This window comes from Aegilops tauschii, chromosome 6, assembly GCF_002575655.3.
Source record: "Aegilops tauschii subsp. strangulata cultivar AL8/78 chromosome 6, Aet v6.0, whole genome shotgun sequence".
Classification (NCBI taxonomy): domain Eukaryota; kingdom Viridiplantae; phylum Streptophyta; class Magnoliopsida; order Poales; family Poaceae; genus Aegilops; species Aegilops tauschii.
The window spans coordinates 400809417-400881505 of NC_053040.3; the positions used below are offsets into that span (position 1 = coordinate 400809417).

At 48.3% G+C, this 72089-nt stretch overlaps 2 protein-coding genes and 1 pseudogene across 2 annotated transcripts; 2 read left to right on the plus strand and 1 right to left on the minus strand.

The window, feature by feature from the left end:
- Nucleotides 1–6917: 6917 nt before the first annotated feature.
- LOC109735637 (transmembrane 9 superfamily member 12) lies at nt 6918–10398 on the plus strand. The gene is made up of 2 exons (XM_020294852.3): nt 6918–7071; nt 8149–10398. Exon 2 carries the CDS (start codon nt 8182–8184, stop codon nt 10153–10155), a length of 1974 nt encoding a protein of 657 aa, XP_020150441.1. The 5' UTR covers nt 6918–7071; nt 8149–8181; the 3' UTR covers nt 10156–10398.
- A 2323-nt stretch (nt 10399–12721) lies between these two features.
- LOC141026211 (uncharacterized) lies at nt 12722–18742 on the minus strand (annotated as a pseudogene).
- A 1070-nt stretch (nt 18743–19812) lies between these two features.
- LOC109735638 (transmembrane 9 superfamily member 12) lies at nt 19813–22928 on the plus strand. Its single transcript, XM_020294853.4, has 2 exons — nt 19813–20100; nt 20628–22928. Exon 2 carries the CDS (start codon nt 20670–20672, stop codon nt 22638–22640), a length of 1971 nt encoding a protein of 656 aa, XP_020150442.1. The 5' UTR covers nt 19813–20100; nt 20628–20669; the 3' UTR covers nt 22641–22928.
- Nucleotides 22929–72089: the final 49161 nt, after the last annotated feature.

Consider the following 72089-nt stretch of genomic DNA (forward strand, 5'->3'; position numbering starts at 1 on the left):
AGGAAGGAGGACAAAATTGAGAGTTCCTGGGACTCGAACCCAAGGCCTCTTGGTTGAAAACAAAGGGTGCTAGTCACTTATGTGGCTAATGTTCCCTGGGAGGAGGACGACAGACGAACGCATTTTCCTCACAGTTTTAGTTGCGACGCAAGATCGAACGGTCGCAGTTTCGGGAATGTTATCAGGCGAACGAGCCCAGTTTTTCTTTTCTTCCTATATATAAAAAAGTATGCTACTTGGTGTCGGCTTAGTCAACAAACGATTGTGCCAACCTTGACCGTTGGATTGACATTCAACGTCTGTTGTGTTTCTTCAGTCTCTTCTTCCTCCAGCCGCCAAAGCCAAACCAGCGCCGGTGAGACCGCCTGCTCCCACCTCCCACGGCTGGTTGTGCTGCCGCACACGCATCGTGGCCACATCGCACCCTAAAACTCTGCGCATCTTCCCCGGCTCCTATTCGTTCCCGTCTGAGGCCTCACCATCGTCCTCCGCCTTGGTTCGCTCGCCGCGGCGCCGCCCTCCGGTGTTGTCAACATGGTCAACAACTGAGAGGAATAAGGAGATGATTGTGCATGGTGAGGATGACAGTAGGGACCCAGCAGCGCGCAGTAATTTTGTTTTTTCGGGGCGGAGAAGGGTATCAACTGGGTTGTGCGGGAGTTGTGGCCCATCTAGCCCAGGCTTTTATTTCATATGTTTAGCACATGACCAGCCCAGTTTATTTTTTTCCTTTCTGAAAATGGCTAGCCCAACTTTTTTTTTACAGAATAACCAACGTAGGCCTACTTGCTTTTCTACGCCCTGCTGGGCCGGAAATCTTTCAAGACGAGGAGGGATGCATTTTGCCCAAAAAATGGGCTAAGTAATAAGAAATGGGCTATAAGTAATAATAAATGGGCTGTAAAATGAAAAAATACAGCAAACAGGCAATTAGTTCCAAAATACTTTTTTCTTTCGGATTTTGCTATTTTAAATTTCATTTCTTTTGTGAGGGTAAAATTTCATTGTATTTAAATTAAGGTATGTTTAGTTTTTAAATTAATTTGAATCTGGCTAGAAATTTTGGGCTATATGCTGTTTGGGACAGATTTGGAGGCTGACTTGTGGGTCTACTAGGTTGACGTGTACGAAAGGCTTTGTTAACTTAGTCCACAAATGATTCTAGCAGTAGTGACCGTTGGATGTTAATCGAACGGCCGTGCTGCTTCTTCAATATCTGATCTTCTTGCTCCAGCCACCCAAACCAGCGTCGGTGGGACTGCCTGCTCCCGCCTCCCGTGGCCGGCTGTGCTGCCGCACATGCCGCACCGCCCCACCCTACTCCATTGCTGGCCAGGCCATTCCTCTACTCACCCACACCTCCTGTTATTTTCCGGCGACGGCAGCCGGACCAGTAAACCCTCGTACTCCCCACCGCGTGGGCAACCACTGCCAAGTCTTCCCCGGCTCCGTGTTGTTCCCTTCCTAGGCCTCGCCGCCGTCCACCGCCCTGGTGCTCTCGGCGCGGCGTGGTCAATGTGGTCAATGAACGACATCCATCGGACGTGGACTGTACGTGGAGAGGCTGACAGCTGGGTCCACGGCTGCACACAAGGAAATGCCTCCTTATTACGCTCAAAATAATGATTCCTCCACCTGACATCTGGGACCCACCGGAAGGGCCTCTGTATTTTGTGAAAAAAACGTTCCCCCCGCTGACAGGTCAGACCCACCAGCTATATCTTCGCACGCAAGGAAGTGCCTCCTTGTTACACAAAAAAATGAATACTCCCCCTGCTAGCTGGGACCCAGCATAGTGGGATGCTGACTTGTGGGCCCACTAAGTTGACGGGGATGGAGGGCTTTGTCAACTTACTCAATATTAACGATTCTAGCTCTAGTGACCATACGATGTCCATCCAACGGCCGTAGTGCTTCTTCAACCTCTAGTCTTCTTGCTCTAGCCGCCCAAACCAGCGCCGGTCGTGCCGCGTGCTCTTGCCTCCCGTGGCCAGCTGTGATGCCGCGGAGGCCTCACCGCTCCCTACTACTCCCACCGCTGGCCAGGCCATCCCTCTACTCACCCACACCCCATGTTATTCTGCGGCGACGGCAGCCTCACACCGCAGCCGAACCAGTGAACCCTCGTACTCCTCTCTGCGTGGGCAACCACTGCTACGTCTTCTCCGGCTCCGCGTCGTCCCCTTCCTAGGCCTCGCCGTCGTCCACCGCCCTGGTGCTCTCAGCGCGGCGTGGTCAACGTGGTCAAGGAACGACTTCCATCGGAAGAGTACTATACGTGGAGAGGCTGACAGCTGGGTCCACGGCCGCAGCAAGGAAGTGCCTCCTTATTACGCGGAAAATAATGATTCCTCCACCTGACAGCAGAGACCCACCGGACGGGCCACCGTATTTCGCAAAAAAATATTTCCCCCCTGACTGTTGGGACCCACCAGCTACATCTTCGCACGCAAGGAAGTGCGTCCATATTATGGGCAAAAAAAATGATTCGCCCCCTGACTGCTGGGACCCACCAGCTACATCTTGCACGCAAGGAAGTGCCTGACAGTCGGGACCCACCTGGTCGAAGCGTACGTAACGTTGTCATTCTGGTCGCGAACGTGTACGTACATACTGGTCGATCGGTCTGTCTGCAGGCTGCAGCGATGAACCGTGGCCGTGTAAGGAAGGGCACGTGTCGTAGTAGAGGCGCGCACATAGCATGTACACGTACGTACAGCGGCCAGGGTGCAAGAAAGTAAATACGGCCACGTACGTACATACTGGCGGGGTCTCGAACGCCTACTCGCGCATACGTACGGCCAAGTCTCGTGTACATGGCTGGGTTGGAACGGAGAAACTGCGTCGTCGTCGTGTTCATGAGGAGGCAACAAAATGCATCATGTTCATCGGGAGGCAACGAAACACGTGCTGTTCATCAGGAGCCAACCGGCTTGGATGGAACAGCCGATGGAAACGAGGCCTGGCGTACCGCAGAACGGAGGAAACGGCCTTGTGTTCGACCGACCACGGTCGAAATGGGATCCTGTTCATCGGGAGGGGTCTGGCGTACCGCAAAACGGAGGAAACGGACTTCTCTTGGGCCTCCTACGATCGAAACGGGGTCCTGTTGATCGGGAGGGGTGTGGCGTACCGCAAAACGGAGGAAACGAACTTGTGTTGGAGCGCTACAGTCGAAACGGGGTCCTGTTCATCGGGAGGGGTGTGACGTACCGCAAAACGGGACTCCATGGGATACTGTTTGTCTCCACCGTCGACCTCCTCTAGCCTCCACGGGCTACTGTTCATCCACCGTCGACCTCCTCCAGCCTCCACCTGCGACTGTTCATCCACGGGCTCCTGTTCATCCAGCCTCCACCGCGCGCTCCTCCACCGGCTACTGTACAACCAGCCCTCTCCACGGGGTCCTGTTCAACCACCCCTCCACGGGCTACTGTTCATCCAGCACTCCACCGGCTACTGTTCAACCAGCCCTCCACTGGCTACTGTTCAACCAGCCCTCTACGGGGTCCTGTTCATCCACGGGCTCGATCGATCGGGGTCCTGTTCATCTAGCGGCAACGGCCTCTACTACCACGGGGTCCTGTTCATCCAACCCCCACCAGGAACTGTTCATCCACCCCCCCCCCCAAACAACGCTCACTGTTCATCAAGGGAAGGAGGCATCAGTGTTCGATCGGCTTCAGTTAGCAGCAGTAGCAACGGAATCACTCGGGTTCAGTTAACAGCAAGGGATCGATCGGGGTTCAGCAACGTAGCTAGTGCAATCGTTCGGGTTCAGTTAGAGCCCAACGCCTCGCTCGGGTTCAGTTAGAGCGCAACGCCTCGCACACACACGCGTACGTGTACGAGAGAAACGCGCATCGCTCGGCTCCCGACCACCCAACGTAACCGGGAACTCCTCGATATTTTCCTCGCCCTCGCTTCTACCACGGTTTTTTCCGTCATGTACGGCCCAAAGAATGTCATGCAGCTGCGTCTCCGGCCCGCCCAGGACGAAAAGCCCATTTTCTGTCATGATTTTTTGCCATAGAAGTAGGAGCCCACCACATCTATGATGATACCGGGTTTTGTCACAATTATCATCATAGAAGTGTCATAAGCATGACAGAAAAAAAATTCGTTCGGCCCAAAATGTCTTTTTTTTGTAGTGGTAGCATGAGCCTCCATCTCCTCTATATCTTCCATGACTTGGTCGTCCGGCATTTGCAATGTTTTTACTTGATTTTTCCTTCGTCGTCTACTCGCCCTCAGGGGAAAAAAGAAAGTATTTTTGTCCCCGTCTATCAGCCAATCCAACCTCGCTCTCTGGCGCCAGAGAATCTCTTCTCGGTGGAAGAGTTCGACAAGCCTGTCACAAACCTTAATTTCCTCATGAGTTGGTCCCAATCTGCCTGGAACTGCGCGAAGTCTCTCTAGATCATTTTTTAGTCGCTTTATCTCCCCCCGAACGCTGCCAAATTCGCTCCGATCCCAAGCAAACAAATCACTCGCCAACGCGCCTAGCTTTCCGTGTAGTTCGGCCACCGAGGCAGCAGGCCTGCTGTTCCAACCGGTGCCAACCACGTCAAAAAGTGACTGCTCCCTCTCCCACATTAATTCATACTTAAAAGGCCTGGGACCCAGTCTGCATGCAAGCACTTCACGAATATGTAGTAAGATTGGGACGTGGTCGGAGCTGGCCGCTGTTTTGTGTTCCAAGACTGAAGATGGATAATTTAGAGCCCATGCTGGATTAACCAAGCACCTGTCCATCCTGACCCTAGTATATGATCCTCCTGCAACTTTTTTCTCAAAAGTCCAGCTTGTTCCCACATAGCCTATATCTGTTAGAGCACAAGTATCAACAACATCTCTGAATCCATCCATTTGAGCTTGGCTGCGAGGACCCACTCCATCATGTTCATGGCCATGCAAAACCTCATTGAAATCCTCTAGCACGACCCAAGGCAGTATTTAGGATCCCACTATGCTTTTTAGCAAATTCCATGTTTTGTATCTCTCTGGCACTTGGGCCTCTCCATACACAAACGTCACTCTGATCTGGGTCTCCATAAGCCTGTCAATTAAAACGTCAATGTGGTACTCTGAGTAACCGACAACCTCAACATTTATTTCATCATTCCAAAAAATTCCAAGACCTCCACTTCTACCAGAATTGTTTACAGCAAAACTCTGGCTGAAACCTAAGTTGTCAGCCATATTCTCAACTCTAGACCCCTCTATTTGGGTTTCTAAAATGCATAGTACAGAGGGGGCAAACTGCCTCGTGAGATCACGAAGCTCTCGAACTGTCGCAGGTTTGCCAGCCCCACGACAATTCCAACAAAGAAGACTCATTGCGCTGGGCGCGACCCCACTAGGGGGCCCGCTAAACGTGCATCAGAGTTTTTGGGTGCAGCCGGAGTCTTCCCGTTGTTTTTGTCAAACGTCGAGGTTGTTTTGTTCCTCTTCGGTTCCTGTTTTGGTGGTGGACTGCGAGGGACATCTGTTGGGATGGATGTTGATGGCAACAGAAGCAGCTGGCTTGCAACGTTTGTGGCAGCCCCTGGTGTCGCCAGAGCAGATGGGCTAGCTTCCACTGCTCCCCTCTTCCTGTTCTTATCTGCCTCATGCATCGCAGTGTCCTGGCCATTCTCTTCCTCAGTTTCTGCAGTGCTTTCTGTAGAGTTCTGCCCGGTGAACCCACGTCCACGACCTCGCCCCGACCGGCCTCTGCCACAACCACCTCTTGCGCCGCTGGCATCGCCAGATCCTCTGCCTTTGCCGGGGCCTCTGCCTGGCCCTCTGAACGAAGTTGCTCTAAGATCTTTGAAGACTAGAGCCTTTAGGGCGTGAACTCCATCGCCACACTCTTTAAACAGATGGCCGAGGTATCCACAAATTGCACACCAATCAGGGAGATGCTCGTATTTCACCCTGAAGATCACCCTTTCAAGTGCATCTTTTTTCCTGATCACCAGCGACATAGCGTTCTTGAGGGGCTTTGTGACATCAATCCTCAGACGGACCCGAGAAAAGTTTCCTTCGAAGTCATGTGATTTTGGTTTAGCATAAATAAACTCTCCTACCGTAGAGGATAGGGCTTTGATTTTGGGGAAGAAACCGTCCGGTAAATCATGGATCTGCATCCATATGTCAATCTTTTTCAACTCTATTATTGACGGCTTGGTGAAGCCGCCGTAGGGCGCAAGAACCACTGCTTTCCCTTTGAACTGCCATGGTCCCTCCTCCATTACACACTCCCAGTCGCCAAGGCAGCCGAATTGCATCGTGTAGAGGTTTTCTTCCAGGGGCCGGATCTTAACCTCCTTCGCCAAGTCCCACGCGGTCTTCATGTTTCTGAAGAACCAGTATTGGCTGTAGGGTTTCTCAGTATGAACCCTAGCGATTGCCATCCAGCGGGTCGCCTCCGCCGCTAGTTCATCATCCTCAATCACAACATCTTGCAGATTATCCTCTGTCAGCCCAAGTTCCTCCATCATCGCCTCTAGATCAGAGACAACATGCCCCGATCCCGACGCATTATCTTCCATTGTCCCTTGCCCGAGAGGTTTGAGATCCGCGGGCGGTATGATCCCTAGCAGTCCTCGACCCCCACCCTGCTCGCGAGGCCCCACGGGCCCCGGCAGTCGCCGACGGGAAGAAAGAGGGGAGGGGAGATCAAGTCTCTATGGCGGAGTCACCGACGCCGCCGAGAGGAGAGAGAGAAACCCTAACTAGAGGGGATTTGTGCCTCCTGGGTAGGCGTTAAGTACTATCACTAGGTTTTTTTTTGGAGGCATCACTAGGGTGGTATGTTGGATCTGGCGATCACCGGAGCCCATGTCCACAACGAAAACAACCCCGTAAAGATCTTGACCCATCTTCCTTTACCAAGCCAAGCCCAGCCCAACCTACGTATAGACTTGAGCCCAAATTAGCCCATCGGGTGACAGTAAAATCGCTCACCTTTTTCTTCCGGGAGGGGAGGTCTGGACTCTGGACTGAGCAGTTGGTTCGCTGCTGCAAATTGTGCCGCTCACGCCGACGAGCATCTCCTCCCACCGTCGCCTCAATCTCCGGTGCCAGGTTCGGACCGATCGACCCCTCCCCTCCTTCTCCTCCCCGTTTCAGTTTGCGCGCCGGCGCCTGCTTCTCCTAGATCTGGGACGGCCTTAGCTCGCGGGTTCGTGCCTACGCCGTTCCTGTTTACCCGCTCGCATGGTGGCGGCGGCGCAGATCTGCTCGCCCGAGGCGCTCCCGTACCGCGATTCGGGAGTGGTTTTCGATTCTAGGGTCGAGCCGAGCAAATGTTTGAGCGACGCTGGAAGCAGCTCCAGTGCCACTCTTCAAGATTTGTCGCTGATTTAGTTTCTTATAAGAACTCGTTTGCTGATCTAGGTGGCACGTACTTAGCCATCCATGCTTCTAACTCGCGCACGTTAGATTTAGCCTTTGCATTTGGCATGCCTGATTGGCGCAATGCAAGATGCGCCGTTACTGCTGATGGATGCCGCCTTTTCCTAGTTCCCCGAGGTTTTGTTAGCGAGCATCTCCCTGGGGCATGGGCATTTTATTTCTATTCTCTCTGGCAGAAATTTCCCCAAATATGTTTGTTGTCTGTTTGATTATTGTTTCATGATGGATGGTAAAAGAACGACTATGAATTGGTTTTATTATTTCATCTAACACCTTTGGCCAGACATTCTTTCATTCTGAAGTAGGTGTATGTTATTCTGCTTACAGAGAAATATCAAGTTATCAACTAGCCATATTGTAGTCTTGTGATCAATGGAAGCCCCTCAGCAAGCTCCGTGATTGGCCTGCCAACGGCACCTTGATGAGGAGCTACAAGGACCTTGCTGCCAGTCTTATTTTACTCTTTGATCCTCCTTGTGGCTTAGCTTATCCTGGGCGTGTTTTGTGCTGTTGCCCCAGCATGGCCTTTGTTTTTTTTACCCTGTTTGAACCTTTCTTTGCTGTTGAACTTCCGTGCTCGGATGAACTTGGTTGTGTGTGGTCGTTTGCTTTATTTATCGATAAAGCGGGGCAATAGCCTTTTTTGGTAGTCTTATGTTTATTTGGTGCTGATGTATTTGCTTGGCATATGACCTATAGGCTATAGTTAGAGGAACTGACTGTTGATGTTCTTCCTTTTGGTTTCAGGTGTTAGGCAGAGGTTGCTGGGAACTGGCAATCATGGCCAAGGGCTGGATATTCTCTGCTTTGCTAGTGGTGTCTCTTGTGATGGCTCCTGCTTGTGAGGCGTTCTACTTGCCAGGTAGTTACATGCACACGTACCGGCAAGGCGAGGAGATAGGAGCAAAGGTGAACTCGCTCACATCCATCGAGACAGAACTGCCTTTCAGCTACTACAGCCTCCCATACTGCCGTCCTAAGGGTGGGATAAAGAAGAGTGCTGAAAATCTGGGGGAGCTCCTTATGGGTGACCAGATTGATAATTCCCCTTACCGTTTCCGTGTCAATGTCAATGAATCGCTCTACCTGTGTACCACGAGCCCACTTGATGAGGATGATGTGAAGCTCCTCAAGCAGCGAAGCCAGGACCTCTACCAGGTGAACATGATTCTTGACAATCTTCCTGTGAGGAGGTTTACCGAGCAGAATGGAATGACCATTCAGTGGACAGGCTATCCAGTTGGTTATACCCCAGAAGGTACCTCCGACGTCTACATCATTAATCACCTGAAATTTAAAGTCTTGGTCCATAAGTATGAAGGAGGTAAAGTGAGGGTCGTTGGAACTGGGGAAGGAATGGAAGTGATCTCAGACACTGACACTGACACTGACACTGATGCCAAGTCTGGGTATGAGATAGTGGGATTTGAGGTTGTCCCATGCAGTGTGAAGCGTGATCCTGAAGCCATGTCGAAGCTTACGATGTATGAAAAGGTTGATTCTGTGAGCTGCCCTGTGGAGTTGGAGAAATCTCAAATGATCAGGGAGAAGGAGCAGATTACCTTTACATATGAGGTTGAATTTGTAAACAGTGACATCAGATGGCCATCACGGTGGGATGCATACCTGAAGATGGAGGGTGCGAAAATTCACTGGTTCTCAATTATGAACTCGTTGATGGTGATACTGTTCTTGGCTGGCATTGTTTTTGTCATATTATTGCGGACAGTGAGGAGGGACTTGACTAGATATGAGGAGCTGGATAAGGAGTCCCAAGCTCAGATGAATGAGGAGCTCTCTGGGTGGAAGCTGGTTGTTGGAGATGTTTTCAGAGAGCCAACCTCATCAAAGCTGTTTTGTGTTATGATTGGCGACGGGGTTCAAATTCTGGGTATGGCGATTGTCACCATTTTCTTTGCCACCTTTGGATTCATGTCTCCTGCGTCTAGAGGAATGCTGTTGACAGGGATGATATTCCTTTATATGCTACTTGGAATTTTGGCCGGATATGCTGCTGTTAGGCTCTGGAGGACTGTAAAAGGAACTTCTGAGGGATGGAGGTCTGTCTCCTGGTCAACTGCCTGTTTCTTCCCTGGCATTGTCTTCATTGTCCTCACTGTATTGAACTTCATGCTGTGGTCAAGAAATAGTACTGGAGCCCTTCCCATTTCACTTTTCTTCACTCTTCTCTCCTTGTGGTTCTGTATCTCTGTGCCACTTACCCTTCTAGGTGGTTTCCTTGGAACAAGGGCTGAGCCAATTGAATTCCCCGTTCGAACCAATCAAATACCAAGAGAAATCCCTTCAAAGAATTACTCATGGCTCCTCATATTTGGTGCTGGAACTCTACCTTTCGGAACACTCTTCATTGAGCTCTTCTTCATTCTCTCAAGCATCTGGCTCGGAAGGTTCTATTATGTGTTTGGGTTCCTCCTTGTTGTGCTCCTTCTGTTGGTTGTGGTATGCGCTGAGGTATCTGTTGTTCTCACGTACATGCATCTCTGTGCTGAGGACTGGAGGTGGTGGTGGAAAGCTTTCTTTGCCTCTGGAGCAGTGGCATTTTATGTGTTCCTCTACTCTATCAACTACCTGGTGTTTGATCTCAGAAGCTTGAGTGGGCCAGTTTCTGCTACGCTCTATATTGGATACGCTTTCATTGTCTCTCTTGCCATTATGCTAGCTACTGGGACTGTTGGGTTCCTGACATCATTCTCTTTTGTTCACTACCTTTTCTCGAACGTCAAGATTGATTGAAGGCAAATCTCCAAGGAGTCAAGGACTGTACACAGTGCTTTGATCTGGCATCGGAAGGCCATCTACACGGTTGTGCCATTCTTAATGTAGCATATTACTGAGAGTCTTGATACTGTTGTACTACGATACATCTGGTATGTTCTAGTAGATGTGATTTTAAGCCTGTAATATTTTTCTCTTCTCTTTGCTGCAACATTTGTTGATGCAAATGCGCTCTTAAAAATCTTGAATTTTGCCGTGTTATTGTGCCTTGTGCAACTGTTGGTTCCATTTTTTTTCTTTTCCAAGATAGGTTTGTCACTGGAGATTTATTTTATCTATGCAGTGTAATGGACGCTAGTTTGTGCTTTTCTGACTTGCGTATCTGCCCAAGATTCTGTATGTCATAATTCAGCCTTTCCTAATTAGGCATGGTAATTCATAAGTGAAGTGCTTTGTGTTATTATTCCTTGTTGACTGACAGTGGCATGTGGTTATCTATGGCGACCATTCAACTGCATTTCTAGTTACTCCAGCTTTCATTAGGTTTGCTCCTCTGTCCAGCTACTTTACTTGAGTTAAAGTTGATTCTGAAATCTGTAAGAGACAGTTCCATTATTCTGAGTTCACTTGATGCTTTCGCATATCGCACCATAACTTCTATGCCCATATCGCCCTGTTTTTTTTTTTCTTTGCCTTTTGTTTTCCTTTCCCTTTTCGCTGTTGCATAATGTTCAAAGATAGTTCTGAGAACACTACCCAGTACCGCATTAATGAAATCTGAGCCTAGTTATTTGCTTGAATCTAGAGCATCTCAGTGCAATCTTTGTTGGTTACTAGTAATAATAGTCTAACAGTAGTACTAGTAAACCATTTGTGCTTACCCGTGACAGTGAAATGGTGGATCTATCTCATTTTGCCTTACAAAAAGAACATGCGAGGTGCTGTAAAAAAAATGTCTTTACATTTTGAGATAGAGGGAGTATATGGTTGGGTGGCTCCAAGGAGATTTCGAACACATCATCCAGGATCCTTAGGCAACCTCACGCGTTTCGTCATTGGTCGCTCGCCATTTACCACTTTCCGTACCTATAGCAGTTGAAACTTCAGTTCACCTGGAAGGTGCTCTGCTTTCTTCAGCGGCCGGTGGTGTTGATGTAATGAACTTTTGCCTTGTTTTTGTCTGGAAGGAGGTCGCATTCGTTGCTGTTTGTGTTGCTGCTGCACCGAATTCTTTCCCCCTTTGACGTTGTGCTGTTCCTCTCAGTCACAACCATCAGAACAAACTGAACTAAAATGCACCAGAAACCTGACGCCGATGCGTGCAGGTATAAAATTCAGTTCCACACGTCCATCTTCCTTCTCCAGTCCCGCCTCCTGTAGTACAAGAGTTACGCTTCCCCTGCAGCTTCAGAGTTGAGGAGCAGAAGGAAGGTCATGGTTACTAAAAATCCTACGCCCTAATTCTAAATACATCCATTTCCGTGACAAATAATTCGGGACGGAGGAAATACATGGCAAAATTCGGCATGTGGACGCGTACATTTTGCGTTCGATGCATAGCTTTGTTGGTCTCTCTGACAAGTGTGACTATAGGTAGTGTTCTCTCCAAGGAACCTGCCCCTTTTTCTTCCTGAAGGCAACGTGTCCCTTTTCGTGCAGCGCGGCTCACCCTCCTCTTGTGTTTTTCTAATCGAGGCTTCATTTTCATCGGTGGATCGTCGTCGGTTCGTTCGTCGGTTGATGTCGCGGCTTCTTCACACCAACCCGAGCGACCCTTTTCTCCACCAGACATGTACGCACGAGCACGACGATGATTGTCCGCTAAGAAATGCAGGGGATTTATTGATGAGCGGCAGGTGGTCGACGCGAAGAAAGTAGCACCCCGCGCGAGGTTGGGACGTGCTACTGGGATCGTGAACCGTTTTTAAATCTGTACTTATATTTTTGGCTCGGGAAAGGGTGTGTGAGTGGCAAGCAAGCAAGCCATCACGACGGCAGGTCGGAGATCGCATCTGCGCGGCTGGACGGGCCATCGGAGGAGCGCATCTGAGTTCTATATACAGGTTTTAGGTTGTTCATCATCGATCCCACATTTCTGTTGGGTGGTTGTCGTCTTGTTTATACTACGTAAAAACATTTTACAAACGGGGGGATCTGTCACTCAACGTCTCACCGAAAAATCGTGACTGGAAGGGTCCTAGAGCCTCACAAGTTTTTTTTCGAGCAAAAGAGGGTTTCCCCTCCGATTTTCATTAAAGAAACCAGCAAACAAACATCCGATAAGTTTTTAACCCGCACAAATTAAACTAGCCCTATTACATGCCAGAAGGAGTCACAAAGTGAAACTAGGCCAAGCAGGAACTACAGAAGGAAATGAATCGGCCACAAAGGATGAAACGCATGCGCAATTTTTCCACTTCACTTCGCCGGAACACCAAAAGAAGATCTTCATTCTTGTCACTGATGAATTCGAAGAACTCCGAAACGCCACCCTTGCACAGCCTTGTAGACATCATTTGCTACTTGCACGATGAGTTTTGCTCCCAGCATCAACATGTTTTTCCTCTGGGTCCCTTTTCTGCAAAATAGCCCAGTCAGAAATTCATCCACACAACATTTTCACAATTCCCATTGGGTCAGAAATCTTTTTTTTATCAAATACAATATCATTTGTGCATCTCCAAATTGCCCATAACAGCGCTGAGACGCCAACCAATATAAGCTTCTTGCTATCTTTCTGGAAAAAATTTAGCCAGTTTTCAAGACAATCATTAAGGTCTCTAGGAGTACATTTTAAATCAAACGCACATCTTACTAATGCCCAGATAATTCTGGCTACCGAGCAAGAGAAAAACAAGTGATCAATTTTTTTCATCCTTGCCACAGAACACGCAATGTTTATCTCCTTTCCAGCCCCTTCTTAACAAGTTATCTCTAGTAAGTATACTTTTTCTAGCCATAAGCCATAGGAAGAATCTAATTTTAGCAGGAACTTTAATTTTCCACAAAAAATTTCTAGGAAACCCCACATCAGTCTTGATCAAATATTTGTATAGAGACTTGACAGAAAATTTTCTGTCAGTGGTCAGCATCCACAAAGGTTTATCTCTTCCCCCATGCATCAGAACTTCCTCACATCTCACTCTCATGCTATTCCAAAGTTGCTCAGCATCTCCATAAAGTGATCTCCTGAAAGTAAAACCACTCCATCCTTTATCAATAGCATCTCTAACTGTTATCCCATGATCATTACTAATGAAGAACAGAGAAGGGTAGGCCTCTTTAAGAGGTTTATCCCCTACCCACCAATCTTCCCAAAACCTGGTATTTTTTCCATCCCCCAATTTTTTCTTAATATGTGGGTCGAAGTATTTCCTAACTTTCAAGATGTTAGACCAAAACTGGGAATCCCCACTTTTGTGTTTGATTCCAGAGAGACATTTGTCCCCAACATATTTTTCTTTGATGATCCCCTGCCAAAATCCCTCATCGTTCTCTATTTCCATAGCCACTTAGCTAATAAAGCAATGTTAAACATTTCAATGTTGGTAATCCCCATACCCCCTTGCTGTTTTGGAAGACAGCAAGTTTTCCAATTCACCAGGTGGTACTTCCTCTTATCTTCTTCTGATTGCCACACCATCCTGGCTCTATAAAAGTCTACTTTTTTCCTAACTCCAGCTGGTAAAAGATAAAAGGACATCATGTATATAGGAATATTGGATAAGCAGGACTGCACCAAAGTGACTCTACATGCAATATTTAGTAGTCTACCCTGCCAACAGGCACATCTTTTATCATTTTTTCAGTTACATTCTTCCACATTTTATTTCCGATTCTTTTATTGGACACGGGTAAGCCAAGATATTTCAGGGCGTCTCCCCCAGAATGCAGGTGAAAATTTCCTGATACAAATCTTTTCTCTCTTTAGCCTCCCAAAACAAGAATATTTCACTTTTATGGAAATTTATTGTCGGTCCAAACATCTGTTCAAAAGCAGTTAGGATAAATTTCAGATTCCTAGCAGAATTTTCATCATCTTGAATCAAGAAAAATAGTGTCATCCGCATATTGCAGCATATTGACCCCATTTTCATGGCAATTAGTGAGTACCCCTTTCACAAACCCTTCCGTTCTAGCTTTGTCTAAAATAATGGCAAGGGCATCAACTGCAAGATCAAAAAGTAGGGGAGATAAATAATCACCCTGTCTAAGCCCCTTAAAGGTTTTGAAATAAGGACCTATGTCATCATTCACCTTGACTCCAACATGCCCCCCCCCTCATAGTGTGCATCACCCAGTCACACCATTTATCAGGGAATTTTTTCAATTTAAGCATCTTATAGACAAAAGCCATTTGATTTTGTCATATGCTTTTTCAAAATCAACTTTGAACAGCATAGCACTTTGTTTTTTAGTGTGAATAGAATTAAGAGCCTCATGTAGTATCACAACACCCTCCATAATATATCTACCTTTCACAAAGGCAGTTTGAATTGGAGAAATAATTAGGTTAACTACCTTGCTCAATCTGTTCATTAGCACTTTAGTGATAATCTTGAAACTGACATTCAAGAGGCAAATTGGCCTAAACTTTTGAATTTGTCTAGCACCTTTAACCTTTGGGACTAGGGTGATAATCCCATAATTCAATCTGGCCAAGTCAACTTTGCCACTATGAAAATCATCTAAGATAGCTTTTAAGTCTGTTTTAGTAACTCCCAAAAATGTTGGTAAAAATCTACAGCAAATCCAGACCTGGACTTTTGTTTTTCTCCATATTAAAAACCACATCTCTGATTTCTTCCAAACTAAAAGGTTTAATCAAATCAGATTCTTCCTGTGGGGAGATAACCTCAGGGTTTTGGTGTCCAAGTTAATGTTGGACTTATCAGCTTGACCAAATAGGTTTTTGTAATAATTGGTTATATGTTCCATGAGTTTGGCATCTCCCTCAATGGGCTCCCCCTCATGTTCTAGAGTAGTTATCCTATTTTTCCTTCTTCTGCCATTAACTTTGGCATGGTAGTACCTAGTATTAGAATCTCCCTCCTTTATCTCTCTATCTTTATATCTTTGCAACCATTTAATTTCCTCCATCTTAAAGATGTCCTTTAGTTCTTTCCTCCAATTTTTTTGAATCTCTCTATCTTGTGCACTAAGACCATTAGTCTCAGCTTTTTTATCTATCTCATCTAATAACTCCAGTAGTTCTTTTTTCCTCTTTCTGTAAGCAGCATTTGATTGATAATCCATCCTCTAATCTTCTGTCTAATGTTTCTCATTTTTGTTTGCCAAATGTCTAAGCTAGAGCCTTTACATTTAATATTCCAATTTTTTCCCACAAATTCCTTAAACCCCTCCATGAGCATCCAGGCATTTTCGAATCTGAAAATGGGCTGGCTTTTTTTTGTGATTTCCAGTGTCTAACAACAAGGGGGTGTGGTCAGATATTTCCCTTTCCATGGCATTCACCATGGCTAGGGGGTATTTGTCCTCTCAATCAGGGTAGATTAAAATTCTGTCAAGTTTCTCATATGTGGGCTCAGGCAAATTATTTGCCCAAGTGTACTTCCTCCCATTCAAAGGAAGGTCTCTGAGCCCAGCATGTTCAATAATTGCATTAAAGACAAAGCTAAAATGATCTAGTCCTCCAGGTTTGTTCTTTTCTGAACTGTTCTTGATAAGATTAAAGTCACCCCCAATCACACAAGGCTGTGGATTATCTTGATAGAATCTAGAGAGTTCAGCCAAGAAGGTTGCTTTCCCATCTTTTTGAGCATCACCATAAACTGTAACTAGATTCCAGCTAAATTTAGCTATTTTGTCAAAAAAAATGAATTTTAACAAAATAAACTCCTTTTTCTACTTGTATCACATTAAAACAATCATTATTAATTCCTACTAAGATTCCACCAGATTTACCTCTAGGGGCAATCCATTCCCGGAGGAAATTTCTTCCTCCGGCAAGGTTGTGTAACTCATTTTTTGTAAAATCACTTTTAATAGTTTCCTGGAGTCCAACAAAATCCAGTTGTTTCTCCAGGATGGTATCTCTAATAAAATTTCTTTTAATATCTTGCCCAATTCCTCTCACATTCCAAAATAGGCCTCTCATTTTTTTCTTTTTGTTTTTCCTCACTTTGGTCCCCCCACTCAAGATGGATTTTTCCCCAGCACCAAATGCCGGCATCCCACCTGTCATTTTTCTGTTACTGGAGAAAATCTTTTTTAATTTGTCATAATGATCTTTTTCTATATCATCCTCAGTGTTATCTCCTTCTGAATACAAATCTTCCAGCTCAACATCTTCAATGTCAATGAGACTTGGAGAGTCATCTTTTTTCTCCTCCCTGTTTTTATTAATTGAATTTTGGAGATATATATCTCTTCTAGCCTGTTCCATATTAGAAATCAGGTCTAGATTTTGTGCAACCATATCTAATGCACACCCCAAATCAATCCCAACTTTGCTTGCCATATCATATAAAGAATTTTTTTCATCAAATAGAGTAGAATCCTTACCATAATTGTCTTTTTCAGCTGCCCTTTCCTTGGCCAGGTCTTCTATTTTAGCATCCTTCTTATCCAGGTTTCTATCACTTCTTCTAGTAGGTCCATCTTTAGCTTCGTCCTTGTCTCCTTCTTCCTTTTTGTGAATTCCTAACTTTGAGCCTAGGGATTCCACCGAATCTTGACTGGCTGAATAATCCACTGGTTCTGCATATGCATCTTCAGGTGTGTGGTCACGGGGAATTTCAGTCTCAAGCTCATTTTTCTCACCTAAGTCTTCTCCATAGATCTCTTTTTCTTCCCAAGCATTAATTTTTTCCATGCACTTGTTAATCATATCTTGTTGACCTTGAATCATTTCTAGCAAACTCTTCTTCTCTATTTTCCAATTAGCATTCTTTTTTTCCCTCCACAGCTCTCCAGGCATCATTTCTGCATCTGATTTCCTCAATTTCTTGGAATTTTTTTAAAGCTTATCTAGCTCAGCCTCAACTTTCTTCGTCAAACCCACCTCCATGAGGTAACCTTTCTGTATCTTCAATATCTCCTCATTTTTTTGCTGCATCTCCTCAAACTGTTTGAGCCCCACACTTCCTAGAGAGATATTTTCCTTACATCCATCTGATCCCATTTCTCCAATTTTGATTTTGTTGGCCTCCCATTGCTGTTTTATCTGACTCAGCATCCATGTTCTCAAACTTTCTTTTTTCTTCATACCAACCCTGTTCAACCACCTCTTCCAACTCTATATTGATCTGTAGATCATCAGGTCCTTGTCAGTAATCTCAGTATGGTGGGGGATTTTTTCATAGTCTCTTACTCCCACTTTAGCCCTGATTTTTTCTTTCAGGATAGTGGTCATATCAATTTCTAAAACAGGACCAACAAAAGCAGCCACCTCACACATCCCAAAGAAATGCCTAAAGCACTCAGGAATTTTCCCAAACTGTACCCACACTGTGTGTAATTTGCCAATAGCCTGAGTGTCAAAGGTCCAACTGTCTACATTGATCACAGCATTGGTCCCCAGCAAGTTGAAGTTTCCAAATTTGTGGAGCTCTACCAGTCTGCTCTTGCTAGGGAATCTCATCAAGTAAGCTGTGTCTCCATGTTTTTTGCATCTCCACTGCTAGTTCCAGCTGAACATATAATTGAACCCCTCCAGGAACTGTGTTTCATTGATCTCCCCTGAAGATATGTTCACAATGGCCATAGGATTAGTCTGTTCACTACTAACTATCTCTTTTGAGTTCTGTACCAGCAGCACACCTAGACCTCTGGCAGCATATCCAATAAACTTTGGGGTAGGTTTGATTTGCTTCAGCCATGCACATTCCTCAGTGACATGAGAGTTCTTGCCACAGATGATGCAATTAGGTAACTTGCAGTCTCTAGTCAGATGTCTGGTGTCTTTGCACTTGTTGCACAACATTCTGAAATTACCCCCAGCATTGTTCTGATCCATGTTCTCTCTTTGTCCAAACCTGTTGCTCTGTATCCATCCTTTCTGCCCTTGTTTATTTCCCATATCCATATCAGCTTTACTTTTTTTCATGGATTCTTTCCCTCCAGCAAGCACTTTTTTGGTCTCATCAGGCATATCGCATCTACTGCTACTAGAGAGGACAACATTTCCTCCCCCAGATGAGCTTTCCATCTTTTGTTGGGCCATCTGGGCCATCAAAGCCCCAAACCACTGTTGCTGTTGGATCAGATCAAAGGAGGGAGCCAGCGCCGCGACATCATCTTTGCCCTTAAGATCTCTAGTCATATGTTCCTCTTGCAACTTCTTCACATTTTCTTCCTTGGAACTCACAGGCAACCTCAGATCTGCCATCCCTCTCTTCTTTTCCTCCCCCTGCTGATCAGATTTTCTTGATTCTTCTCTGTACCCAAATCTTCCACCTCCTCTATCATTGTTGGGGTAGATCTCTCTGAATCTATCTAGGTCTTCTTCCTTTCTTCTATACTGGAAACTATCTCTCCCCCCTCTATTAAATCTTCCTCCTCCCCGATATCCACCAGGCCCCCTGTTCATCATCTCTCCCTCTTCCTTCTCACCTAGCGGCGGCGGGGGAAGGGGAAACCCTAAGTCCTCAAGGGGATCGTACTCTCTCTCAAAGCAGAGGAGAGGCGCACTATTTATAGGCAGGAAAGCTTGGGAAAGCGTATTGCTAAAACCCATTTCCCCTTTTTGCTTTATACATTTTTCCTTAGCTTTATCTGATGTCTTTTCACCCCAACTGGGGAGAGACATCTCATTCCTACTCATCATCTCTCCAAACACTGTAACTTGGCATCCATTACTGACCATATCATCTATATACACATCTTCGTTAGCCCAGAAGTCGGGATTATGCGCAAAATTTGCACAAGTACTCCCTTCGTTCCTAAATATAAATCTTTTTGAAGATTTCAATATGAATAGTGTAGATTCACTTATTGTATTCCGTATGTAGTCCATATTGAAATCTCCAGAAAGGAGGGAGTAGTACGGACTAGACAAACGGAGTGCCAAATCTCATATGCACTGGTACCTCATATGCACTGGTACATTGCTCGGAGTGGCAAATCCTCTCGTCTTCGTGCCACCTGTATTTTTGAAAAGAAATGGTTTTACCGCAGGGCGCAGGCACCGCGATTGCCTGCGTGCTGCTGGGTGGAAGCTGCTGCTGGAGCAGTATTCCGGAATCTACTACCGTGCAGGAGTATTCGTCCGCGTTGGCGCCTTGCAGCAGCTTCCAAGTTCCAAGAGTCAGAACTCAGAACCGTACCAAACTTTTTTTTTTTAAAGAGAAAGGAGAGAGCCGTACCAACCCCACCGACGGTCCAGATCTGAAACGGGAGACCGATACGGGGGCAGTAGCACAACTGTACTGTACACGAGCACATGCCGCACAGCCCCGTTTGGCTTGGCGTCTTGCCTGGCCCACATGTCACTCTCCCGGTTAGGCTCCCCGCCAACCTGCCCACCCCACCCGGGTCAAACCGGGGACCAAATCGCCACACGTACTGCTGCAGACCAAACCAGCGGCGGGCCCCACCTCGAACCGAACCCCGGGCCTGGCCTGGAGCACCAAACCGGTCCCCGACCTACCCACCTAGAAAACGTTCAAATTTCGCCCGAAAGTACTACAAATATCCTCCAAATTCAAATGGCACGGGGCGGTGAATTCGAGAGAAAACAAATCAAAAACCGCGCCGAGTGGCGCGTGGCTCTAGCAGTATAAGATTGGCGGGTTTGTGCCGCGTCTGGGCCTCGCCTCGATTTTGCCGGCCGAGCGTTTACTTGCCTGCTGTATTCTTCTCTTCTCCTCCTCGATCTCGAGGGCGGACGGAGAGATAGAGAGAGAGCCAGAGGGGTGGCCTCGGGGTCGGAACTCGGAAGCGTCCATGTTTTGACCTCGCCCGGGTCGCCTCCTCGTCCTCGCCCCGCGATCCAGATCTGAGGTGAGCGCCCCTGCCTTCCTCCGCTCCCCCATTTCCTTCTTCCTCCCTGCGTAATTCGTCCGTCCGGGCGGCCGGATCTGGATCCTCTGCCTCCGGCGCTGGATCCGTGTCGCCTCGTCGGGCTGTCTGTCTGTCTGTCGGTATAGTTCGTTTTCCCCCGCTGGTTATTGTCGTTGATTTCAGGGGATTGTTGACTGGTCGTGCGTGAACATGCTCGTTCTTACGGGTGAATGGCGGTTATCGTTCTCGGTTTCAGAGGATCGGTCGATTACGTGTCTCTGTTGCTGGTTAGGCCCGCAGCTCCGGGTGTAGGAGTATTGGTCCTTGCTTGGTAGATCATCTGTGTTCGATTTCGTGCATGCATGTTGGCGATTATATAACTGAGTAGTACTCTGTTCGATGCAAATGCGTTCGTCTTTAATTATGTGTTCTGTTGCTATATCCTCGTGATTATATCAACGAAAAAAAAAGATGTTGATTCTGTGAAATGAATTGATCGGTGTTTCTTCTCTACAATTTGCTTGCAGGTGGAGTTCTAGATTGACTGGTCAGAGGAATTTGGTGCCGTCATGCTGCCCAAGATGCCGTCGGTCCGGTGGATCTCGGCTTCCCTGCTGGTCATTCTCCTGAGCCTGCACCCCATCGCCGACGCCTTCTACCTCCCGGGCACTTTCATGCACACCTACGAAGCCGGTGAAGATATCGCGGCCAAGGTCAACTCGCTCACGTCCATCGAGACCGAGCTGCCCTTCAGCTACTACAGCCTTCCCTACTGCAAGCCCCCGGAAGGTGTCAAGAAGAGCGCCGAGAACCTCGGCGAGGTTCTCATGGGTGACCAGATCGACAACTCGCCGTACCACTTCCACGTCAACGTCAACGAGTCGCTGTACCTTTGCACCACCGACCCGCTCACCAAAGAGCAGGCCGAGCTGTTGAAGAACCGGGCGCGGAATCTGTACCAGGTCAACATGATCCTCGACAATCTGCCGGTCATGAGGTTCACTGAGCAGAATGGGATGACAATCCAGTGGACCGGGTACCCGGTCGGGTACAACCCGATGGGTAGCAGCGAGGATTATATCATTAACCATCTCAAGTTCAGGGTTTTGGTCCACCCCTACCAGGCACAAGGTGATGTTGTGGTCACGAGTGAGGATGGTGTTGCCATGGTTGAGTCTGACCGCAAGAGTGGCTTCCAGATTGTTGGTTTTGAGGTTGTTCCTTGCAGTGTGAAGCGTGATCCTGCAGCCATGGCCAAGCTCAAGATGTATGAGAAGGTTGACTCTGTGAACTGCCCGTTGGAGCTCGAGAAATCTCAGGTGATCCGTGAAAAGGAGCAGATTACATTTACCTATGAGGTTGAGTATGTCAAGAGCAACATCAAGTGGCCGTCAAGGTGGGATGCATACCTGAAGATGGACGGTGCTAAGGTGCACTGGTTCTCAATCATGAACTCCATGATGGTTGTCTTCTTCTTGGCTGGTATTGTGTTTGTCATATTCTTGAGGACTGTCCGAAGGGATCTGACGCGTTATGAGGAGATGGACAAAGAAGCGCAAGCTCAGATGAATGAAGAGCTTTCAGGATGGAAGCTTGTTGTTGGTGATGTCTTCAGGGAGCCCTGCTGCTCAAAGCTGCTGTGTGTTATGGTCGCTGATGGTATCCAGATCACCGGCATGGCAGTCGTTACAATCGTGTTTGCTGCTCTGGGTTTTCTCTCACCTGCTTCCAGGGGAATGCTCTTGACCGGAATGATCATCCTCTACCTCTTCCTTGGAATTATTGCTGGATATGTTGGTGTCCGTCTCTGGAGGACCATCAAACAATCCACAGAAGGCTGGAAATCTGTCGCTTGGCTGACCTCCTGCTTCTTCCCTGGCATTGTTTTCATCATCTTGACCGTGCTGAACTCCATCCTGTGGGGTAAGAAGAGCACTGGAGCTTTACCCATTTCACTCTTCTTCACCCTCTTGGCCCTGTGGTTCTGCATCTCCGTGCCACTCACTCTTATTGGAGGCTTGCTAGGCACACGGGCTGCAAGCATAGAATTCCCTGTCCGTACCAACCAAATCCCAAGAGAGATCCCTGAGCGCAAGTTCCCTTCATGGCTTCTTGTGCTCGGTGCAGGAACATTGCCTTTTGGCACCCTTTTCATTGAGCTCTTCTTCATCCTTTCTAGCATCTGGCTGGGGAGGTTCTACTATGTCTTCGGCTTCCTGTTCATCGTCCTCTTCCTGCTGGTCATAGTCTGTGGTGAGGTTTCTTTGGTCCTGACCTACATGCACCTTTGCGTGGAGGACTGGAAGTGGTGGTGGAAAGCCTTCTTTGCTTCTGGCTCCGTCGCGTTCTTCGTCTTCCTATACTCCATCAACTACCTGGTGTTCGACCTCAGGAGCCTGAGCGGGCCAGTCTCCGCAACGCTCTACCTGGGCTACTCCTTGATCATGGCATTTGCCATCATGCTGTCAACTGGCGCCATCGGCTTCTTGCTCTCGTTCTACTTCGTCCACTACCTCTTCTCGTCCGTTAAGATTGACTAGAAGCCCCCTGCAGTAGTGTCACCCGATTCTGGTGATAGTTATCCCTTAGAAAACACAAACACAAATAATTGTCAAACTGAAAAATGGAAACATATGGTGATTTACATGGCTTAGCACAGTTACTCCAGCTTATGTTTACTTCTTAGACATGTTTGTAATGCTTCGGCTATGTTCTCTTGCCTTTTTTGTAATAGTATTATGTTTTGCTTGCTCTGGGCGTTTGTGAGCAGCAAAATTTGTTATCGGGGACTTGTTGAAATATGAAATGGGCAAATTTGATTACAGCTACTTGTGATCTGTTTTGACGTTTTAGTGCTGGTGAGGTGTGTTGCTACACACATGTTCGAAAAATTTGTAACCAGATTGTCCTGTTAAAGTCTGGGCAGTTTTACACTGCCATCTGGGTACGCTGTTGATCATTTGCTTCTCGTGTTCTCAAGTTTGAATCTGGTAGGAGCTAGGGCCCTACCAGATCTAGGGCGTAGGTTGTAGGGGAAGGAGGGGAAAGGGCGAGGGCTGGTGCGCGGCGGCCGGCGGCGTGGCGCCGTCCTTGCGACGGGAGCAGCGGCAGCGAAGGCAGGAGGCGGCTAGGGTTTAGGTCTCCCGGCTCCCTAAGGGAAGCCGATCAAATATTGATTGCTTCTTGCTTGATTAGATTGATACATCTCCTTTCCTTATATAGAGAGGTTTACTTGACTCCTAAGCAAACGATCCTAATACGATAAGATAATTGGGCTAAGCCCCTAATTAAGATACTTGGGCCATAACCCACTAGGCTAAGCCCCTATGCCGGTCATAACACTTCTCCCCGCCTGCACAAACAGCTCGTCCTCGAGCTGTAAGGTGGGGAAGCGCTTGCTGAACTCCTCGAGATGATCAACCAGCGTTAAACACCTTCGTGACAGCTGGGGCGGCAAGGTTGGCGGCGACGGCGTCCTCCGGAATGTAGTCTGCAACCTCCAGGTAGAAGAGTCGCGGGCAGGCGTGGCCAGACGTGTAGGGCTCGTCGCAGTTGAAGCACAACCCTTGGCAGCGACGCTCGAGTAGCTTGGCCGAGGTGAGTCGGCGGAACGGGCACGCCGCGGTCGTGGCGAGGGGTGCCGCGGAAGCCTGAACAGTCCGACCCGGAGCGGGATCTGGCCAGGGTAGCGACCTAGTGGCCCGGGACAGTGACTCTTGCTGGACGGCCACCGCACGGCGCTTGAACGCGCGGGCGTAGTACATGGCCGTCTGGATATCCTGGGGTCCCTGAAGCTCCATGTCCACGCGGATGTGATCCGGAAGTCCACCGACAAAGAGGTCGGCCCGCTGCTGCGCCGTCACGCCTGACGCGTGGCATGCCACGGCCTGGAAACAGTCGGCGAAGTCCTGAACCGTGGAGGTGAAGGGAAGGCGGCCTAACTCCGCCAGGCGGCTCCCGCGGATCGAGGGCCCAAAACGAAGGAGGCAGAGCTCGCGGAAGCGCTCCCAAGGGGGCATGCTGCCCTCGTCCTGCTCGAGGGCGTAGTACCAGGTCTGGGCTACACCGCGGAGGTGGTAGGATGCCAGCCAAGTGCGCTCCGACGCGAGCGTGCGTTGTCCACGGAAAAACTGCTCACACTGGTTGAGCTAGTTAAGCGGGTCCTCCGTCCCGTCATAAGTGACGAAGTCGATCTTGGCGAACCGTGGTGGCGTCTGGGTCGGCGCGCCATGGCCGACCGGCTCGGCGGTGCGGAGCAGTGATGATGACGGCGCCCGGTCAACGGTGGGGAGACCGTCATAGGCCCCCGTGGAGCCGGACGAGGCCCAGACTGCAGCGTGGGTACCGGTGGGTCCCCGGCCTCCGTGTAAACTGGCGGTGGCGACGTCTCGGTTAGCCAGGCCGGGATCTGGGACGGTGACGGCGGAAACCGGACCTACTGGATCGGGAGGCCTCCTGGTGTGGACTGGCCCAGTCTGGAGCTGGGCGGCGGCGGTGGAAGCTGGACCGGCGCGGGCGGCGCGGTCGGCGCGGCTGGGGCGAGCGTGGGCCGGTGCGGCCACTGCGGCGCTGGGGCGGGCGCGGATGGCGCCGCGAGAATCGGCGCGGGCCACTGTGGCCAGGACGGCACTGGGGCGGGCGGCGGCTGGAACGACGGATGGGCCCTGGCGATCGCCGCGGGTACCGAGTACCAGGGTAGGTGCAGCAGCGGCGAAGGCGGCCCACTGGGGTGCCCCGCCTGGAACGGCGGCAGCGGTGGCCCGCCCATTGCAGGCGCGCCCTGGGACGGCCACAGCAGCGCGGGGTGGCCGTAGGCGGCGGTAGTCGCAGCCGGCGGAGGTGCGGGCGGCCCGGCTAGGTACAGATGGATGCCCTGGACGGCCGTCACGAGATCCCGCAAGATGCTGGTGACTTCTTCCGGCGTGAAAACGGTGGTTGTCGGCGCAGCGGAGGTGACCGGGGCCGGCGGCGGTGGGGAACCGGCGGTGGTCAGCGGTGCGGTGGTGATGATTGGCAGCGGCGACGTTGGCGTTGACGAAGACATGATCGAGCCCGAGTCTCTGGATACCAAATTGGTAGGAGCTAGGGCCCTACCGGATCTAGGGCGTAGGTTGTAGGGGAAAGGGGGGAGGGAGGGCGAGGGCTGGTGCGCGGCAGCCGGCGGCATGGCGCCGTCCTTGCGACGGGAGCAGCGGCAGCGAAGGCAGGAGGCGGCTAGGGTTTAGGTCTTCCGGCTCTTTAAGGGAAGCCGAGCAAATATTGATTGCTTCTTGCTTGATTAGATTGATACATCTCTTCTCCTTATATAGAGAGGTTTACTTGACTCTTAAGTAAACGATCCTAATACGATAAGATAATTGGGCTAAGCCCCTAATTAAGATACTTGGGCCATAACCCACTGGGCTAAGCCCCTATGCCGGTCATAACAGAATCAGTTCTATCTGTCTCACAAGACTCTTTTTTAGTGAAACCACGAGCTTTGTGGTTGTTGGTGTGTGCAAGTGTACTATCTTTGCGGTGCCACTTAGGATAATTGTAGCTTTAAAGTTGAAGATGTAGCGAACATATCGTAATATGATTGCTCATGAATCGGTTTAGTTGGCAAGACGAAATGTCCGCTCCGTGATTTGGCGGCTCTTCTTTCATTGTTGATAGTTTTGAATTGCTTATCACGCTTACCACGCGATGCTAGCTTCTCTCATTTGCATTGGGGATCTCCTCGTATTAGATCAAGGAACAACTATGTCTTCTTACGGAATATTCAGATCCGACACAGCGACCCGGATGGCCGCATCCTCCGCCTACCACCGCTGCCGCCGCGCACCGCCGCAGTCGTCCCATCCGCCACCCCCACGGCCGCCGCACCCAGACTCCACAGCTCCCACTCCCGCCTCCACCACCTTGCCCTCACCACCAACCGTACTATCTCCCGCCTGTGCTGATGAGGGGGCGCAACAAAATTCCAGATCTGAGACGCCACATCGGAGAAGGAGGGATTCCGGCAGAGGAGAGGGCGATGGAGGAGGAGCATCGTGCGAGGATGTCGAGATCGATGCGGCGGCCAGGGAGCAAAGACTCGCTCAGGAAGCTAGTCACACGGATTTGCGTGGAGGTGTCGGAGGAGGAGATGGCCCGCATGATGCCGGGGCCGGCTGCTTCCCCGTAGGAGGTGGTCGACTGGGCGCGAGCAGAGACCACGTCGCACCTGCCAGAGCAACAAGCGAAGTGGAGGGCGTTTTGGTCTCTGCAGAATCCTCTCCCATGACGGAGTCGCCTCGGAGCTGCGCCACCACTCTGCCTCGGACCCCAAGCTCTCCAGGAAGGACACCAGGATTTGAGTTCGCGACTCCTCTTCGTTGGGCGGGGGAATACAACACAGCCCGCCGTCGCATCGATTTCTCGGAGGGGCAACAAGCGTCGCGGCCGCCGGATCCAACGGTGGCTCGCCGGGATTTTGAACCTGTGGTCATAGTTGGGGAATTCCCTTGTTACGCCGTGGGAACAGCCCCACCCGCAGGGACCGTGGTGTGGGGGCCGCGAGCATCGCGGACCTAGTGGTGGGGACGAGGGAGGAAGACGACCTGGCCACGAGAGAGCATTTTGGACAGCTGTGGCTTTCAGAGAGCGATGGCTTCACCAAACCACCCCCTCTCCCGGTCTGTATCAAGAAGAGCCTCATCCACACCCACAACCACTCCACCCGCTCCTTCGCATCTGATTTGTCAGACCTATCTACCTCGGCCATCCACATCAGGATCGATCCGGAGCTCCGTGCGAAGATCAGAGTTATGGCTGATAATCAGGGGAGGGGTAGAGGAAGAGGAAGGGGAGGAAACCCTAGAAACAAGCAAGTAGATCCTCCGCCCACAGGTAACTTGCAACAATTCGACCCCTAATTTGGTCCACCACCACCTCAGTTCCAGTATGGTTTTGGCTTCCCAGGGGGCCCACAGATCCCGCCGCCATGATTCTCAGGAGCCTACTTCCCTCCTCCCCCGCAGATGAATCAGTGGCGAGGAGGGCCTGGGGCATGGGGAGGAAACCAACATCAGGAACAAGGAGCTTCTGATGGTTTTGTTGAGCAACACCAGAAAGGAAGGCAGGGGAACCAAAAACTGGGAAAGCAGAATACCCAAAACACTGGTCAGAAGTTGCAGAATCAGGGCCAGGAGCAGAGTGGACATACATGATTTAATATCAGTCAACAGAAGAAGGGGAGGAATCCAGGGAAAAACAAGCAGCCTTTCCCTAAGCCAGATGAAGTGGCAGCTACTGAATATGCTGATGTGATTTGCTATAGTTGTGGAGCGCCTGGACATCACAAGACAAACTGCCCCAATCCTCATGTGTGTTTCATTTGCAAAGTGGTGACACATAAGATGGAAGAATGCCTAGTGAGAAGGAAACCAAGGAATCCAGCTAAATTTGTTGGCAGTGGAGCCCCTGGCCTAGGATACCACCAAATTGATATACCAGATGTGGATGATCAACACATAGGGGCAAGGAGGAATGTTGGCTTGGTCTATGTGGACTCAGGACAAGTCAACAAGCAGGAATTAGGACACAATTTCTCTCTGATATACAAGACAAACTGGACTTGGCAGATCAGAAAACTAGACGAATGGACATTCTTAGTGAAGTTCCCTCCTCACATACCAGTAGAAAGTGTTGCTAGGTACCCACTATTTGGCCTGCCTGAAATGGAAGGGGTCACCGTGAATGTAGAGGTCTGGAAAGGAACTTTGGAACACTACAGTGAACTCCAAAAAGTATGGCTTCAATTGGAAGGGATTGCCCCAGCCTGGGCTGAATTGGCTGTCCTGGAACAATTTGCATCAGTGTTTGGGACTCATTGATGTGGATTGGCTTGGAAACTTCAAGTCCTTCTTTGAAACTGCCGGAATCAAGATCAGATGTAAAGACCATACAAAAATCCCCCTGATAGACTATTTGGAATTGGGGACCACCTTTTCAAGATAAAAATTACTGTGGAACCGCCTGTGGAGGAGGCAGACATAGAGGAACCCATAGATGAGGATCTAGAGGACAAAAACACTGAATCTAACCTAGGGGAAAACCACCAAGGAAAAAGGGACAACTGGGACAGGATCATCACACTCCTTGTAAAGTAGCAAATCTACTGGTGGCAATTCAAACCAAAGCTCTAAACAAAAGGTGCTCAATTACCTGCAACAGCTGAAAGAGCCCATCACCATAGGGCAAAGCTACAATCTCCTTCAAGAAATGGAAATGATGGATGATGAGGATGAGATGGAAAACATTCTCTCTGTGGTGGAAAACATAGCTGAGGAAGAGGAGGTGGTTTTTGGCCCACAATTTGCTTCACATGTGGTGATGGAAAAACAAGACAACCCAAAGCCAAACAACAAATGGGGACCAGCGCAAGCTCAGAGGAAAAGCAGCAGAGTTGATACAGGGGATAGATCAATGCTGGAAATTGCCATAAATACCAAGAGAGTGCAGAATTTGGAGATTGAAAAGAAAAACAGCAAAGGTAATATTCTTAGAAATTCCTTTGAACACTTTTCTGATCCTAAATTCATTGCAGTAGCTAGTAAGATAGGGATAGAAATAGACTCTCACTACAAAAAAAAGACACGTCCGTGATGATACGTGTTTGTCACAGTAGGTCGCGTTTTTTGTCATGCATGTACATCCATGACAAATTATGACAGAATCAAGATAGTCATACCTGTGCTGTCGTAGAAGTGTTCCATGACATTATCAAAATTATCATCACGGAAGTGTCCACTTCCATGACGATAAATCGCGCGTCACAGAAGTGCTTTCGTCAAGGGTGACCGACACGTGGCATCCACCGTAACGGAACACCGTTAAGCTATCGGGTCCGGTTTTGGATCCGATAACCTGTTAACAGCCCAGACCAATGGGGATTTTCCACGTGTAAAATCATCATTGGACAGAGGAAACACGTGTTGCCTCACCGTTGGGACATATGTCATCCACTCATTGGACAGGAGGCGCCTATGATAGGTCGACACGTGGAACGACCCAACAGTGGCCCATTCCGGTGAAAAAGGCCGACCCAGTAAAAAATAGCAGGCCGGCCCATATAAGGCCTACTTGTGTCAGGTCCATTTAAGCCCACGACCCATACGAGATGTGCCAATTCGGCCCGTCAGCGGCCGGTTAAAGATTTGACACCATTGCAGCCCATCGTCAGTTTGAGCCTGTTAACAGCCCGCTAGATATTTGGGCTCAATATCGGCCCGATGAGATTTCGGCCTGTTAACGGCCCATTCAGTGGATGGGCCAATTTTCACGATGTACATCTTTCGGCCTTTTACTGACCCATTTAAATATTGGGCTAATTTCCGGCCCGGTGTGTCTTTCAGCCTGTTGACGGCCCATAAAGCAGTTGGGCCATTTGTAGTCGGACCTGAGTTTTGGCCTTTTAGCGACCCATTTAAGTGTTGGGCCAATTTCCGGCCAGGTGTGTCTTTCAGCCTGGTGACGGCCCATATATCTGTTGGGCCATTTGTAGTCGGACCTGAGTTTTGGCCTTTTAGCGACCCATTTAAGTGTTGGGCCAATTCCCGGCCCTGTGTGCCTTTCAGCCTGTTAACGGACCATAAATGACTTGGGCCATTTGTAGTCGGACCTGAGTTTTGGCCTTTTAACGGCCCATGCCCTTCATGGTCCAATACCAGCCCGGTTTCTCTTTCGGCCTGCTAAAGGCCCACAATACAGTTGGGCCATTTACAATACGACCTGACTTTCGGCCTCTTAGCGGCCCATGCTCTACATGGTCCAGTACAAGCCCACTGTCTCTTTTGGCCTGCTAAAGGCCCACAGTATAGTTGGGCCATATGTAGCCCGAACTTAGTAACGGCTTGTTAACGGCCCGTGAAATCAATTGGGCCCACCTGTTGCCCACTTCGATGTCAGCCTGTTAATGACCCGGGAGTTAAGAGGGCCGACCATTAACTTTCGGCCTGGTAACGGCCCATTAACTTAATGGCCCCACTAAAGTTCATACATGTCTTTAGGCCAAATTAGATAATTTGAGCCCATTATGACGAGAAATTATGCACAGGACCAAAACCGATCAAGCAAAGGTACGCATACAGGGAAAAACGTTGCACGTCCAACATATATTACATGAAATTACATCCACTGGGCAATCAAAGATTGATGCCACTGCAAATAAATGAATAGAACCTAATGATCTACAACGTCACAATCTGCAACCTCAGCACGGATGATGCCCATAAGCATGTGGGCAAGTTCTTGCTGCTTTGCTACACTGTATCTAAAAACATTGATCAGTTGTTGTGTCGCACGACTCTGCACCTCTGGTTCCTCCACCATTTCCATCATTCTTCAGCCATTAATTGGTTCACAAACATACATTTTTTCCGTTGCATTCGAGACAGAGGATACTGAACAGATTCAGATGGCGATTTTGGCAGGCTTGTATTATTGATAATGGAGAGTGTCTCGACCACTGCATCATAACATAAATTAGGAGGGGAACCAAACAGATTAATCATGAGTTATTGGCATATTACCTGGCCTAGATTTATTGTAAAGAAACAATGGGGTTGCCTTGCTGTTTTCAGAGTTTGTCTTCTTATCTTCAGCAGCCTGCACCAAATTAAGACACTAGCATTACTATCATTGGCCAAGTCAGATAATAGGAAAGCAACATTGGCACAACGAACGTTTGGGCAACTAGCCAACACCAAATTAACACAATATGGCACAGCTATCATCAGCCAGGTAAGGTAATACGAAAGCCACATTAACACAATGAATGAATGGGCAAGCAGAGCAGCACTACAATTCAGTAATGTGCATGATATGAGATAGTACACTCATGCAGCTCAGTATGCAAAACTACGAGGCAATTTTCTTTACAAAAATCAACATTGACGCCTTTAACATTCTGCTACAACAAATTTTAGATCAAACAAAGGTTGGATTCACGCCGATTAACAAAATACATGCTGATGTAAAAATATAGTGATATACAACAGGTACTTACATCAGCATTGGAGCACAGAGAATTCCCGCAAGATATTTTCCTCGAATGCAATCCCAATGAAGAAAATCTTCTATCATTTAACCTTATTTTCTAAAAGAGAGATGGGTAAGAAACATGTAGAAAATATGATCAGAATGCTATAAAATTTCATGATGCGAGGATACGCACACGCTTCTTAGAATGGAGTTGACATTCTTTTGCTGGACTGGAGCGGACTAGTTCTTTGGCCACTGGAATCTGCTTATTATCAGTGGGAGTTGGGTTTCTTTGTGCTGGAGCAGTATCTATGAAAAATGGAGTTGGTTTATTATCTCCTGGCATTTGGATCTTTTGCAAAGACCTGGTTTGTAACCCTTCAGATTCTAACATAGCCGTCTTCCCCCTGCATGCCTTATATAGAAGAATGGTGCTTCAATTATAAAACATGCTACAACAGAGATGGAATAGGTACTGAAGAATAGAAAGGCATGACATATTGACATGTATTCTCTCCATCCGGAAATAAATGGATGGGTCTAGGCGTATTTCAGTTCTAGATACATCCAGTTTTATCCATTTCTGCGACATGTAATCCGGACGGAGGGAGTATGATGTAAGAGCTAGGGATACGAAGGACAACACAGTAAAAAAAACACTGAAAACCCACTGCAGAACCAAAGTAATCAAACCCACTGATATGAGATAGTACACTCATGCAACTCAGGATGCAAAACTACCAGGCAGTTTTCCTTACAAAAATCAACACTGTGGCCTTTAATCATACATTTTGCTACAACTAAATTTAGATAAGATAAAGGTTGGATTCACGCTGATTAACAAAATACATGCTGATTTAAAAATATAGTGATATACAACAGGTACTTACATCTGCATTGGAGTACAAAGAATTCCTGCAAGAATCTTTCCTCACAGACGATATCAGTGCAGAAATTCTTCTATCTGTTAAGCTTATTTTCTAAAAGAGAGATGGGTAAGAAACATGTAGAAAATATGATCAGCATGCTATAAAATTTCATGATGCATGGATACGCACACGCTTCTTAGAATGGAGTTGACATATTTTTGCTGGACTGGAGCGGACTAGTTCTTTGGCCACTGGAATCTGCTTATTATCAGTAGGAGTTGGGTTTCTCTGTGCTGGAGCAGTATCTATAAAAACTGGAGTTGGTTTATTATCTCCTGGCGTTTGGATCTTTTGCAAGGACCTAGTTTGTAACCCTTCAGATTCTAACATAGTCGTCTTCCCCTTGCATGCCTTGTATAGAAGAATGGTGCTTCAATTATAAAACATGCTACAACAGAGAGATGGAATAGGTACTGAAGAATAGAAAGGCATGGCATATTGACATGTATTCCCTCCATCCGAAAAAAATGGATGGGTCTAGGCGTATTTCAGTTCTAGATACATCCTTTTTTATCCATTTCGGCAACATGTAATCCGGACGGAGGGAGTATGGTGTAAGAGCTAGGGATACGACAGGACAACACAGTAAAAAACACTAGTTGAATGAAAAACTGTATGCTAGCGGAATATGTACAGAAAAAACTAAGGCAACATACACGTGTATGATTGGGAAACTAAGATGGCATTGCAACAGAGCACTAGAACAACACTTCAATGTAAAAAAACATGGTATGGTAGACAGATGAAGTACGTACTGATGAATAACAATGCATAAGATATTCAGAAGCATGATGTCCAAATTAAGCAGATGGCATTGTGATAGAGTAGAATGCCAGTACTTGAATTTGAAAACATGTTATCATGAATGGAATAGGTACTGAAAAACAGGAAGGCATGACATATTTACATGGCATTGCAACAGAGGACATACACTCCAGGACATTATATGCATGTTGTACCCATATCACGGGCCAAGTTAGAGCAAGAACCTTGTGGGGTGAAGAGGATTCAACATCTTTCTGCAAGTCTTCTGAAGAACTGCCTTTACATGTTCCATCATATTGGGTATCATTGACATCAAGTTTATTGGCCTTTACATTGCTCCGTGAGGTTCTTGTGGATATATCAGTGTGTGCAATTATATCTGACATGCATGGAAGACAACTAGTAGTTAGATTTATGTAATGAGTGCCTGTAGGAGACGACATAGTAGGACTGGGGTTAACTAGCAGCAACAGCTCTCAAAAACTAAAGGGAGAACACACATGAAAGCTACAGAATATGTATCGTTTGTACTCGAGATTAACTAGATGGCACACAAAAGTATTAAAGAACAACATAGGTAATACTAGAAGTGGTATAATACTATAATCACCAGCCTGTGGGATAGCATTGGCTGATGGATGATAACTATGGAACAACGTTACCTAAAGAACAAGTATCTTAGCTGAACTATGGAACAACGTTAACTCCTGAACAAGACCCGTAAGAGATCAGCATGAATATACAGTGAAATGTGATAATCTATTTTCCATGCGTAGATGAATAACAAAGCCATAAATGTTGCACACAAGTAAGATGAGGGTACAACCTAACTGGCCGCCATCCATAGGAGTGAGCATCATGTGCTGACTTGTCGATGGCCCTGCAGTTGTTGTGGCTGTCCATGTCGGGCACGCGCATTCGATGCAGGGAACTGTTGAGTGGGGACTATAGCTCCCTTCTGGTGTATGCTTCCCTTGTTGGAGCAGCTGCGGTGAGTCGGAAGACGGTGTGGCTGAAGATGCAGATAACGCATAATGTTAAGAATGACACATCTCTTTGATATGAAGAAATACACTAAGAGATCAACAGCAAGGTACGAGAGTGGCCACACGTCTGTTGACTGAGACTAAATTGGGGTCACACGATTTTATTTTATTTTGGTACTGTCCGATCTACGCTGGATGGCTTGATGGCCGTCTTGTGCCTCCCGGCTGATACTATTAGGAGTCTTCCCCGAAGAGCCGGCGACCAACGGCAGAGCAGCTTGCCTCCGCCATCCGTGGCCCCGGCCAAAACCCCGCTCCCCGCCCCACCGCACTGCCGTGGTTGCGCCGCCCCCGGGCCAATCCACAAAGACTCCCCGTCATCCAGATCCGGCGGCGGCAGTACCTTGAACCCACGCAACTCTAAGATAGCCATCTAAGCGCTGCTACCGCGGCGAACTTGCGGCCCCACACCCTTACGTTAGACACAAGCCAACCGGCAGCCTAGGAGCTCCGCCGCCTCGAGGGGTGTTGCTTCCCATTGGGAATCGATTGGCCCAGAATAAAAATTCAGACAACTGACGCCTAAATAAAGTTATTTGAGATGAGGGTGCGACCTATCTGGCGGCATGGTGAAGTAGGCAGGTCCAGCTGCCGAGTCGGTGAGGCCGGCGCGGTTGCGGTGGCCACCGGCGGCAGGGAAACAGCGATGTCACGACGGTCGACGGCTACTGGGAAGCAGCGCCGGGACTCTGGACGGATCCGAAGTTGGAGCCGCTCCGGTGCCGTGAACAACGGCGGGGGTGAATCGGCTCCGGTACGGTTCACGCGGCCGTCGTCGAGGCAGCTCCAGCAACACAGAGTAAGAGGCACACGGCCCAGTGCACGACGGCAAATGGACAGCGTCTCGGGCATTAGGGAGGAGGGCGGCTGTGAAATTGGTGCGGTGGGGGGCGCCATGGAGGAGGGGCTGAGGTTTCGCGGCTCGAGAGAAGGGAGCTTCCGGGGAGAAGGTGATTTGGCGCCCACGAGGTATGAAGGGGGGGGGGAATTGGGATACGGACGCATTTGTCTGAAATGTGAGGGGGAGTTACAGTTATACCCCTGCCTTTAGGCTTCTCGGCTTGGGTCTGTGTACTGAGGGTCGGGGATAGTAGAGTAACTTTGCTTCTCCCCAAATAGTGGGCGGGAGCGATTTCGGGCGAGGAGGGCGTGTTTTGAAATATAGTGGGCGCGAGCGATTTCGGGCGAGGAGAGCGTGTTTTGAAATAGTGGGCACGAGCTATTTCGGGCGAGGAGAGCGTGTTTTGCCGACCATGGTTTATGAATTATTCGGCACATGTCATTTCGGCCGAGGAGAAGGCGCGCTTGGATGAAGTTACGAACCTACCCTCGATGCACAACGGGCCAATTAATGCGTCTCCCACATAGGACGGTAATTTCGCGTCTCCCATTTATTTGCTCGGGCAAATTCCACCGAGCAGAGGATGTTTAACGGTTCGTTAAAAATTTGGGAGAACGAGCATCCACGTCTACCTTACCTAGTCGATTCGAATCAAGCTAAAAAAGTCGATTCGAATCACATTTAGAAATATTAGCTTGCCACTTCTTTTTTAGATGGAGAGATGATGCTCGGGAGTAATGTGTTTTTACATGGTCGTTGCTAGCGATTTACTATATGACAAATAGTTGACCCACTCAAAAAGGGGAATCAAACCCAAAATGAAATATCTCGATTCAATGAAATAGCTCGTTCACCAGGTCAAAATAGTGAACTAAATCCAAAATTGAACACCTCAATCGAATAGCATGTTGTACAGTATTATAGTACTCCATGAACATGTTGAAAGTCAAATTAATGAACTTGTTTGATATACGCATATATCCGTTCATGTGTGGATTGCAGACAACATGTTCTCCAATTTAAATGTTTGAATACAAGTTTATATCGAAACATGGTTTATATGAGTCTTTAATGCATAAAATGCGACCTCCCCCTCTCCCGGACTCCTGCTCTCTCTCTCTCTCGCCGACAATCTTCAATTCTGTCGCACGCATCCAACACACAAACCTCGTTGGTCCTCTCTCTTTCTCTCTCTCTCTCTCTCTCTGTGTGTGTGCGTGGGTGGGTGGGGGGTCTTTCTAGTTCGCATGCATATATACTCCATCTATAGGTCTCTCTCGCACACTATGTATGATTCTCTAGTCCAAGCTAGATATCTTGGGTGCACTCATCGTACACACACAAATTCCTTGGCTCATTGCCCGTAACTCTCTCACGCACCACTCTGTCGTCTCGGAGCTCTTCCCCCTCTCTCTCAAACTCTCCATCTACCTGGGTCACACATACACATGCATATCTCACTCGCACTCGATAGGCCCATCTAAAACTCTATCTCTCTCCCTCGTTCTCTCTCCATCTCACACGCACACACACACAATCTCATGCCTAGCTAGCCAAGTATGATGGTCTCTCACTCAATTGTAGGCACACGCAGTCCCCCCTATATGTATATGACTAGCTAATCTTAGTCTCCATCACAAACATGTGCATGGTCTATCTCGATTTCTCTCGGGGCATCTTTCTATCGCGCACGCACCTCCCTCGATCTCCCACCCATATAGTCCCCTCATGATCTCGAGGGGGTCTCTCTATCACAAACACACCCTCTCGCCCTCCCCATGCGTCCATGTTCTCCATGTGTCCCTCTCGACCTTTGTTCCTTGTTGGCCAGACCTCTATTGGACATGTGCTATAGGGGTGTCTCTCTCCGTTGCAAACAATCACACACTAGCTATCTTCGTGTATCTCCTCGCCTCGCTTTTCTATCTCGGAGATGCATGCGTGATATGTTCGCCTAAGAAACGAAAAAACACACTCTCTCTCTAATTTATCATTTGTTGTCACTTTCTTTTTCACACACATACTCTTTTTGCACACTTACTCATTCTCCTTCACACACACTTGATCCCTCTCGACTTAGGCACTCTCCTCGGTCCATAGCATATCGATTTATTGAGAAGTCAAACATCACAAAGTTTGACCATCACTACTAGGAAAAGGGCTATAGACAATATGCACACTAATGGCGCACCAGACATGCGGTGCGCCACTACTATATAGCAGTGGCGCACCGTGTGCTGGTGCGCCATTAGTGTGATAGACACTAATGGCGCACCACAACTATGGTGCGCCACTACTAACATTTTTTTCTTTTTTCCAAAAATACTAATGGCGCACCGTGTGCCGGTGCGCCATTAGTGTCTATCACACTAATGGCGCACCACAACCATGGTGCGCCACTACTAACAAATGATTTTTATTTTCTTTTTTCCAAAAATACTAATGGCGCACCGGGGCGCAGTGCGCCATTACTAGTTTTAACTAGTAATGGCGCACCAGTCACCCTGTGCGCCACTACTATCATTTTTTTTGCAAAACTACTAATGGCGCACCGCCAGCTGGTGCGCCATTAGTAACCAATGGCGCATTTTTTGGTGGTGCGCCATTAGTAACCTGGGACCAGCTAGATATTTTGGACAGCCACCTACACACTCACTTTCCCCACTTTATTCTCTCCACCTCCTCCTCCAAGCTTGTCTCGGGTGCCTCCTCCTCCTCACCTCATTTGCACCATAGATTCATCCAAATTAAGTGGTTAAATTACCTTTTTTTTGATAGGTAAGTAAGGGGAAAGCTGTCTTTATGTTGTAGATCTACTTTTTTCTCCCTCCAACAACGTGCACATGCACTTTTTATGGCCTAGCTAGATCTATGTATGTTTGTGGTGTTGCATATGTTTGTGGTGTTGCATATATGTTTGTGTTTGCAGGTACCGGTATTTGAAATGCGATAGTTGCCAATATTTTGCCGGAATGTTGATTCATTTCCGTTTCGGCGAGAATTTTGGCACTATGCATTCTTTTTGGTCCTATTTTTAGGCAAAGTCATGCCAAATTTTTTCTTGGTTCTAAAATATCATTTTGCTCTACCCCGCAGGCGACCATGGTCCGCACGATGACTGAAGGCATCGTGAATAGGTTTTTGAGCTTCGCGAAGGCCGAGATGCTTCAAAATAACGAGACGGAGATAAGATGTCCGTGTCGAAGATGCAAGCTGAGGAGCCTTATGGACCCGGATTCCGTACAGGTGCGGGACCACCTGCTCTTGCGTGGTTTCATGGATGGCTATCGGTGGCAAGGTGATGAAGATGATTATGAAGTCGTCCATGGGGGCCGGCCGGCAAGAAATGAGGAAGGGTAGCAAGACAAGCGCGGCGAGGGCGGGCGAGAAGACGAAGAATCTCCAGGACATGATCACGAAGTAGATGCAGTACACAGTCATCATGTAGAAGATGCCGGACATGATGATGAGGAAGATGCCGGAGCAGACGAAGGGCATGATCATGAAGATGAATATGCCGGAGCAGACGACGATGGACCATCGATGGGCTGGGTGCAGGACCCTCATATTCAAGAGCTTCTTCTCAAGCAGACGGATAACGCAAGAGCTGCCGCCTGAGAGAAAGCCAAGCTGGATCAACTGGAGATAGACGCGGTTACTCCATTGTATGAAGGATGCAGGCCCGAGGATAGCCGCCTGAAAGTAACGCTCATGGCTCTGGAGATGAAGGTAAAACACAAAATGACCGACACATGCTTTGACGAGAACATGTCATTCTGGCACGAACGTCTTCCCAAGGGGAACAAGTGCCCGACCAGTTTCAAGGAGGCGAAGAAAATCGTGTGTCCTCTGGATTTACCGCACGTGAAATACCATGTGTGCATGAACAATTGCATCATTTATCGGGACGAGCACGCGGAGTCTACCATATGTCCGGTGTGCGGCGTCACTCGATACAAGAAGAGGAAGAAAGCTCCTCGAAAAGTGGTGTGGTACTTTCCGATCACTCCTTGTCTGCAGCGGTATTTTGCGGACCCTAAGGTAGCAAAGCTCTTGCGCTGGCACGGGGATAGGGAGGATAAGAAGCGAGAAGATGACGCAAATGATCCGGAGATAAATAAAAAAGACAAGATGCTAAGTCACCCTAAGGATGGGAGCCAGTGGCAAGCGTTGAACTTCGAACACCCAGAATTTGGGAACGATCCAAGGAACATCGTGCTGGGCGCGAGCACCGATGGAGTCAATCCATTTGGCAGCCAGAGAAGCACACATAGCACCTGGCCTGTGTTTGTGTGGATGTACAACCTTCCCCCCTGGTTGTGCATGAAGAGGAAGTACATTCACATGAGTATGCTAATTGAAGGGCCGAAACAACCAGGGAACGACATCAATCTGTATCTGGGGCTGCTGAAAGAGGAGCTAGACACTCTGTGGAAAACGCCAGCCAATACGTGGGACGCCGCAGAGAAAGAATATTTCCCTATGAGAGCCGCAGTGCTCACGACGGTGCACGACTATCTCGATTACGGATATCTCGCGGGGCAGGCGGTCCACGGATTTTCTGGATGCGTCAGGTGCATGGATGACACAACGTATCGCCAGCTAGATAGAGATCTCGGGTCTTCGAAAACCATGTTCATGGGACATCGAAGGTGGCTTCGCGACGATGACCCATGGAGAAAACGCAAGGATCTGTTTGATGGTGAAACCGAACCCCGAAGACGCCCGCGTACGAGGAGCGGCAAGGAAATAGACGAGCTGTTGAAAAATTGGAAAGATTGCCCACTGCCAGGAAAGAAGCAAAAGGCGCCAGAGCTAGGAAAGAAGCAAAAGGCGCAAGAGCCACTGCTGAAGGTATGGAAAACGAGGTCTGTTTTCTGGGACTTGCCGTACTGGAAGATCCACCGTGTGCCTCACAGCCTTGATGTCATGCATATCACGAAGAACGTGTGCGAGAGTCTGCTTGGTACCCTGCTCAACATGTCGGAGAGGACCAAAGATGGGCCGAAAGCAAGGGCAGACTTGAAATCAATGGGCATCAGGGAGGAGCTTCACGCTAATGATGATGATGATGACGCAAAGCAGGACACGGAAAGTCATCGCAAAGGCAAAAAGGTCAGGAAGACCGGAAATGACTTCCCTCCCGCGGGCTTCACTCTAAGTCAGGAGGAGATCGATCAGTTTTTCACCTGCCTCGTAGGAGTAAAACTTCCTTACGGTTATGCGGGGAAGATAAGCAGATACCTAGACTCAGCGAAGCAGAAGTTCAGCGGGATGAAGTCTCACGACTGTCACGTGCTGATGACACAGATACTTCCAATTGCAATCCGTGGGATCATGGACGCGCACGTCCGTGAAACGCTATTTGGCCTATGCAACTTTTTCGACGTCATCTCTGAGAAGTCGGTTGGCGTGAGGCAACTCAGAAGGCTACAGGAAGAGATCGTGGTGATACTATGCGATCTTGAGATGTACTTCCCGCCCGCATTCTTCGACGTTATGGTGCATCTGCTGGTCCATATCGTGGAGGATATCATCCAACTCGGGCCGACGTTCCTGCACAGCATGATGCCGTTCGAAAGGATGAATGGTGTCATCAAAGGATACGTTCGCAACATGTCACGTCCAGAGGGGAAGCATAGCCAGGGGCTTTCTGACCGAAGAGTGCATCTCCTACTGCACGAATTATCTAGGCATCGAGAACCCCGTTGGTCTGCCGGTCAACAGGCACCTCGGCAGGCTCGCTGGATGGGGTCACCGTGAGGGTCGCCGTGAAATGCATGTCGACTTCGAGGGTCGACTCGCCGACTTTGAAAGAGCAAACCTAGTCGCGCTACAACACATAGACGTGGTCGATCCTTGGGTGGTAGAGCACAAAACCTTTATTGAGAAGACGTACAATGACCGAGGCCAACAGAGGACAGACGGAGATATAATCAAAGAGCACAACTCATGTTTCACGCATTGGTTCAAGCAGAAGCTTCTGTCGTACCCTTTACATGAGGATTCTTCCGCGGAAGAACAACTCATATTCGCCTTGTCACAGGGCGCCGAGCACAACCTGATGACGTATGAGGCGTACGATATCAACGGCTACACATTCTACACCGAGGGAAAGGACATGAAGAGCGATGGTTATCAGAACTCCGGGGTAACGATGGAATCCTACACCGGTAACGACAAGGACAGATACTACGGAAGGATCGAGGAGATCTGGGAGCTGAGCTACGCTGGAGAGAAGGTCCCGATGTTCCGTGTCAGATGGGCCAAGAGCGTCCTAAAAGAAGACCGGTATTTCACCACCATGGTTATACCCGAAGCCAAATCCAAGACCGCGGGCGCAAACGTCACCGCGAAAAATGAGCCATGGGTACTGGCTTCCCAAGTGGACCAATGCTTCTTCATTACCGACCCGTCAAAGCCCAGTCGTGTTGTCGTGAGGAGAGGCAAAAGGAAGATCATCGGAATGGATGGAGTCGCCAATGAGCAAGACTTCGACAAGTACGGCGACCCGAAGATGGAACATGACGACGACGATGAAGTACCAGCATACACCACAAGAAGAAGCAGGACCACCCTACCTAAAGGACGTCCGTTCAAGAGAAGAACTCCATTTACGAAAAATAAGGGCAAGAAGATTGTGAACAGATAGCTAGCTAAGATCGATTGTATTTAAATTGTAGCCTTCATTTCTCGATTGTATTTCATGGGCACTTTTTGAACTGATGAATATTTTTAAATTTCATGGGCACTTTTTGAATTCATGAATATTTTTTCAAATTTTATGATATTTTTTCATATTCAATATGAAAAAATATTGAATATTCATGAGGACACTCGATCTCGATCCCCCTCCATCTCGATCTCGATCCCCCTCCATCTCGATCGCTATCCCCCTCCATCTCGATCTCGACCCCCCCGCACCCTTCCCCGCTCCACCGCCGCCGATGACCCACCGCACCCTCCCCCGCTCCACCACCGCCGACGACCCCCCGCACCCTCCCCGGCCCGCTCCACCGCCGCCGAGCACCCCCCGCACCCTCCCCGGCCCGCTCCACCGCCGCCGAGCACCCCCCGCACCCTCCCCCGCTCCACCGCCGCCGACGACCCCCCGCACCCTCCCCAGTAATGTCTTACCAATTCACAAATGAATGCAACTAAAAATAAAAAAACAAATTTGATTATATTTTCAAATAACAAATTTGATGATATTTTTTATATTCATAAATATTTTCAAACAACAAATTTGATGATATTTTTTAAAAATTATTACTGTTTTTATAAAAATATATTACTGTTTCATATTCATTTTCATTTTCTAAAAAAATATTAGATGCAACAAAAAATAATAATAATAGCGCACCGCTGGCTGGTGCGCCATTGCTGTGCAAAAAAAGGTTACTTATGGCGCACCGCTGGGTGGTGCGCCATTGCTATCTAAAAAAAGATTTCTAATGGCGCACCGCTCGGGGGTGCGCCATTGCTATAAAAAAACATATTAATGGCGCACCGCTAGGGGGTGCGCCATTAGTAATCTTCCCCCCTAGCTAGCTAATTCACCCGATCCCTTCGTCCCTCCCTCGCCACACTCCCCCCCCCGCTGCCCCGACCCACGACGCCGCCGCCCCTACGTGCGCCGCCGCCCCCGCGCCCCACCACTGCAGCTCCTCCGCCGCCCACCGGACAGCAAGCCGCCGCGGCCCCCAACCATCCAGCCGCCGACCCACAACCATCCCACCGCCGACGACCGCACGGGGTGCAGGACGACGACCGCCGCCGACCCGCAACCATCCCACCGCCGCTGACCCCGACCCCGACGCCTCCGGCGACCGGCCGCGCTCTCCCAGGTACCTCTCCTCCTTCCTCCTTCCTCCCTCTCCACCCTTCCTCCCCATTCCCTCCCTCCCCTTCTGCCACTGTCACCCACGGCCTTGGTCAATCCCGCACAGCCGCCGCCGCCGACCCTCCCATCGACCGTGGCGACGCTGGCGTCCCTCCTGTCGGTCGTGCCGCAGTCCGCCGGCTGTTCACAATTTATTCAGTGCAATATTCATGTGAAGGCACCAAAACACAAACTTGACCCCCCCAATTTTCCTGGTTCTGTAGTTAGGCAATTACCACATGTTTTCCTGCAGTGAAGCTGTTGTTATGATATGCAGGCATGAGTACCAGAGGGTGGCTACCATTGTTTGTAGGATTAAGGAAATGATCATATTATCACTGAAATATATTTAAAATGTCTATTTAGTGCTGTTTTCAGATATAACCTTGTAAGTAGAAATTTTAAACTGTAGCTGCAAACCTTTTCAGTAGTTTGTCTTGTGCCCTCCATATTTAACTTTAAAATCAACTAAAACTTTAATTTAAACTTTAACTGAAACTTTAATTAAAGTTAACTTAAGTCTTTTCCTTTAATAAAAATTGTATGGTGGATGTCTTGTTGTAAAATTGTATGCATAGTCAGGCCCTTTCATGTTTTCAAGGAAACACCAGACTTTCCAGTTAGTGCTTTCTCAAACTTCTGCAATTTGCACTTCTTGAACTACTGCTTGGAACTAAACAGAATTATACAATGAACTTCTGCAGGCTGATCTGAGTTGGACCATCCTCTGCAGCCAACTTCTCTTCGGCAAGAGGAAGAAAGGAGAATCAGGGTAGAGTTTCATGGCTAGAAGATATATTGTTGTACAACAATTTGTTAGAAATTGCATTTATTGGTATATGTATGCTAGTTTTGTCATATCAGGAGCTTAGGAACTTATCTTGACTAATTTATTATAGAAAGCTGTCAGAGCTCACTTCTAGAAATTAGCAATAGCAAAATGTGGTTAAGATTTAAGGCATCCGGACTAGGCATATGTTTTGGCATACAAGTATCTCTTTCTTCAAGACCGGTAAATCAAGTGGGTAAATAGATGCTGCTGCTGGACTATATGTTCATTGGTACTATATGTTCAGAATGAGTTAACTTGCTGTCATTTATCGAAATTCATAATGTGCTGGACTATATGTTCATTGGTACTACTTGTGATGCTGCTGCTGTACTACTTGGGAATTTTGTCAACTTGTGATGCTGCTGCTGTACCCCAAGAGGCCCTTGAGTTTGCCGAAATGTCGATTAACTTCCGTTCCGGCAAATTCGGATACTCCATATGTCCTATTTTCAGCAAAGGTCATGCTGTAATTTTCCGTGAATTTTAGCATGACTTTGCTAAAAATAGGACATATGGGGCACTTGCGACTAATGCATGGGCCGGGGTATCTTAGTACTTAATTAAGTAGGATCAACTGCCTCTTGTGTTATACATATAGAAGTGTGATATCTACTCATAGTTATTACTAATGTCAGTTGCTCGTCATCGATAAACCCTAATCTGGTAGGATGACCTACTAAAAAAGCCCATACCACATATTCTATTTGGATGGCCCTGCAACCCTTGACCATAAATACTTGGGATGGATGTAGCAGGCTTAAAGAAAGAAATGTTTTTAGGCCAACTCCACTGGGCCTGGCTGAAAATGCACAAGTGTGCATGACTAACAATATTCTATTGTAAAGCTAAACAGGAAAGAGGAACCACTCATCCTAACCATTTGCTCTCAAAATTACCACTTCACTTCTTACTACTGAAAATCTTAGACCATCTCCATTCACCAATTGCTCAAACCAGTTCGAAGGGCGTGTTTTCACCACACTGTGGATTATCTTATTGGACCCAACAGAGATGATGTAGTTTTGAATTATGAACATAGGAAATGTCGTCATCGAACGACGAAAGTCTCCCGGGGGAGTGCGACTGGTGCCACGACGGTCGAGGTCTGTGCGACAGGCCTCACCTGGACGATGATCGGCGCTTCAGCATTAAGCTCGAGGAGACCTTCGAAGTTGAAACGGTACGCAACGACGACAAGTGTTTTTTTTCATGATTAAGCATGACTTCAATATTTCAACGTGTAATTTTCATATTTTACAATTCGAGTATAGTTTATCCCATGCCATGCAAGACGCTATGTCTTGGAGAGGATGGATTTTGAAGACCATGAAAATTTTGAAACGAAGAAAATTCACCTAAGGACACATCATGATGTGGATTTTGAAGTAAATCTGTATAATGTTGAGAGCGTAACCCATTTTGGGTGCAAAAATTGGGAAGCATTTTGCAAGATGTATGGTTTTGATGAGGGTATGCTTGTCACCATGGATCTTGGTGATCCTGACATCGACCAAGACAATATGGACATTTGGGTCCTTGTTGATACGCCTCCAGTTCTACTGCTATGTGAGTTTCTCAAACATAGTTAATTATTAACTAATTTATATTGTTTATTTCAAAATAGTTGACAACTTATTTCCATTGACAGCTTATTTTGATTGTTCAAACAATGTGCGGAACATGGTAGACAAAACCCACTACACCGATGGCTCCGAGTTAACTTATCAGGAGAAAAATCATCTGGTCGGATTTTGTACTGATCTTGAGAATTACAATATCTACAATCAAACCCCTCAACATTATGGTCAATACGTGCCACTAGTGCACGTGTTGAACTACGGTAACTACCATGGAGATACCCTGGTAAGATTTTTTTACTATTACGACATCCGTGCATCTTTTGCATACTTCTAAAACTAGTACATCATTGCTAACTATGAAGTTATTACTATGTTTTTCAACAGAGAATCCCAAAGGATTGTGTGCCTCATTTGATGTATCAGAATGGCAGCCTTCGTGTTTTGAACATATATCCAGGTCATCCTACGAATCTCAACTGTCCATACCGGATTTCTAGAAGAAGTGGAGACATGCTAATCAGAGAATGGAAAAAATGTATGGACAGTCGTAAGGAGGTTCTTGGAAGCAAAAGGAAGTGCTGCGCAAGAATTGGAGACGGGATGATCTCCATTCTCCATAATGGAGAGTCAGGGTCTATATTGTTTTATGCTATTTTACCTTAAATAGGGTATTTAGGTCCTGCCTAATACTGATGATCATGTGCTAAGAACAATTAAGTAGGGTTGGTTCAATGACTATCAGGATGATGATCGTATGACTTGTTATTAATAATGAGTAGAAGTTGTATGATGATGATTAGTAGGACTTGTTAGGATTAGTATTACTTTCGACAAACTCGCTACTCGCGGTTTCGAGACTTGTAATGTTATAACTTTGTTCGGTATTTGAAATTCGGAGACTAATATGATGAATTGTATTCGGAGACTAATCTTCTATTGTATTCGATAAATCTGCTGTTTATATGTTGTGCTCTCTATATTATGTGCAATAATATGTTTTGTAACCTGTGCAAAAATCAGAAAAGAAAAAAATAATCCCTAATATTCATACTAGTGGGCACACCACTCAGCACACTAATGGCGCACTGCAGAAAGGACACTAATGGCACATCACCCCCTAGTGCGCCATTAGTATGCCAAAGCACATGGGTAAATATGGCCCCCTGGGAGGCATACTAATGGCGCATGGTGGGCTATACTAATGGCGCACTGCGTGGTGCGCCATTAGTATATCAGATACTAATGGCGCACCAGGGGTGCGCCATTAGTATTTAATTCTAATGGCGTGGTGCTAGTGGCGCACCAGTAGTGCGCCATTAGTAGGCAAAACTGGTACGCCACTAGCAGGCCTTTTCCTAGTAGTGCATGTACGTTGTCGTGGAATTGTCACGGCAGATGTCCTCGAGCTAGGACTTAGTCGTGGAGCCATCGCAGCTAGGAAGCTTGAAGAGGTTAATGCGGGACAAGGAACACGAGGGTTTATACTGGTTCGGCCCCTTACGGTGGAGGTAAAAGCCTACGTCCAGTTTGAGGTGGTATTGATTAGGGTTACGATCACCAGGGAGCTAAACTGCTATGCCCGGCTCTCGATGAGATTGTTGTCGTCCTTAAACTGCTGCCGGGTCGTCCCTTTATATAGGGAGGCTGACGCCCTGCAGCTCTCAGAGTCCCGGCCGGCTCATAAGAGTGTCCGGCTCGGACTCTCAACTATTCTTGCCTTACACTACAAGCTCTACCATAATAATGATTGCAACTATGGGCCTTAAGCCATATCCGGGTCTTAAGCCCATCTTTGGCCCACCGTCTTTAAGCTTGGCGCCGGGCTTCTGGCAATGACCATATGAGTAACCCGGCCCCTCCTGGCGGGTGACTCTAAGGTCTATATCCTCAACATTAGGCCCCAGATTGATTTGAGCCAGCTCATGTCAATCTTCAACTCCTTCGACAGAAAAACCTCCGGCTTACAATTGTATGAAGGCCATAACCCGGCGTGACGTCATCCTCTGGACTCCGGATAATCCGCCGTGACGTCATCTTCCATTAAATCCGTTTTTTACTCCGCCAGATCCGCAACGGATCTTTACCTTTACTGTCATCCCAAAAATCGAGGCGTTGCGTGGGGAGATAACCACGCCACGGTCTCCTTGATTCTCGTGCCCGCTTTACGAGCTCGCCTCATAAATAGGCCGGCCCGACGGGCCTTCCTCACTCTCCTTCCTCTGTCGTCTCCTTCCTCTCACTGTCCCGTGCTGCTCGAGCTCCGCCGCCGTCGCCGCCGCGGGTCTTCTCGTCGTCACCAGCTCAGGCCGCTGCATCACCCTGATCTGACCAGAGAAACGCGACGACCTCCGCGACTCTCCAGCTCTTGTAAGTCATGTTTGCCCTGTAAAACAGATCTACCGTAGGGTTCGAGCAGTTCGTCCGTGTTCTTCGCCACCACCCGTGAGTTCTTGGTAGTTTTCCTTTTTACTGCCTCTTTCTGATCTCAGGATAGTATAGAACCAATGCGGCGGCCGTTTAGCACTCATTTCTAATGTAAGTAGATCCCTTTTCACTGCATAGGAGCCTCGTTCGAGCCCAAGAGCTTCTCCAGCATCTGTTTTTAGGTCTAGAACTTTTCCTTTTAGCCGACTGTTTTGATCCAAATTTTTTACTGCGATGTGTGAAACCTGTTTACCACACTTAGTAAAAAACTGCAATCATTGAATCTCGGCGGTTTACAGTTCTGGTTTAAAGAAACCACGCGCCGTAGAACCTTCCGGCTTAAAGAAAACTATGCGCCATAAAATTTCCCGGGTCATCTGTAATAAGGTCGTAGACAATTTGACTTACCCTCAGGCAGACCAGCGGCTTAGATAACCTGATGCACTTAGACATATATCATTAGTCCCCTCCATAAGCCGCCATATTAAACCTTAACTTGTAAGTCTCCTCCGGCTCATTAATAAACCGGACATTTTTCCCTGTATCATAGGTTTCCAACAGTCACCATGCCTCCCAAAGCTCCTAAAGCCTCCATCACTTGCAACTTGATGAGGTCCAACGTCACCAATGAGACCCTAGCAGATTTTGTTAAGTCCGGATATCTGCCCAAGAAGGATGTCATGTCCTACCGTGCCCCCGACCCGTCAGAAGAGAGACCACAGCCAAAGGACAGGGAGGTAGTGATTTTTGCGGATCACATGAGCCGGGGCTTCGCACCGCCCGGCTCAAAGTTTTTTAGGGATGTTCTAAACTTCTTCGACTTGCAGCCTCAAGATATAGGGCCCAACTCAGTGTCCAACATCTGCAATTTCCAAGTCTTCTGCGAGGTTTACCTTGGCGAAGAACCTAGTCTGTTGCTCTTCAGAGAGCTTTTTTACTTGAACCATCAGAACGAGTGCGCCAATGGGCCAAGTCTGGAATTAGGTGGCATCTCCATCCAGCGGCGTAGGGACTGCCTTTTCCCTTACGCAGAGCCGCCCAGCCACCCCAAGGACTGGAATCTGACGTGGTTTTACTGCCAAGACACGTCACCGGCTGACGAGAGTCCGTTGCCCGGCTTTCGCCCCTCGCGTCTGGAACCGACTCACCCACTGTCGGACAAGCTGACTCAAGCGGAGCGCCAGCCTCTGCTCCCCACTATCAACAAAATCAAGGCTCTCCTGGGCAATGGTCTGAACGGAATCGACTTGGTCCGGGTCTGGATCTCATGGCGGGTGATCCCATTGAGCCGCCGCCCCGGCTTAATGTGCGAGTACACAGGACGAAAGGATGACCCTCAGAGACATAGCCGCAATGATCTTCCTGAAGACGTTGCAGAGGAGATGACCAAGGCTCTTTTAAACGAGAGCCTGGCAGACTGCGGAAGGACCGGGTTAGCCCCCTTCTGCAAGACCAATCCAGCCCCAGCGGTAAGCCACTAATCTGAACATCTTATCTGTACATACCTTTCATCTAAATCATTTTAAGAAAACCTCATTGTACTTTTCAGGCTGATGATAAATTCTGGCAGGTCAAGTATGACCATGAAGCGGCCAAGAAGGCCAGAAAGGCGAAGAAAGCCGCCAAGAAAGCCGCCCCTCACAAGAAAGGAAGCAGGCCTACTGCTTCAGAGCTGATGCAATTAAGCGACAGCTCCGAGTCAGAGGTAACCCCTGAGCTTTTAAGTCCTTGTTGTATTTGTTGTTTGTTGCTGTCCGCCTTATCAATACTTGCTCATTGACAGGACGACACCGGCGCAAGTAACCCGGTGGTTGAAGAGGTAATGTCACTTTCCTCCGACTCGGAGCCCTTGCCAAAGCTGAAAGTCCGAAGGGTAACCCGGAAAGTAAGCTTTTCACATCCTTTAGCTTATCAAGATCCTCAATTTATTTTGAAGCGACAGGTTCATGAGAGCCGGCGTCACACCCGGACCAACAAGGACATCGACCTCTCCTCCGGGTTACCTGACACATCAAGGAAGCGCCGAACTGAGGTTATTTCCCACTTGTACCCTTTTCATCCGTTGGCGGGTGTTATCCGTCAGCCACTCAATTCCTCTGACTCAAATTATCAGGAGACCTCCCCCTCTTCGGGCGACTCTATGCAGTCGAGTCTTCCGGCTTTCAAGACCGTGCCCGGGTAATGACAACCATCTCATATTATACTTGCCTGTACTTACCCTTTTTGTGCTTAATGTTTCTGTCCTTTCAGTGCCCAGGCAAAGCTCACCAAGAGAGCGAAGAAGACCAAGTCAGCCGGAGTGCCGGACTTACCTGAACCGGAGGTGACAGCTCAAGAACCGCCAGCTGCCTCCACCCCCGAAGCCACCATTCCAACCGACAAGGCACCTGAGGCTGCTGCCCCAACTACTAAGGCAACTACAGAAGCTTCTGTTAACCCGGAGGCCTCCAGCTCGGTTCCACCAGCAGACGACCCGGACGTGGTAATCACCCGGACGGAGTTCGTTGAGCCGGGGAGACCTACCGTGCTGGCCAAGTGCTCCGCTAAGGGGGAGTTGCTGCAGCCCCACCGGGTGAACCTGGACCTCTCCGACTACACCAACCTGAGCATTGGGGAGCTCGTCTCTGGCTACATCAGCCAAGTGCACAAGAGCCGGGACGCAGAGGTCGCCATGGTGAACCAGATCCAGCAAAAATCTGAGGTATCATTCTGCTGTCCTCTTACTTACTTCATAGTTACCTTTACCATGCTAGCCCCCAAGTCAACGACTTATGATTGAATATGTTGTAGACTTAGGTTCCAGCTTACTCCATTGAGCCGGCAGTTTGTAGATAGATACGTTCAATATGCATTAGCCCCCAAGTGCCAAGTGTCTTTGCTTGGAAAACGCTTGGGACTTATATAGTAACTGTTCATGCCATAACCCGGAAACTTATACAGGCTGCTGGCAAAAAGCTTGAGGCTGACCTTGCTGATGTCAAGAGCCGGCTGAAGATGCAAGAAATGGAGACCCGGAAGGCAAACACCAAGTTCGTGTCCAGCATCGCCGCGCAAGAGAAGCTGAAGACAGAATTCGACGCTGAGCGGAAGGCATGGGCCGAAGAAAAGGCCGCATTGGTGACCCAGGCTGAACAGGCGGAGAAGACTCTCTCCGAGAAGACCGTCGAGCTCTCCGGCCTAAAGCGCCAGGTTTCCCAGATGGTGGCCGCCATCTTCGGTAAGTCGCCTCACCGGCTTTCATCAAGTTTAGAATGTTTATATCTCATAATTCATCCTTGTTGCCCGCTTATCTGATTCTGTTAAACAGGTCCCAGAAGTGCCAACCTCAACCAGAGCGTGGTCACCAAGCTGAAGGCCGTGTATACCCTGGTGGAGCAGCTCTACACCGGGTCACAGCGTGCCTTAGCTGTGGTGGCCTTATCCAACGAGGTGCCGACTCACTTGGCAGAAGTCCTTCGCCGGCTCGCTGTACTGCCTCAACGGATTCAAGAGCTGCGACGAGCTTCTGCAAGAGCCGGAGCAATCGCCGCGCTGAGCTGGGCCAAGGCATTCCTGCCAGAGTTAGACCCGGTGGACATCGCCCTTGGCTATCCAAGCCTGAAGGAAGACGGCTCCGCTTTCGATCAGAAGGACTTCGCAGCTTGCGTGAAGGCCGTACGCCCGGTGGCTACTCTTATCGGCAACGATACAGATCTGACCAAGTACCAGCCGGGTTACAATGCGGAGAATCAGAGGATCCCGACCCCTCGCTATGAAGCTCTCAACTTGATCCCGCCGGCTCGTCAGCACACTTTCGCCCCGGAGATTGACCCGGCCGGGTTAATTGACCAGGAAGCCCAATTCGAAGCTCTCAGCGGCATCGACTGGAAGTCATCAACTTTCCAGGTCTTGGGAGCAGCCGGAGGAGAAGATAGGAACGAGCCGGAGACTTCAACTCAACAAGCGTCATAACTCGGCTGGCGGTTTACTAAACAATGCTCCACCTTTTTGGACTTGATGAGTTTTGTAATAAAGTAGGTGCAACAGTTTATCTCTGCCGTGCCATCGTGCACGTATTGAATGCTGAAGTCTTTTGAAGTTCTCTTTGATGTTTCTCCGGGTCATAATCAATCCTTTGTTTTTCTTAACCTCAAAAAGAGGTGCCTTTAATTATCCTGCATAGAAGGGCAAATCACAAGTCTCGAGGCGGCTTACCGCCCTGAGAATCATAAGCTTTAGATAACCCGGAATATGAATCAAAAAGGACTTGTCTCCAATGATATCCTGAATACAGCCGTAAGAACATACTTTACGGCCTGCAAGCATACTTCCGATTTAAATAACCCGGATAAGAAGGTTGGTACCACAACTCCGGGTTACCTGCCTTATAACACCCATTGCGTTCAGCAATACTGTAAACCAAAGTTAAGCCGGCAAAGTGAGACCCGGCTGTACACACCTTGACATAATCAGAGAAAACTTGTGATAAAGCGGAAAAACTTAGGGGCTTCCGGTTCGAATACGACCAGAGACCCGGCCCAAAGGGGTTAAGCTAAGATTCGGATACGATCATATAGCCCCCAGTGGGTGTGGCGATGCCAATCAAGAGGGTACCGACAGCTATGTTCTCTTTGGTTCGAATACGACCCATGTTTGAACAGGAAGCCCCCAAGTGATTTTAAGAATTGTTTAACGACGCTGATTCGAATAGGATCCACGTCGGTTCTCAGAGGGGTTAAACTATGATTCAAATATGACCAAAGGTAACCTCCCAATGAGCTCGGCACTTTGCCAATCAAATGGGTATCGACAGCTATGTTCTCTTTGGTTCGAATACGACCCATGTTTGAACAGGAAGCCCCCAAGTGACCTTATTGCTTACAGCTAGATTCGGATACGATCATAAGCCAGATCCTCCTTTAAATCATCATGTAATCTTGCAATGAAAACACCACGTGCATATTTGGAGGGGAAAAAAGGACAAAGGTCCTGCTTTATTGCTTATCATAATATATACATGGCTGAGAGAAATATGTACACCACGAGAGCCGGTGGCTCAAGTGTAGTAAGGCCGAAGCTGAGCTATGTTCCACGGCCGACGGGTCTCTTCCTCCGACTTACGTGAATCTTTGTGCTCCCGAATGTCAATGAGGTAATATGACCCGTTGTGCAAGTTCTTGCTGACCACAAAGGGCCCTTCCCAAGACGGGGATAACTTGTGTGCATCTGTTTGATCCTGGATGAGCCGGAGCACGAGATCGCCTTCCTGGAAGACCCGGGTTTTAACCCGGCGACTATGATAACGGCGCAGGTCTTGTTGGTAAATCGCGGAGCGAGCTGCGGCCACATCACGCTGTTCGTCCAACAAGTCAAGAGCATCTTGGCGCGCTTGTTCATTGTCCGCCTCAACATAAGCCGCCACTCGAGGTGAGTCATGACGGATGTCACTGGGGAGGACTGCTTCTGCCCCATAAACCATGAAAAAAGGCGTAAAACCTGTAGACTTGTTAGGAGTAGTGTTGATGCTCCATAACACGGAGGGCAACTCCTCCACCCAACAACCCGGCGTCCGTTGCAAAGGGACCAAAAGCCGGGGCTTGATACCCTTCAGAATCTCCTGATTAGCTCTCTCAGCTTGACCATTGGATTGAGGATGAGCCACTGAGGAAACATCAAGTCGGATATGCTCTCGTTGACAAAACTCCTCCATGGCGCCTTTGGAGAGATTGGTGCCATTGTCAGTTATAATGCTGTGTGGAAAACCAAAGCGAAAGATCACCTTTTTCATAAACTGAACCGCCGTGGCTGCATCACACTTGCTAACAGGCTCCGCTTCAACCCACTTGGTAAACTTGTCAACTGCCACCAAAAGGTGGGTCTTCTTATCCTTGGACCTTTTGAAAGGCCCAACCATATCCAGCCCCCAGACCGCAAAAGGCCAAGTAATTGGGATCATCCTAAGCTCCTGAGCCGGCACATGAGCCCGTCGTGAGAACCTCTGGCAACCATCACATTTACTGACCAAGTCCTCCGCATCAGCATGAGCCGTCAGCCAATAAAAACCATGGCGAAAAGCCTTGGCCACAAGAGACTTTGAGCCGGCGTGATGGCCACAATCCCCTTCATGGATCTCACGCAAGATCTCTTGACCTTCCTCAGGGGAAACACAACGCTGAAACACCCCCGTAATACTGCGGTGATGCAACTCCCCATTGATAACAATCATTGACTTAGCCCGCCGGGTTATTTGCCTGGCCAAAGTTTCATCCTCAGGCAACTCGCCCCGGGTCATATAAGCCAGATATGGCATTGTCCAGTCTGGTATGATATGGAGAGCCGCCACCAGTCGTGCCTCCGGGTCAGGGACAGCCAAGTCTTCCTCTGTAGGCAACTTAACAGAAGGGCTATACAGGACGTCCAGGAAAGTGTTGGGCGGCACCGGTTTTCGTTGAGAGCCCAGCCGGCTTAAAGCATCCGCCGCCTCGTTCTTCCTGCGATCGATGTGTTCCACTTGGTAACCCTGAAAGTGCCCAGCAATGGCATCAACCTCGCGGCGATAAGCCGCCATGAGAGGGTCCTTGGAATCCCACTTTCCTGATACTTGTTGAGCCACCAAGTCTGAGTCGCCGAAGCACCTTACCCGGCTTAAGCTCATCTCTTTAGCCATCCGAAGACCATGGAGCAAGGCCTCGTACTCAGCCGCGTTGTTAGTGCAAGGAAACAGCAACTGTAGCACATAATGGAACTTTTCACCTTTAGGGGAAGCCAATACAACTCCAGCCCCCGAGCCCTCCAACTGCCTGGACCCATCGAAGTGGATAGTCCAATATGTGTTATCCGGCTTCTGCTCGGGCACTTGTGACTCTGTCCAGTCATTGATGAAATCCACCAAGGCCTGAGATTTAACAGCAGTGCGTGGCACGTACTTGAGACCATGAGGTCCAAGCTCTATAGCCCACTTAGCTACTCTCCCTGTGGCCTCTCTGTTTTGAATGATATCACCAAGAGGGGCAGAACTGACCACAGTGATGGGATGACCCTGAAAATAATGCTTAAGTTTCCGGCTCGCCATGAACACACCATAAACAAGGTTCTGCCAATGCGGATACCGCTGCTTGGACTCAATGAGCACTTCGCTGACATAATAAACCGGCCGCTGAACCGGATGCTCCTTACCCTCCTCCTTGCGCTCCACCACCATAGCCACACTGACGGCTCGTGTGTTCGCCGCCACATATAATAATAAGGGCTCCTTATCAACCGGAGCAGCAAGGACTGGAGGCTCTGCCAGCTGCTTCTTCAAATCCTCAAAGGCAGTATTAGCTGCATCATTCCAGACAAAGTTATCAGTTTTCTTCATCAACTGATATAATGGCATGGCCTTCTCACCCAAACGGCTTATAAACCGGCTTAAAGCAGCGGTGCGACCCGCCAAGCACTGAACATCATTTATACACGCCGGCTTAGCCAGGGAGGTGATGGCCTTGATCTTCTCCGGGTTAGCTTCAATGCCTCTGTCAGAAACCAAAAAACCCAATAGTTTGCCTGCAGGAACACCAAAGACACACTTGGCTGGGTTAAGCATCATCTTGTAGACCCGGAGATTATCAAAGGTTTCTCTCAAATCATCTATCAATGTTTCCTCCTTTATGGATTTAACCACAATGTCGTCCACATAAGCATGAACATTACGCCCAATCTGTTTATGAAGACAGTTCTGCACGCAACGCTGATAAGTCGCCTGTGCACACTTGAGTCCAAAGGGCATAGACACATAGCAGAAGGCTCCAAAGGGAGTGATGAACGCCGTCTTCTCCTGGTCCTTGACTGCCATCTTAATCTGATGATACCCGGAATAAGCATCCAAGAAACTTAAGCACGCACAACCTGCCGTAGCATCAATAATTTGATCAATACGGGGAAGGGCAAAAGGATCAGCCGGACATGCCTTGTTTAAGTCCGTGTAGTCCACACACATCCGCCAAGTGCCGTTCTTCTTGAGCACGAGCACCGGGTTAGCTAACCACTCTGGGTGAAAGACTTCAACGATAAACCCGGCCGCCAAGAGCCGGGCCACCTCTTCACCAATAGCTTTCCGCCTCTCTTCATTAAACCGCCGAAGGAACTGCCTGACCGGCTTAAATTTCAGATCAACATTGAGAGTGTGCTCAGCGAGTTCTCTAGGTACACCTGGCATGTCAGAAGGTTTCCATGCAAAGATGTCCCTATTCTCACGGATGAACTCGATGAGCGCGCCTTCCTATTTCGGATCCAGATTGGCACTGATGCTGAACTGCTGAGATGAATCTCCTGGAACGAAATCAATAAGTTTAGTCTCATCAGCCGACTTAAATTTCATCGCCGGCTCATGCTCCGTAGTCGGCTTTTTCAGAGAGGTCATATCTGTTGGGTCAACATTGTCCTTGTAAAACTTCAACTCCTCTGTTGCACAAACAGATTCTGCATAAGCTGCATCGCCTTCCTCACATTCCAAGGCCACCTTCCGGCTGCCGTGAACCGTGATGGTCCCATTATGACCCGGCATCTTGAGCTGTAAGTAAACATAACACGGCCGTGCCATGAATTTGGCGTAAGCCGGCCGCCCAAATATAGCGTGGTACGGACTTCTTATCTTGACCACCTCGAAGGCCAATTTCTCCACCCTGTAGTTGTTCTCATCTCCAAAGGCCACTTCCAATTCGATCTTGCCAACTGGATAAGCCGACTTACCAGGTACCACACTGTGGAAAATAGTTTTGGACTGGCTGAGGTTCTTATCAATCAACCCCATACGACGGAACGTCTCATAATAGAGGATGTTGATGCTGCTGCCTCCGTCCATGAGCACCTTAGTGAACTTATATCCTCCCACCTGAGGAGCCACCACCAGGGCCAAGTGACCCGGATTATCCACCCGGGGAGGGTGATCCTCCCTACTCCACACTATAGGTTGCTCTGACCACCGCAAGTAGCGTGGGACTGCCGGCTCAACAGCGTTCACGGTCCTCTTATGAAGCTTCTGATCTCGCTTGCATAAACTGGTGGTAAACACATGATACTGCCCACCGCTAAGCTGCTTTGGATTGGTCTGATAACCTCCCTGCTGCTATTGATGACCCTGGCCAGACTGCTGATTAAAGCCCCTTGACTGTTCTGAGGGTTAGAATTTGAGCCGCCGCCCGGGCCATGAAAGCCGCCGGCGCCTGAGCCGCCGCCCGGGCCATTGTAACTCTTGAAGGCCTTCATGATTGCACAATCCTTCCATAGATGAGTCACTGGCTTCTCTCTAGAGCCGTGCCTTGGACAAGGCTCATTCAACAGTTGCTCCAATGTCGGGCCTGACCCGCCGCCTCGGGGAGGGGGCCTCCCCTTGCGTCGCTGGTTATTACCCTGTGAGCTGGCGTTGGCCACAAACTCTAGGCTGCCATCGGCCTTGCGCTTGCCTCCTCCTTGGTTCCCCGGGTTATACTGAGGACCCTTGCCATTGCCATTCTTCTTTCCCTTCCCTGCCCTTTCATCATCTGAAGGGGGATCCTTGGTACCATCGGAATCGGCGTACTTGACAAGAGCCTCCATTAGTGTACCCATATCACTGCAGTCACGCTTAAGCCGCCCGAGTTTCATCTTCAGGGGCACAAAACGACAATTCTGCTCCAGCATTAAAACTGCTGAGCCGGCATCCATCTTGTCTGACGAGTGTATGATCTCCTTAACCCGGCGAACCCAATGTGTCGTAGACTCACCTTCCTGCTGCTTACAGTTAGTCAAATCCACAATTGACATAGACTGCCTACAGGTATCTTTGAAGTTTTGGATGAACCGGGCTTTCAGCTCAGCCCAAGACCCGATGGAATTCGGTGGTAGCCCTTTTAACCAAGTGCGGGCAGTCCCATCCAGCATCATGGTGAAGTACTTGGCCATGGCCGCCTCACTGACCTCCAGCAGCTCCATAGCCATCTCATAACTCTCGATCCAGGCTGCAGACTGTAAGTCTGCTGTGTAATTAGGCACCTTCCTAGGGCCCTTGAAGTCCTTGGGTAGACGCTCATTGCGGATAGCTGGTACTAAACAAGGGACACCCCCAGTCCTGGTAGGGATACCCACGTTGACGGAAGTCGTCGGATAAACCGGGGGGGGGGGGGTCTGGTAAGCCGTCAATTGAGGCACTTGCTTCGCCTCTTGCCGCGCTCTGTCCTGGTCTGCTGCGTGAAAGGCTCCATTATGAGCCGGGCCATGGCCAGGAGGCGGGTCATGGCGTCGGACGTTACTTGAGACGGTCGCTGAGACAATGTGCCTGCTATAACTCGGGCTCTGGCCTGGACGAGGGGTCGAGTGGATCCTGTCCCGGCTGTAGGAGTACGCCTCTTGCTGTGCCAGTGCTGTCTGAAGGAGTTCCCTGACCCGGCGAGTTTCAATAGCCGTCGGAGAGTCGCCGTCGACCGAGAGAGCCGCCAGCCGTGCTGCCGCAGCGACCATGTTCTCCAGCGGGTTGTTATAATGACCCGGTGGTATTGGCACGTACTGAGGCGGGGCAGGGGGCATCTGGGGAGGCCCCATTACTTGTGGCTGAATAGGGGTCCCCGACCCGGGCACTATGACCCCTGGCGGGTTACTAGACCCTGCACTTGGCGTGTTGAAGAGGTTGCGTGGATCGTAAACCGGAGGGAGTCGAGATTGGGCCTTTTGATGCCTCCTTCTCAGGACCTCATTGGCCGCGTTTTGATCCATCGTGAGCTGGAAGGACCGCGCTTGAATCAACTGGGTTTGGGCATCGAGAGCCGCCCGCTCCGCAGTCATCCTGATCCCTTCCGCTGCCAGATCCTCCTTAGCCTTCACTAGATCCAATTTTAACTGTGCCACCTCCGCATCATGCTGAGCTTGATCCGCCGGGTCAACCATGGCGGTTAACAGGGCCGTCATCTTGTCCGTGAGATCCATTAGCACCTGAGCCGGCGAGGGCACCGGGTTTCCCGCTCCAGCAGCAGGGTTCTGAACAGGCTCTGCACCGGCCATAAAGACCCCAACCTGACTTGGCGGCTCAAACGGGTCCGGAATACTATCACCATCGGAACAACCCATGAGCCTGCCATCTTGAAGTTGATACAACGAGTTTGACTCATCGGTGGCCGACTCGCCGTCAGAGCCGGCGGCCGTCTCATCACCAGATCCAGATCGATCAGAGAGTCCTCCATGGATACACCCCACAAAAGCATGCCTTAAGGCAGGCCGGGCCCGGGCGGGTCGCGCACGCTGAGCCGTCTCGACGAGATCGGCGCAGAAACCCGGCTCAGGGCCCGGCTCACCAATCTTGCCAATGAAAACATGAATTCCGCCGAAGAGGACCCGGTACCCGTACTCAATTGAGCCGGCGTCGGGGCCCCAGTTTGCATCGTCGATGTAGAGCTTGCCGCGACGACTCTTGGTCATCCGGCCCACAGCGTATCCCTTGAGCCCTTCGAAGCTGCCCTTCAAGAACTCAAATCCACCGTGCGCTGGCCCCACGGTGGGCGCCAACTATCGTGGAATTGTCACGGCAGATGTCCTCGAGCTAGGACTTAGTCGTGGAGCCATCGCAGCTAGGAAGCTTGAAGAGGTTAATGCGGGACAAGGAACACGAGGGTTTATACTGGTCCGGCCCCTTACGGTGGAGGTAAAAGCCTACGTCCAGTTTGAGGTGGTATTGATTAGGGTTACGATCACCAGGGAGCTAAACTGCTATGCCCGACTCTCGATGAGATTGTTGTCGTCCTTAAACTGCTGCCGGGTCGTCCCTTTATATAGGGAGGCTGACGCCCTGCAGCTCTCAGAGTCCCGGCCGGCTCATAAGAGTGTCCGGCTCGGACTCTCAACTATTCTTGCCTTACACTACAAGCTCTACCATAATAATGATTGCAACTACGGGCCTTAAGCCATATCCGGGTCTTAAGCCCATCTTTGGCCCACCGTCTTTAAGCTTGGCATCGGGCTTCTGGCAATGACCATATGAGTAACCCGGCCCCTCCTGGCGGGTGACTCTAAGGTCTATATCCTCAACATACGTGGAGAAAAACAATTACATATGGAACGACAAACATATACCATTATATTCACCATGAGATGTAGTTTCGTATGATGTATCTTTGGTATTGAAGATATAAATAACATTTGTGTAAACCTGATCAAAGTTTCCAAAGTTTGACTTCTAAAAAAGTTACATGCACTGCATTATCGAGCGGATGGAATATCTCTTTCCCCCTCTCAGCTATCTGACGCACCACTCAGCCTTATCGGGCTCCTCAATCTCTCTCAAACTTTATATCTCCCTGGTTCACACATACACATGTCTCGCTCGCGCTATACATATAGACCCATCCAACACTCTCCGCCCTTGTTCTCTCTCTATGTGACACGCACCCCCCTAATAAGTACCATAATCCCTCACTCCATCATAGGCGCAAGCACTCCCCCCCTAAGTATGATTATCTCTCACTAGCCATTAGGAACACATGTATTGTCTCCTTCCATCCATACGTCTATCTCGATATCTCTCGGGGTATCTTCTATCGTGCACACACCTTGTCACTCGATCTCCCACCCATGTAGTCCCATCACGATCTCCAGGGGATCTCTCTATGACAAACATACACTCTCTCCTCCCCATGTCTGCATTTTCTCCGTACGTCTCTCTCGACCTCTCTCCCTTGTTTGTCAGACCCCTCTTGGCCACGTGCTAGGGGTCTTGCTCTCTCGGTTGCAAACAACCACACACTATCTCCTCACCTTGCTTCCGTTGTCGAAGATGCATCTGTGATATGTTCGCATAAGACACACACGTTTTTTCTTGACTTTTATCGAGTGTTGTCCATGTCTCTTTCACACACGCACACACACTTTTTTCACTCACTCTTTCTATTTCTCTCTCTCTCTCTAGTTAGGGGCTCTCTCACGTCCATAAGCATATGGATGTTTTGAAAAGTCAAACCTCAGAAAAGTTTGACCACGTATATGTGGAGAAAAACATTTACATCTGGAAAGATCATTAGATTCATCACAACATGTACTTACTTCATACCATCATTTATCTTTGGTATTGTAGATATAAGAAATTTCTTTATAAACTTGGTCAAAGTTTCAAAAGTTTGACTTTTAAAAAAATGTTGGAACTACATTATCGAACAGAGGGAGTAGCTCTTTCTCTCTCTCTGTGCTATCTCTCACGGGCCTCCCCTCTCACACGAACACTCTATACTGACGGATTATACGTTCACTGTGTCAGCGTATAGCTCCGTATATTGTTTAGTTGACCGGCCAACCAGTCCACATGTTGCCTTGTTAGCTCGTGTTATGTATCTTCGTGTGCTGGCCCATGTGGCAGTGGGTGAAAATAAGTAAACTGGAGGCCCATCTGACACACGGTGAACTAAACAAAGTTGAAACCACTCGGGGTAGCACCCCACACGCTAGTAAATTGAGGGCGCATTGAGGACACACTTCTTCCGCGTGGAGGACGCACTCGCGCACAATTCACCACTGTGCAGCGGCATGCACAGAAGGACGCACTCGCGCACACCCAGCACACAACACACACCAGCACATGTGTACACCGGCGTCGCCGCCGATTGAGATGGACGACGAGGCAGCCAACAAGCGAAGGCGGCTCGAGCCAAAACTGCATCCGGCGAGCCTGGACTTCATCAGCAGCCTCCCTGACGACATGCTGCTCGCATCATCGGCCTCCTCCCCACCAAATCTGCCGTGCGGACCGCCCTGCTCTCCCGGCGGTGGCGCCCCCTCTGGCACCGCGTCCCCCTCAACCTCACCGTAGACAGCTGCCTCTGCGATGGGGATTGCAAACGCATGGCCGCAGTCTCCAAGATCCTTTCATCGCACCCTGGGCCAGCCAGACGCCTTGACATCCGCATGTTCAGTACCAACTGCAAGGTCCAACCCAAGTTCGACGCGTGGTTCTTATCCCCCGCCCTAGATCAGCTCGAGGAGCTCAGCTTTGAAGCTGGACGATGTCGCTCTCTGCCGCCGTCCGCGCTCCGCCTCGCGCCAACGCTGCGCCGCGCCAGCTTCAGCTCCTGCTATCTTCCCCAGATTAATGTCGCGCCCACCCTTCTTCTCCCTCAACTCAAGAAGCTCGACCTCTTCGACGTTGTCATCTCGAAGAAGGCTATGGAGCACCTGCTCCGCAGCTGTACTGCGCTCGAGTACCTCCGTCTTGAGCAGATCCACGGGTTCATTAGCCTCCACATCGCCTCGACGAATCTCTAATGGATTTATGTGTCTTGCTGGCCCCGCAACAAGACATCAATTGGGAAGAGATCACTCCAGCTGTTCCACGTTATGGTCACTGAGAATGCGCCTTTCCTTGAGAGATTGCTTGTATCGGATCTAGAAGGTCCAACAAAAATCAGGGTCATTGACGCGCCGAAATTGACAGCGTTGGTGCACTCGTCTGCCAAATTCTCCGAACTCTTTATTGGATCCGTAATCGTTCAGGTACAACACTCATCTTCTTCTTCGTCTTCTTGAAATTCACATTTTTAAATTTCTTCTTGATGTATTTACGACCATCTTCCAGAAAATGATTCCCACAAGCTTAACCCAGTCTATGCGCATAGTGAAGATCTTGGCAATAAAATCTATCGGCCCCAATCTGGATCAAGTTGTTGGATTCCTTACATGCTTTCTGTGCATGGAGAAGCTACTCATCGAGGTGAAACTTCTTTCCTATTAGTAAACAATAATCACAACGTAGCTCAAATTTTTCGTAATTTTCCCAAATTATGATGACAAGTGTAGTGTTCAAAACTGCATCTACGCACTGCACCGAAAGAAATGTTTTTAGTATTTTTTTCACGTGATCACCTTCATCGTTTTTTTGTTGTACTACTATAGTAGCCTAGGCTAGTCATAGTGGAAAGTAACTTAGACTACTCCAGTAACTCTATGGTTACCCTAAGAGCAAGTACTACCTCCGTCCTGCTTTACTCTTCCTATTTTGTAGTATGAAAATTTAACCATAGATTTAACTAACAAAATGTTAATGCATGTCACTAAGAACTATATCGTTGGATTTGTATTTGAACATAATTTCAAATGGTGTAATTTTTAGTGACATGCATTGGCATTTTCTTACATAAATATATGGTCAAAATTTTATACTAAATAAGAGGTAGTACAAAAGTGGGCTATAACGACCCTCCACTATGTAGGCCAAAACACGTGCCAAATTCACTTGTGATGCATTTGGCATCGATGCCCCTCCATTGCTCACCTGGTGCCCCAATCTGGATCACCTACTTTGCTCCGGTGCCAAATTAACTCACACAATGAAAAAACACTTGCGTGGGAGAGAGAGAGGACTGAGGCAATAAAAAAACACTTGTTTGGGAGAGTGAGAGGCTGGTGTTGTTTGTTTGATTGATTTGTTTATACATGTGGGTCTGTGTGCACAGCGGTGCCAACTCTCTCACATCGCGAGAGCGGTGCCAAAATCTTTTGATTTGACATCGATGCGTATTATGTGGCATACTTTTGCGAAATATGGCATCGGCCACATAGTGGAAGGCAACAAATGCCCAAGCTCTTCACGTACTCCTAGGTAAATGAGAGGAAAGAGAAAGAGAGAGAGAGTGAAAAATATCACTAGCCAGCCAACCCTATCGTATGAGCGAATGATATTGGTACCTCTTGATGACACGGCAATCTTATACAGCCAGCTGCTCTAATATGTTCTCTTCTTTTGCAGATAAAAAAGACCCGAAAGTGAAAAATGTGCTGCACTATAACAATCTCATCGAATGCCTTGATCTCCATCTTACAGAAATTGATTTGATCGACTATCGAGGCAGCACATCTGAGATTAAATTTGCCAGGTTCTTTGTTTTGGAGGCAAGTGTGCTCAAGGTAATGAGGTTTGGCGTTCTCTGGCTCAACAATGAATGGCGTGCTGATCACCACAAGCGTCTAAGCCTAAATGACAAAGTCTCCGCAGAAGCTGAATTTGTTTATGAAACATCAAGTGGCCAGAGACTCGAAAACTTTTTGCCCATTAGTGACTTGTCAGGGCAGTGGATTTTAGTTTGTACGATAATGCTGCATCCACCTAAAGTAACGAAAGTTCTTACGTAAACTTCCTAGTAATTCCCTCTTCGTAGGTGCAGCATTACTCCTAACATTTGTAATATCAGTTTGAAACTTGTAATATTGCCGTGTCCTATTCTTGCGTTTTCAAAATCCTGCGAATCAAACAGGTCCTGAGTTGGTGATGATGTTGTGCCTGCCATCTTTCACCAATAGCCGTCGGATCTAGATCTGACGCATACAAACCAAACTTCTCCAGTTTTGCAAAAAGATGCCCGCACTTGTTCATTTACAAACAACTCCTTGTCTCTCACAATCAGCCTTATCTCCTCCCCACCACATCTAGAAGGCCATGGAAAAATCTGGCGCGATGGCCGCTGTCGGCGCCGTCCACCCCCCAATCTTGGTGTTCCGTGCAATGCACGGGCATCTACACACGGGAAATTATGTTGAACACGGCTAGTTGTAAGCAGGCTAGGGCTACAGCCATGATGATAGTGACTGCAGACGGTGAGGCTGACTATGGTATGCCGAACACGGCGCCTATACTCAGGTGTCGTCTCCGGCGTAGGGTCTTGTCACTTCACTGTGAGGAGCAACACGTAATAATTTGACCAACGGGTAGTACAGTGCTACTACATTGGTACTACTACTACTACTAATACTAGCACAACCGTCTGGATTTAGTAGTACTACCACGTCCATGTGGATTTAGTATTTGACTAGCAATATCTAGTAATGCATGTCACAAAAAATGTACTACTCCCTCTGTAAATAAATACATGGTGTATTGTTTTATTCCTATCGGCGAGGTAACTTAATGTCTTTTTGCTACTTAATAGGATTACATGCAATGAACTAACCCCTGCATGTGATGTTTGGTAATCTCAAGTCATTGAAAGCATGCACGGGCACGGAGGGGGACGCAACTTCATTGACTTACTGCACCTGTCTTCGGGTGTATGACACGTGGGTCCAACGGGTGGCTGGCCAACCTGTCATACAGCCAAAGGCAGGTGCAGTAGAGGGGCGAGGAGTAGATGGCCAACACGCACGTGAATTCAACGCAGTATGCACTTCTCATATAAAGGCTCCCGCCAGTCCAATCTACAAAATCCTACGCACCTACGCACCCAAGGGCAAGAGTGATCACTCCAATCGCAAGATCAGTTGACTAGAGGCTAGACCCATGGAGGCGATGAGCGCGAGCATCAGCCGGCTGTGCCAGATGGTCCACGACGCCGGCCTATGGCCCGGCACCGAGGAACGTCTCCAGGTAGTGCTTGAGGCCGCCAGGGCGAGGGGCCGCTTGGACGACAACTTCGTCTCCTTGTTCGACGAGGTCCTCGTCGGCTTCCTCGACAAGTTCACTGTCGTCAAGAAGCTCGTGGACGACCTTGGCGTACGCCTCCAGCCCACGCGCCCAGGCTCTGCAATGCCTGCCACCCTCAACGGCCTCTATGGTGACAACCTCTTCGACGCACTAGTGGCCCTGCGACTGCCCGCCGTCGCGCCGGAGAATGTCCACCTCGAGGTCGCGCTCGCCGTGCAGCACCTGGTGCAGCAAGACACCATCGACATAATCACCCACGTCTATGCGCAAATCGTCCACAAGGACTACTACATGCAAGAGGGGGACGATAGGACGCTGGCCTTCTTGGACCGCATGGCAACCTTGGACAGCATTGTTCGGAAGCACGCTGAGCTTGCCGCCAACGCCGCTGCTCCTCACACGTCGGTTGGTGACCCGGTGCACTAGGGCGTGAGGATGTCGTTGATGGATCCGTATGTATCTTTATATTTCCGTCAAATCCATGTAGTAGTATATGGTACTACTAGTAATTATCTTACCTTTCACATCAACTTCATAATTTTCCTACGTACTCCATGCATGAACCGCGCCAGAACCAAACTTCTCATTACTCTAGGGAAAATCGTTATTTCTATCTATCGGTCGCCCCATGGAGCAGAACCAAATTTTACAAGTTACAAGTTCAAAAGGAAAAGCCTACCATGTTCGCGTCGCACCCCCACACGGTTTGTCCGGCACGCCGCTCAAGGGGGAATGCGTGTTGTGTTGCATTTTCACTTACAAGTGGGACCGCAGTTGAGCAAACCGACTATCGGCAAACCCCCACCCCGCCCACCACGCGATGGCTGAGAAAACAGGAGGGAGAAGAGATGGCTGTAGCTAGCACGGACTCCAAGAAAATTGGTGTCGGATGGGACTCGTGTGGGTGGCGTGTGCCGTACTGCTAGACATGAATGCTAGTTATGGCCCATGCCACCCCACTATATCGAGGTGCTGGTTACTCCACTATATCGAGTACGTAGAACAAATTTCCTGGAGTCCGTGCTCAGCCCTCCTCTATCTCTCTTCTCAGCCAGCCAGCAGACGCGCGGAGCCCATCATCTGTTTGCTCATATGCGGTCCCACATGTCAGTGAAAACGCAAGAGGACCCACTGAACCTGCACATCTTTCACCTGGACGTGCTGGTGATGAAAAATAAATCCAATAAAGATCTTCGGTGGCCGCTTTTGGAGTTACTCAAGAGTAGTAAGATTCTATTTACAGTTTAACCCAAGATGCACATCACGTGGCTTCACCTACCACTCTATTTTCTTGCATGACACGACATGGATGCTGGATGTCCCACGTGTCGGCAAAAGGAGGAAGAACTCGACCAAATCTTTGGTTGTGCTCTCGGATTAGACTAGTTGTGCTAACTTAAAATTTTATTGTGTAGAATGGATGCAAGTTTTGGTATTGGGAAGAAGAGCACAACGATATATTGATAGAGCGCAATTTAGTAGATGTTCTAGCACTTTTAGCTAGCATAGAGGCTAGAGATGAGACTAGTGCACTTGTTGATAGAATAGAGGCTAGACACGTCTACTTCTTTACACTCGAAGAAGAAAGAGGCACGCAAGATCGAGCCTCCGCAGATCAACAATGAATGCATCAAGAAGGCACTAATCCAACTTACAGGAGCAGTTATGGAAGTTGGATATCTTCTAAAATGTATTCTTGTGGTTCTTGTTTTCTTTGGTCTTGCTTTTCTAGTCAAAATTTTGGTGATGTATTTCCATGTACCAAAAAATCAATGATGAAAAAAAAGATATGTGTTTGCAAAGAAAAATGTACGCGACCGGGATGCGGTCGCGCGTTCGGCGCACGACCACCGCATCCGAGAAATGGCCCGGACACGACCCCATTGCCCTACCCAAACGGACGGAATCCGGGCAAAACGGAGGTCCGTTTGGGGTCGTGTGTTGGAGTTGGCCTTACAAGTGGGACCGCAGTTGAGGAAACCGACTATCGGCAAACCCCCACCTCGCCCGCCGCATGATGGCTGAGTTAGAGAAATGACTAGGTTGAAGAGATTGCTGTAGCACGGACTCCAAGAAATGTGGTGTCAGATGGAAGTCGTGCTGGTGGCATGTGCCGTACTCCTGGACGTGAATGCTTGTTCTGGCCCATGCCACCCTACTACTCCTAGTACTACTTATAGTAGTAGTATCGAGGATTCGAGGTGCTGGTTACGTACAGCGAACACATTAACATATGGCCCACCTCACACTGTGGCCAAATTTCCCGGAGTCTGTGCTAGGTTAAAAAGTGTTCTTTGTGAGGATGGGTGGCTGGTCTCAAGTTTAAAACTTGTTGTATTACGTACGTAGACGTAGAGATAGTGCAGCATGTGAAGCTAGTACAAATAGTGTACTATTGTTGATTGGCCTCATCCGATAACCTGTTGCAATGCACGTACAATTATGTATTGGGAAAATATTTTTTTGCCTCGTCGCAGCACCCACTCAGAGAAGCGACTCGATAGCCATTCATAAATTTAGTAAGTTTATCATAGGCATATGATTTTATTACATACAACAGGTCATCAACCCACAACAACAACGAGGATACATTATAAATACTAAAGTTTTCATCACACAACAAATAACAAGCAATGAAATGAACTTCAACTCAACCAATCCTCGGCGTTGGAAACGCTTGCTTTGAACCACAAGTGATTCTCTGGGAAGGGCCAGCTATTGTAAATCTCGAGGCCAACGCAGGACTGATCATCCAGGCTGAAGCGGCCTACTATATCATGACCAGGGTAGGTAACCACCGAAATGTCCGACGTATAGATACAGTTGCTTCTCATAAATGGTAGTAACGTTGTGTCAACAGCAGCTGGATCGGCTTTCACCATCATTGGATAGTTTTGTCCAAGGAAGAGCGAGTTTTCTCCAAGACTATCAATACTGTACCAGGGAGAAGGTGTTGGCGCTAGCACAGTAGTATCTATCCCGAATACCATGCAACGGGTGTTGGAATAGGTCCGGAGAGTGCAACCATGGGAGACAACACCTGCTTCCTTAGTAGTAACATCAGCAGTGGGCTGTATACAGACAAGAAGGGGTGATCCATCAGAAGTTGCCAGGCGCCACTGAGTATATGGGCCCTCCTCGTCCTCATGCTCGTGATCATCACCATCGTCATCTCCCCCTTGGTTATAAAAATTTTCAAGTATAGGTGGTGGAATGTTCACAGGACCTTGGAAACACAAGAAGGTTAATTAGTAGAGAAGCGAAACTTGCTAACTCGCATGCATGTGGATGAAACAATTATAATTATGGTGGAAGACAAACGTACCGAAACTACGAGGATCCCATGCAAAAACAGTGCCACGAGTGGTGGCAGCAAACACAAGATCCTCGTATTCAATTGCATCACAGTACACATCCGTGTATAGAAACTGATTTTTGAGCAATATCCATCCAGTCGAACCACGAAGGACGGCAACAAGCTTGTCGAAGATAGCAACAACTTGATATTTCTTGTAATTCCAAGAGCGGTTGGGAACTCAACAAATTGCTATCTTTAGTAGACGACAGTCACCATGATCGTATTTGAACGTACGTAGATCATCTGTGTGCTCAACCTCAGGGCACTCGGAGATTTTTGGAAGTGGAATCCGCTGACGAGTGTACATATTCACAAGTTCCCACTCGCAATTGAACCCAATATAAACAACCCAATCTCCATTTGCGCCAGCCCAGGACTTACCCTTAAGCGATGGCATCTTGACATCACACGTATCATTATCAAGCGGCATCAACTTGCACAAGGCGAGGCCTCCGTCGTCCGCGCCCATGCGAACAGGCTTATAGCGAAGAAGATAAGGGAGATCAAACCACTCCTAGACCCTTGGGTTCCTTGTAATGATGTTATTAGTTGAGTCGAGAATGGGCTTGAACGAACCTGCCATGCTAGCCGAGGTGATGATGTCGCACCGATCAATGAGTTCCCCCACCACGTCATCTTTCAGATCAGGGCAAGAATAACGGGGTCATTTCCGGCTTGTTCCCTCCATGGAGAAGACGATCGAACAATGGCAGAAGGAAGGGTGAAGGCAAATGGAGGAGGGAGGAAGAGCATGCGACAACAGTTCCAAATCGTGAGGGAAAGGCGAAGAGTCGGTGTACGGTTGCCAGTTTGCCACGGTACATGAAGAGGCGCCCCGGCCTACACGTCCTTTCGGAAATTGTACAAAAGGACTCGCCGTCATCTCACTGACATGTTGGAACGGGACCACATGTCAACGAAACATGGTGTGTAATTTCTCGTGTAAAATGCGATCTGGCCGCGTTGGCCCGAGGTGCTGCATTAGTTATCGACCTTTATTTTTTTAATGGCGTGCCGTTCAGTTTTGAAGCACGACTAACTGGTACTGTTTGCAGAGAAAATATAAACTATTCTACCACTACTCCATCTCTAGTACTAGTAGTATAAAAAAGATATATAGGCTGGAGCTTCAGAGCTTTCTTGCTAAGGGCTGCCCACTTGCTTCTCACACTATCACCCTCTCTCCAGATCTAAAAAGACGGCCTCTCTCTCCCTCCTCACCGGTGGTCACAGATCCGCTGGGGAAGAAAAGGACGTGCAGCGTTGACGCACTCGTCGTCGGCGAGCGAGGTCACACACTGACGACAAGGCCGTCCTCTCAGACCTAGCACCCGCGCGGGATGGCCTTCATCCCCAAGCTCGCTGCCGTAGTGCGTGCGGAGGACGACGACCACGAGCGAAGCCACTTCCCGCTGACCCTCAGGTATGCTACCTCTTTTCGAACCATACCCTTGTTCTATTGCCCCATCTGCCACGAGCGTAGAATTTTGTTTGGGCAAAAACAAATTAATTTGGCAGCACTTAGATCTTGCCCAGGCTCTAAACTTGAGCTGGCTCCGCCACTATCGCTGCATGTGGATCTTTTTCCACTCCACCATCTTCCCAATTTCCTGTCCTCTGCTCTGCTGGTCATGCAGACGAAAACCTTAATTTGCACTATTAAAGGAAACCCTACTTCATGCAGACTAATCCATGTCTGGGTTGAATAAGGAAAGGAAGGGAGACTGTACTGTCCAAGAGAGTAGGCATCGAACCCGCATCTAGGTTAAAAAGGGGAAAATCAGTAGCTAAGGAATGAGTCTCGTGTCTCTTGGTTGAAGAAGGGTAGAAAGGCATGACAACGCAATAGAGAATTACCAGGTCGATCGGTTTGTTGTCCTCACATAGGAAAAAGGTGGCTAAAGAGAACAAAAATGGGACGTAATCCACATATGCTGCCTGGATATTTGTTGCTCTGGGCAACCATACCTCCCTCACCACTCTATGCGTCCGTGGAGGTACATCGTACTGGTGCGCCCACTGTCCGAATGGGTCTCCCATGCTCTTATTGCCATTTTTTCTGTTAGTATAACGCCAGCGGTAAAGTCAACCAATGCTACTGCTAAAGTGATGCGACATTTAACTAATGCCGCATTCAGCCTAATGCCACCAATAAATTTAAGCAATGCCATTTAATGTATCTGGATTATTTCAGGGTTAGCTGTTGATTGTGGATGTATTAAAGATTATTCAGCTAAGGTATTCTAATGTTGTTGCACAGCCAGTATACCAACGATGAAACTTGTTATTACCTTCAGATTTTTGCACTGTTAATGCTTATAGATTACATACCTCACTTTCATGAGATAAGTCAATTTTTTTGTACAGTGTCACCAAAATGCCAAGGCGCTGATGTCATTTTATTTTGGTTAAACTGCACAAAAATTTATGAAAACAAGAGGAAAGGTCAAGAGTGGGCACCTCCTCCTTTGGCTATTGTATTGATTCGTTCGATCAAGTTTTTATGTTTGATCAATTATCAAGATTGGGATAGCAATTTTTCATGTCCACTCGAGTTCGAAATGATATTTACCTTGAAGGTACATGGTTTGCAATTTTTTAATACTGTCATTAGTTAATAATGCTAGTTACCTTCAGACTTTTGTATTTGGTTTAATGCTCTTGCACAGCTAGTATACCAATGCTGAAACTTCTTACCTTTACATTTTGTATCGTTAATTCTTATAGAAATCTTCCAGTGCTAGAGCTTATGGAAATCTGTTCAGTAAAACCATTGTATTGTACCCTGTAATAAAATAACTACTCTACTGTTGCACTAGCCACTGGATTAGTGTATATTTGTACTATTCGAATGGTGTTGCATTAGCGTATGGACATATATAAAGTGTGGCAAGCTTTCCCAGATATGTGCTCAAGAAAACTACTACCTGTTTTTCTAAATACTGAACGTTTGGGTACTTTAAATTGAACTGCGAAAACGTCTTATATTAAGGAACAGAGGGTGTAGAGTTCACTCAAATTATCCCGGTAAAGCTAGTCACACCTTTGTTAAAATTAATGTTCATTATGTTATCGGAGGAGGTCTGTATGTTTGTCTCTAATGCCTGTCGACTACATACCTGACATCATGATGTAATGTTAAGTCATTTCCTTTTGTACAGTGTCACTGAATTGTCAAGGCGGTGATGGCATTTTATTTTAGTTGAACTGCACAAAATATGCTTAAAAGAAGAGGAAATGTCAGGAATCGATCATTCTTTCAGAAAGAACTATATATGCCTTTCTGACATCAGCCGTTGTTGCCTTATTTATTCCTTCAAACAGGTGGTTAGAAACAGTCTTGCTACCTTTTCCCATTAAGAAATTGGAATGCTTATATTTGTGAGTCTATGCTTCAACTAGTGCCACTTTTATAGTAATCACACTTTCAATATCTATGCAAACAGGGATGCTCGATTTTAGTGGAACTGCACAAAAAGTCCAACTGGTTCAACATTAGGAGCATGTTTTCTTCCAAACCTTTATATCCAATTGGTGGCACTATGAGCTGTTCATTACGAAGGTACATGGTTTGCTACTATCTTGCTATACTTTTTGTACTGTCATTAGATAGTAATACTAGTGGTTTGCATGTGAATTTATTGGCAGGGTGGACCTACATTGGAGGTGCAGGACAGGATTCAATGATTGGATGCTCAATTTCGGTTGTATCGATTTCACCTCTTCCACCACTGTGAACATGGATATCCTTGGTCTGATGAAGTATAGGCGCTATATTTCTTCTCTGAACCAGCAAATCAATTCAGTATGAAATTGTCCAGGGCAAAACATGACTGTATCAAATTGTCCAGTGCAAAACATGACAGATGCTAAGCGGAAGAGACATGTTTAAACCGAAAATACAAGGTGGGGTATATGTTTACTAGCTGCTTGATATTTGTGCAG

What these genes read in the sequence shown, in the direction of transcription:
- LOC109735637 (XM_020294852.3), top strand. Translation starts at nt 8,182, where the DNA reads ATGGCCAAGGGCTGGATATTCTCTGCTTTGCTAGTGGTGTCTCTTGTG.
- LOC109735638 (XM_020294853.4), top strand. Translation starts at nt 20,670, where the DNA reads ATGCTGCCCAAGATGCCGTCGGTCCGGTGGATCTCGGCTTCCCTGCTG.